Genomic DNA, 60,948 nt, shown 5'->3' with positions numbered 1-60,948 from the left:
TCAGATATACTCGTCTGTTTGTCTCCACAATGTTACTGTTATTTGTTATACGTTTTTCGTGAAAAGGTGATGAATCTTTTGATATGAGCTATTACTGTAAATTATATGAGATTAGGTTGTTCATAACCTTTTGATAGCAGACATTAATGTTACTGTTCTTAAAAACTTAATTTTTCACAAGTTATCTCACTGTTGTAAATCTGACTGATATTGTCATGTATACATATAGCACGTCCTATGAGTTCCTTGTACTGAAAGAAAATTATACTTAATTTTATTTATTTCACAAAATAAAACAATAAACAGTTAGTTTATCAGTAACTCATGGAAATACAAGCTTTGAGCCTAAATAGTATCACCAAGACTTAGTTCATACCAAGGATGATAAAAATAACAATAACTATAAAGTTTTAACAATTGTTCTAGAATAGTGAAGAACACATCACAGTTATAAACAATGACGACACAGAGGAAAGATATTGCTAGAACTTTTCTTTCCAGCTGAATGTAAAAACTTTGAAAGCCCATCAGAATCCACTGACCTTAAAAGCTAGAGCATTTAAAGTGTCTGACGACAGAAATGAAGTGTACGCTTATAATAAATAAAATAATAAATTATAGTTTGTTATAATTATCAATCTTGGTCTGTGAAAGGACCTTTGGATGGAGATTTTTTCTATAAATTATGCCAATCCAATGGCAGAATGGCATTATTTATCAGTGAAAAGTAACATCACAACCTTTGTACGTGTGTGCATTTGTGTGTTGAAATAGTTTGATCCAGTTCTTACACTGGAAATGTAGCAATATGAGGTTACATCATCAGAAAACCTTGACATAGATGAAAAACTTTCCTAATTGATTTGCTTTTGCTCTTTATTTCTCATTTGTCAATGCAAATGTCAACATGACTGGTAAGCAAACAATTCTCAGTGTTCTCAGTCCCACAGGCAAGACTGATTCTGGTCTTCAGCCACTTAAGAGCATAACTCTTCATGGTGACCACGGCGGTGTTAACATTACTGGAGGACAAATTGTCGAAAGTGGATGAAACTCAATGAGCAAATAATTACATAACATTTGACAGCAAACACTGTAATGTGGTGTGCTGTTGGTTCCATGAATCATCTGCTAATCTCAACTAAAGGTGGATTGTGGGAGTTTACCAATTTATTTAGTGGTGCATGCTAAGACAAACATATCAGTTATCATTGATCTTATACTTAAAGTTAAGGGTTTCTTCTGAACCCTATGACTTCTGAGAACAAATTGATCATAACTTTCCACTGAGAAGACAGCAAGTATCTGAAACAGCTGACCGAATAAGATATCTGGGTCAATGATATAACCCTGAATCAGTTACTTTTTTTCACATGCAATTTAGCAAAAATGCAGTTCATATTGTGAATGTGGTTTGAATACACCTCTTCTATGATGAGTGTGTTTTTAGTTTGCAAATTAAGATTGAGTAACAAAAATTGTGATACAACTGTCCTGGTATCATAATGAAGAAAAAAAGCATTAGAATGTGTAATAATAATGCCATTCATATTAAACAAATCGTGAAAGGAAAACCCTGCCTCAATATTTATTAATACTTGAAAAACAGAAAGTCAAAGTGTCCAGCAAGCCAATGTCATCTGGTGCAACCAACAAATTCATGTATCATAATCAACAAGAAGAAACATGCAGAACGAAAAAAAAAAAAAAAAAAAAAAAAAAAAAAAAGAAAATGATATAATTTCCTCTACATCTGCAGGCTTTCATGAATATTAAAAATAAAATGACGTGTGGTGCAGTTCCCAAAAATCTTTAAAAAATAAATACAAATATTGACAGATATTTTTAAAACTTTAGAAAACAATGCGAAAATATGAATATACTGAAAACAAATATATGAAAAGAATAATGCAATTAAGCTTAAAATTATTATTAATATTATAAATATTATAAGAAAACTATTAAGTGAAGACTCACATGTACTCAAGGTGTATGTTATGATTCTGTTCTGTCATCTTTTATTTTGAAGTTCTGTTCCAGTTCCTTTAGTTCCGGTTTCCCCGTTTAGTTTTGGTTTCCTTGGTTACTGATTATGCTATAATTTGATTGATTATGCTTTGTTCTACCCCTGTATCTATAGCCCTGTGTTTCAGTTGTTCTTTGTCAGTTCTTGTTTATATATTCTGTGGTTTACATTTATCATGTGTGTATTCCTGTGATCTCCTGAGTATTTTGGATTGTTCATTTTCATGTGTGCTGACGACACATAACAGTGCAAGGAATTGGCCTAAATGTTACTTTTTACTTGATGGCTACCCTAAAACACCAATGTAACATTAACTATTTCAAATACCAACAAAACAGAACATTAAACATTAACAAATCTTGCTAAAATAAATGCATAAAATAACATTATTTCAACATTTACATTCCCTATCCAGTCCCATGCAAAGCATGATGAAAATACTGTTCCCAGTATCTATAATGCTACTTTAACACAAATAAAAACATTCATGTAGACTCAACTCGAATGGATTAAGTTAACTGGATGACAAAATGATTTGTTGGATTATTTTTTTAATAAATTGAACAAGCAGCAAAATCCATTTTTTGAGTGTCCTTTTTGATCGAGCTACTGGATTGAAAATTTCAAAAGGAAAACATTGACTAAAGCAATAACGTCTGAACAAGAAGCCTGATACAATTGTGTTCAATTAAATTAATTGTTTCAATAAAGTGAACAGCGTCCAAAAAAAAATCTTTAGTATTTTTTATTGCCCCATCTATCAACCTGTATATATATATATATATATATATATATATATATATATATATATATATATATATATATATATATATATATATATATATATATATATATATATATATATATATATATATAAACTGATTAATGCTTTGCGAGTTCACTTTAATCATGCCTTGCCCTCCTGGAGGCCTAAAATACAGAATATCTGAACGGGGTCATCAAGATTGTTAAAAACAAGTGAAAACGTAATTAGCATGCACCTTGCATGCAAAGCAACCAAAACAACAAATAACAGATGTGTTTGTGGCTACTTTACTTTTTATAGCGTAGAGTTTGAAATCACCATATTTCTCAAGCAAAATATATTGTGTGGTAGTGACAAAAGGTTTACAGTGCTAAGACCTCTTATTCACAACACACACAAATGAAATCAAGGCTTTGGTTCATGTTTTCAAAATAAAATCTTGGTAAGGTTCAACAGCCATTATAAAAACAGTTATACAGATAGAATATCTGTATTAACACTAATCCTCAAATCTGTAGATATTGTCAACAAGATATAATTTGGATGGAGTTATTCAAACATTTAATCCAAATATTATTAAAACTTTCCTATTTTAAATTAAAATTATTGTTTACAAAATGACATTGGATAGCCCAACCTTACCACCATTCCCGAATAACATTTAATTAGCGGTGCTTGCTAAGGCAAGCATCGCTATGGCTGTTATTCATACTTAGGGCTAGGCATTTGAACAAACCTTGTCCTACACTGTTTGTGGTACAGACATGAATGATACTCGAAATCATGCGGCTTGTTGAGAAGAGGTGTGCTGTTGTGATCTACTCCACTTTTCCCCTGGTGAATGATAAAATTAAAAATAGTTGAAGGAAGAGCCTGAGCCATATCTGAAGACAAGTAAGGTGGGCTCTTTTGACTTTTGTCAGTAAGCAACCTCAGAGAACACCTACATGCAAGGTTAAGCCATGTCTAGCTAGGTTAAACTAGCTAAGCAACACTCACATCTACTTAAAAATATATATTTTTAGGATTATCTAAATCCTGACATCATTGTGTGCCTTGGTGGACTAAGGTACAATGGTTATAATTTTCACTTTGTGGCACATAACAAAAAGCTGATGATAAGTAAATAATCATTACTTTATTATAATCATTACTTTAACAGCATGACTGGAGTGCTGATACTTGGCACACAGAATTTTTGTTTTTTTACTCTTCCTTTAACACTTTATGATGAATATGACAGTCATATTTTAGCTTCTGACAATGTCTTCCGGTATTCTGTACTAAAAAGCCATTCAAAATGAATGAATTAGATATCTTTTGTATTATTAATATAAGAGTAAATTGAGATTTTTACTGAAGTCTCCTCTCCTGCTCCCCCCCCCGGCCTCAAGAGGCGCCCTAGCGAATGACGCTAGAGGCTGCAGTCTTACCATCTTTGTTAGCACGCTCACCTCCCATGCGGGAGACCCCGGGTCGGATAGGACCGGTTATATTTGGTGCCGTGACCCGGATGGGAGTGAAGTTTAGGGGGGTGAGTGTAATGTAGGCCAGTAAGAGCTGTGCGTGTAAACCTCACTCCTCTGGCCACTAGGCTTGAGGCCAGGCCGCCTCCCATGCCAGAGACCCCAGTTTGAATGTAACCTGTCCTACTCGACTCACTCCGAGCAGGGTCTCTTTGGCATGGGAAGCAGGCGTGCTAAAAAGAATGCAACTTTAATGTCAGTCGCTAGCGCACCTCTTGAGGCCAGAGGAGTGAGGTTTACACGCACAACTCTTACTGCCCTATAAGTTACACTCACCCCCCTAAACCTCACTCCCATCCGGGTCACGGCATCACATGTAACCGGTGGCTTGCAACGCCAAGATAGGCGCCAAAGTTAAGGGGAGTTCAGAGGAGTATTTTGAAAGATTGAGTATGAGCATTAGTAATATGGCTTGTGCCTTCTTTTGAAAACAGCATGTTTTTTCAAACAGTTATCTGGTTTGATCTCTGCAAGACTGGTACACTGCAAAATGTTTACCTAGCCAGAGAAAGCAAACATAGTTGACTGTCATGTGTTCTGTGTTGTTCTAAGCAGGAGAAATGTGTTGATACAGTTGCTCTGTCTAACGGCCTCCAGCCTTCAAAGGCCTTGCCTGTTCCTTGAACAGTTTGTTCCAAGTGGCCAAAAGTCAATCAAGAAGCAGAGCAGAGCTGTCAGTGGGAAAAAGGGGGTGAAGGAGGAAGAAAAACTTAATTACTACATATTCAACCCTTGCCTGCTTCTTTTCCCCCTTTAAGTTTCCGTCTTGGCACTGAAAGCCACAGCTCTTGCCAAATACAGCTAATGTGTGTGAAGCATGAATGGTCACACACTGTGCAGAGTCTTGCAGTGCACTTAATATAGCAGTTCTGCCTAAAAGCAACTCATTTCCTCTGAAAAAACTCTAGTGTGCTTTGCCTTTCTGTTCCGTCTAAATGCATTCTGAACGCTGGGTGACTCGGTGATGTCATTGCTACTCCACCCACTGTCCCTTTGCTTGCATTTCTGGCAGGAGAAACCAGTTTTACTGCAATCTTATATAATTATGTGGTCACATCACTCGAGAAAGCACAAAAAGGGCTGACCGGAGACATGAACTCGAATGTTGGCATAGCATTCGACAGCCTCTGAATACATCTTGCATTTAATAGTGAAGATTTAGTCTGACCTTTCAGTCTGAAGAATAAAATCTGCAGCACGTTTGAAAAAATACAAATATTTCTCTGCGAAAAAAATGAGTCTCTGCGTACATGAAAGTGTAACATGATGTACTACTCCATTCCTTGTATTATAATCTATATAATACATTTTAACTTTAAGATTGTACCTCATGGTGGCCTCAAGTACTTAATAGATTGACACGTGGTTCTCTTGAGAGGGGTTTGAAACCATGTTTTGCACCATACTGCCATCTAGAGGTTGTGTTTTGAAAATAGTTACATAAGCCCATTTTGAGGAGACTGATAAATAAATAAATAAATAATATAATTTAAAATGTTCTTTGATAACTCACAGACTACCACAAATCTGACTGCTATTAGAAAAATCAAGGCCTATATGCACCAACAGCAATACTAGCATTAAGATATTGAAAGAAATGGAAAGAAAACAGACAGTTTAATCACCCCTGATCCAACTGTTACAATGAATCATGTTATTCCACTTTATCTCAAATAAAAGAGCACTGTGGAACAATAACCTTAAGTCTTTTTCAGTATATAAAGTGCATTTACATGCAAGTTATTTAAGATAAAGAAAATAGCACGTCTCTAAACTGCACCGTGACCTCAAGCCATACTCTAAAAGGCCACTGCTCATGGCAAATAGAATCAGGTGACAATTGCAGACATTAAAGGTATACAGTCTATTCAATTGAGCATTTCTGCTGAGCACATTATGAAGATATATGAGCAGGACAGCAGCAATGAGAAAGGTCATGGCACTTTACACAACATCTTTCTGACGTCATGGCCTCCATCTGTAGCCTGTTCTAAATCAATAACACACGATTCACCTTGTAGCAATAAAATACAGTAAATATGTTAAAGGTACACTATGTAACCCTTTTTTTTGTTCAAAATGTACAAAATTTTATAAGGACATCATGAATCTTCTGAACCGTGTTTTTGTTTTATCCTGAATCACTCAGGATATTCAGACTATTTTAGAGTAGCCTATTCACTATTTAAAATACTAAAACTATTTTACTAGTAGCCCTAGTACCCGCGTGACTCGTCATGTACATAAACAGAGAGAAATAGCTACAATGTCTGACATCAAAGTACCACGAGAGCAATTCAAAAGTATACAGAGCCGTCTGCTCTCTAATCGCTCTTGCGGTTCTTTAATGTCATACACTGATTGGTCTATGCAGTACCACTTCAAGTCGAACACATCTCATAATTTCGAGATGACAACATGTCATTCTACTTGGAGCTTTTCCAGCTCCACCTCTGTGGATGAGTGGAGGAGTTTGACCTAATCGGGTTTAGGGATAAGGTTATGGCAGGGGTGACCAATTCAGCTAATGGAGAGCCGTTGTCCTGCAGTGTTTAGCTCCAACCCCAATTATATACACCTGGACCAGCTAATCAAGGTTTTACCAGAGAATGTCAAATAGGAAGAGAATTGGCACTCTCTGGTTACTTCCGGTTTCTGGACTGGCTGCAGTAACACGTCTCTGTCCATGCGGGGGCGCTCGCAGGCGAGTGCAGAATGAATGGAGGTCTAAGGCGCTATACCCATCAAAATCCACTTTTGTCAGGATATAATTTTTTGTCTAGTAATTTGAATGTTGTATTCGAAAGGAGATGAAAAGAAATTACACATTGCTGGGTGTTAGATTTTTTAGAGTCACTTATTTTCTTTTTTAAAAAGTCTTTTAAAATGTCAATGACGTCATACATCGTACGACCAGAGATACTGCTTTACGGCAATCCTTCAGTCACTTTATTGCTTTCGCCCTCTGCACTTTGTTTTCTCTCGAGGCATCGACAACACAGCTGACACAGGTAAACACACGTGCTAGACGAGTTTTTGTTTTGTTTGTTTCTGGTCCCGCTTCGGATGCCATCAAGCGGTATCTCTGGTCGTAATCAGTCCTTCACTGACCAATCAGCGTTCATTAGCAGAATGCTAGCGTGTTATGGGCAACAACAACTCAACCTGTATGAAATCGAAAGGACATAAGTACTCGTTCATTCAACTTTCGACCTATAACCCATGTTGAAATTGCAAAACCTACAATAAATTCTGAGATTTCTCAACGGCAATCGGGTGAAAGAGACAAATTTAGCCGTCTAGCCCCATAGACTCCCATTCAGTCTGCGCTCGCCCACGATCACCTCCAGTGGAATTCTAATGGAACTGCAACCAAGGTCAATACAATGGGGCTAATAGACCTTATGTAGCCCCGCCCCTTTTCAGCGCTGTGCTCGTTGTCTTTTGACTTCCGGTTTTATTTTCACAGCGATCTTGCGTATTTATGAATGAACGGCTCGTTTTAAAATCTTCCCGATCTATTGACATTTGTTAAGACATCTGGTTTAAACATTACAATCCTCAAGATAACTTTCATTAACTTTCATTAACTTTATATTAAGTAAATCCACTTCAAAAGCTAATTACTCTTGGACAGCAATGCCACAGAAATATATAGAGCGACTGCAAAAACGGAAGTTCAAAGACAATATTCTAAAGATGGCGGCGCCCTTGTTTCTCTGGCGCATAAGGTGCCATAAGGCTCTCCGTAGACGGACTCTGGTTTTACTAGCCCTCTGGTCCTCTTCGCGTGTCGGTCAAAAATGTCTGAATTTTTTATTTTTTTTTTCAATGAAATGAATGTAGGCCTACTATATTTTAGTTCGATAATGTTTTTTATTTAATATTTTGTATTTTAAGGGGATTTTATGGTACTAAATTATATTTTCGCTGTATTTATAATCCATTTATTCATTTTTTGAGCATTGACCTGAATTAAATTTCCAACTTAAACTGTCGTAAATCTTGAATGCTTTAGAGCACAGACTTGAGTTTGATCTCATTTCAAAGATGACACTTGGCAGATTATTGCTGACGTGAAAAAAGTTTTAAAAAGTGAACGTCAAAAAAAGTTACAGAATTTTACGTTTATTGTAATGAAAAATTTGCAAAATGAATTAAATATATTTCAAAAATATGTTTTACTCTAAAACTGTATTTTTTGTTCCCTCAGCAAGTGCCAAAACCTTTACCAAGTTTCGTAACATTCCTATGAAAAAAAAAAAAAAAAAAAAAAGTAAAGTGACAGAGGAGCACCAGAGGCTAGGCATACTAGAAACTTCGAGGTGGGTTTGTTGTGGTGAGTTGGAGCTAAATTCTACAGGACAGTAGCCAGGACCAAGTTTGGACACACATGTGTAATGGGTATAGGGTTAGGGTTTGGCTGGACCATATACTGTAAAAAATAGGGCTGGACCTTCAAGTTGCACTCAATAGGTCCAGAAAGGGAGAGCTGGACATTAAGCTCCACCCACGCACTATCTGCAGCAGTCAGGTTGGAGCTCTCAGAAAATTCCCAGTTTACAAGTTGTAATTACTAGTTTTATGAGGACGAGAACTTTAACGAGACTTAAAAGTTGCAGTCTAGTAATAACAGGACATTACATGAATGCACCCTCATATTGGCGTTGATAGTGTTGTCATAGAAACACATAATTACGAGTCCGAAGACATGAACAGCTCCGAGTAGAATGTCATGTGTTTCGGTCATTCCTGGTATGATGGTATGATGGCCTTTTGGCCATCATGAAATGTAGAAATTAAACTCAGTTTTTAAAATAAAATTTTGTTTTGTCATGATAGAGGAATGTAAAACATTTGAAAAATGATTTCGGTCAACCTTGAGTAAATAAATGTAACCATATTAAACAAAATAAATGAAATGAAAGATCAAAAATGCCCACCCTATTAGGGACATTCTAGGGTTATTCTAATATATGGGCACGGTGTAAATTATCTTAGTGAAACTCATGTACCTTTGTCCCTTTAAAAGCATATCAGAATACATTTTCAGAAAATATTAATAGCCTATTGTGTATGAATACTTTCTCACAAACACATCATTTTACATTTTTCATTTTCAGGTACAAATGCCTAAAAGGCATTTTGTTTACTTTTTAAACTACTCATAATTTCCATTTTCACTGAATTATTAGCATGTTGCTGATTTTATGAAATTAGTGTAAAAAAAAAAAAAAAAAAAAAACGATGCTTAACATGGACAAAGTGATAACAGAATGGACAAAATAATGGACAAGTGTTAAAGAATGGATGGATTGTCTCACATACAACCAGTTATATTATTACTTTAGTTTGAAATTAATTTAGATGGGAAATAATAATGTAAATTCCATTCCCAAAGACATTTAAATACACCACTTTTTCAACTTTAAACATGAATTACTTTTGCAATCACTATCACACTCAGTGATTGCGTGGTCTTTAAAATTGTAATTTTAAAACTATGATTTTTCTACTAACTTTTTAAAAAAAAATGCCTTAACAGGGTGGATGTACTAGGTTGACCACATCAAATTTGACTAATAAAATTTGTAAAAAATAGACAATTAAAATAAGTTTCAAAAGTTGTTTTTCCTTCAAAGAAGTAATGGCAGCTTTATAATGTGATGTTTTTTTACAACTTTCATTTAAAGGGAAAGTGGTCAAAATAACAGGGTGGACATTAAATTGAGGGACAAGCTAAAAACGTTGATTATACATTAGATAGAATATTTACTGATATGCTTAACAATGCAAAAAAAAATGGGGATGGGGACATAGGCAAAATGGTGATATGCCTACATGTTGGTTCAAAATGCTGTAAAATGTCTCTCTCTCTCTCTCTCTCTCTCTCTCTCTCTCTCTCTCTCTCTCTCTCTCTCTCTCTCTCTCTCTCTCTTTTTTTAAATGAACTTTTAATGAACTCATGGTGTTAAGACCGGTTTAAAATATTGTCCAGCATTTTAAGGCAGTAAGATCATGATGACATGAGCTTTACTGAGTGTGGACACAAGAGGCACCGAATCCCAGGAATGACCTGTTTTTACCATTTTTACACTTGGATCATGATTTTTTCTCGGCGATACATGACTTTTATTTTGAAAGGCTTCATAGATTGTAGCCATATGAGGAAATGTTCACGTCACTTCAACCACCACATCAGTTCATAATGTAGCTGCTAGCTAGTGAAAATAGATTTATCATTCAGTATGTATTTCAGTATCGAAAATCAACGGTTTTTATTTCAGAGTTCACTGTTGTGGATTACCACTTCATGAGCGATTTCAGCACCAAAGGGCCCTGAATTGTGCTCTTATTTTCGGTTTCAGCTGTCTAATTTAATCAGGCTAACGCAGTTAACTTAACACATAAGTTAACCGCTTTTGTTTCTCAAAGATGAGCTCTTAGATAAACAGTGAAAGATCTAAGATCATAAACACACAGCAGCAGAAGTATGGATGAAAAATACAGCAGTAATGTCATCTCCAGTGGGAAGCTGGGGCGAGTTGAGGTTCCAGATGCCAGGTAAAACAAGAGTGTCTAAATATTACACTAAAATAATACTCTTACAGTACTATGGCAGTAACTTACCACGTTACACTGATGTTATTAGGTGGTGACGCTGGTTTTACCACGGTAGCATGTTTAAAGATAAACACACCTTTTTGTAAGTGCTGATGTGTTGTAGTGGACCGTCTTGAATGACTTACAGAAAAGTACCTTATTATTCTTGTTGGAAATGAAATATCAATAAATACCATTGTATGTTGTAGTACCATACTTGTACCATACATATAAGTACCATAATATTTCTATGTGATGCATCCTGACACTCTAGTACCATAGTATCACTACAGTACTTTTTGAAAGGTATCTGCATTTTTTGTTCACCACATTCAGAGAATACTTTGGTATTACCATGATAGTGTCCAAAACCTATATCATTGCAATGTTTTCCATGGTATTTTATGGTAATATCATTGTAAGAATATCTCAGCTTTATTTATCTACTTTTCTACTTTACTGAATGTTGTTTTTGTTTTTTGTTTTCAGACTGACCCGGTACATAGTATTACTCTACTTTACCAAGCTGCTGAAGGCTTTTGGGATATTTGAGTCATATGATCTCCTCAAAGTTGTGCATATTGTACAGTTTCTCTTTATTTTAAAAATGGGGTAAGTAGTGACATCACACATATAAAGAATACAAGCATCATGATTGATCATATAAATACCTTCTCTTTTCTGTATAGGTGTGCAATGATATTGGTTTTCTTTCAAAAGCCATTCTCATCTGGAAAAATGATCCCCAAGAGACAGGTACAAAGTTATTTTAATTCTAGTTTACCTGTTCAATTCATCAGTTTTAAAACTCTTACCACTTGAAGGGTTAGTTTATCAGTAAAACTTGCCAAACCCTTTTGTTTATCTTCGAAACGCATAAGCATTTTTAATATTCTCTCATCCTTTTAGTCCATCCTTTGAAAGTCCATGGAACCAGAACAATCCACGCATTAAAACATTCATACAAATATTGTTAAAGTGACCCAAATAAGTGGTTCAATCCAAATCTTCTGAAGAGACATGATTGTTGTGATGAACAGATTCAGTTTAGGCTTTTATTCACTTAAAAATGAATCAATGCACATATATAGTAAAAAAGTCAACTGTTAGCCACTTGCCAAATTTAATATTGGTTAATGTTGATGCATTAAAAGTTACAGCAATAATAGCATTAAATGCTCATTCTGTATATGTTATGGAAGTAAAATGGATTGCAAATGCCATTTCATGTGGACCTATTTTGAACATGGCAGCCTGATTTCATCTGTTTAACTTCTGATTTCAGTGGATAAAAATACTCAAACATGCTGTCATGAGCTGTGTCATTTCCCTGTTGGGTTTCTTTGGGTTGACACTCTGTGGGCCACTCAGGTATGTCTTTGGGCTGGATCGAAAATAAACGTGTTTCATTATTTTTGTTCTGTTGTTTATCAAGCATTTGGCCTAAACTTAAGTGATTTCTTTCAGGACCCTTTTGCTGTTTGAGCACAGTGATGTGGTGGTGATTTCTCTCCTCAGCGTTCTCTTTACCAGCTCTGGAGGGGGACCTTCTAAGGTCAGAAATGTAGAGAAATCATAACCGTATCTCAGAATGAACTATATTTACCAGCTGACACATTTCCATGTGCTCTTTTTTTTATATAGACAAGGGGTGCTGCTTTATTCATAATTGCTGTGATCTGCCTTTTGCTCTTTGATAATGATGATCTCATGGCAAAGATGGCAGAGCACCGTATCCTTCCAACTGTAAGCAGAAATGTGTACACTGTTATTAAATCCAGGTGAAATCTGTCATTTCTACCTCTTTAATGACACCGGCTTGCAGGCAAAATGGTAAAAAAAAAAAAAAAAAAAATGTTTCCACCTAAACGGAAAGTTATTTCAAACTCAGAGCTGGATAAACATTTTATTCTTTGGAATGACATTTACAGATTAATCATTCACAATATCATCATGAATGTGTATTTGGAAATGTTTACTTTTTGGTTTTATCTATAACTGTATGCTCCTTAACACTGTCTTGTTAGCTGAGGGGCACCATGACAGTGCTCTCACCCATGCGTTGTACACAGGGATTGCCTTTTTAGGTGTGGCGGACCACAAGGTGTGTTTTTGATCATTTTTTTAAAAAGGTTTTTAAGAGTGTTTTGATTAATGACTCCAATGAAGGAACAGTGATATCATGGTGATTAACTCTCATTTTCTGAGCAGGGTGGAGTGGTTCTGCTGGTTCTAGCTCTGTGCCTGAAGGTGGCTTTCAACACAGCATCTAGAAAATTATCAGTGGAGATTGGGGGCGCAAAACGCCTATATGCTTTATCTAACCTTGTGTCGGCTGTAGTTCTGCTGCCCTGGGTCATAGTGTTGTCTGCAACCACTGAGGTAACAACCAGCAGAAGCTTTGTGTTATGCTTAACCAGGGGTCCAGGCCCAGTAGAGGGGATCAGCAAACTTTCAAACTTTACTTCAAATAATTTTAAATAAGCTAAAATATTTCTTATTTTAGTTCATCCATTCAAGAACTGTTTGTTTCCTTTAAACAACCCGGGTTCCATTGGAAAACCCTGGATATATGAGGTAGCCTAACTTTAAAAGTGTGATTTCTAGACTTTGATGGGCATTTTTGTCCATGAGACATTATTTTGGTCCCTTTTCCCAGATGAGAAAGACTACAGATTCTAAATGTGTTTTATCAGTTAAGTTTATTTTGTCATTGGGAATCAGTGAGCATTGAGAGTACAGTCAGTGTAAAATGATCTTCCATCTTCAGATGCATTAGCCTTGTCATAAACACTTAAAACAATACAGAAAGTTCTTACAGACACTAATGAAAGCTCCTTTTTTAAATGGAAATCCTCAGAGTAAGGTGGAATCCTGGTCTGGCCTCATCTTGCCATTTGCCATGATCATCTTCTCTGTGATGATTCTGGACTTTTACGTCGAGTCCATCTGCACCGCAAAGCTGGAAACCTCACGCTGTGCTCGATATGGCTCCATCTTCCTGTTCCTCAGTGGCCTGGTACTGGCAAACTTCTGGACCCACCCGCTAACCGACCAGCTCAGAGTGATAAGTAAGCCAGGAAACAACCAGCAGAGTAGCACTGAGCATGTGCTGTCTGGTGGAGTGCTGGTCAGCGCCTGCTTCTTCATCATGGGTAAGTTAATATCTCTCATAGAAGATTTAAAGCAAATAATGTATTTGAAAGATTTATATATTCCCCTATCACAGAACCAATCTGATATGTAAATGTCAAGTGTACGATAGGGTGTAGATCTCATTAAAAAAAAAGTGGAAGAAGTAAAAATTATCATCATAGTGTTGTAAATACATCAACAAAAAGGTGTAGATGTAAAACTCATTGAAAGTACCACATTTTACTTTGTCCTTATTGAATGTACCATTTGATGTTTTCAGCTGATAGCATACTGTCAGCCCCTTCTTCAAAAGGTCAGAAGGGAACACTGGTGGGTTATTCCCCTGAAGGAACTCCTCTTTATAACTTCATGGGTGATGCGCTTCAGCACACGTCCCAGTCTCTGCCTCGCTTCATCAAAGACTCACTCAAACAGATCCTGGAGGAATATGACTCACGGCAGATCTTCTACTTCCTCTGTCTCAATCTGGTACATTAGCCTCTGTAGGATGGCCACTTCAACTTGTGTGTTTACTATATTTTGGTCATGAAGTGTAGAAGATGCTCAGTTTAAGTGCTTTATTGTTAATTGCTTAAAATGTTTGTTATTTCTTGTCAGATTTACAGAAAAGGATTGTATGATTCAAATGTTCATGAGTTTTAGAGCTTTGTGGCAACGAAATAAAATCGAATCCCCTCCCTTCATAAAAATTGTAACCCCCATGACTTACTTTAACCCCCTGTCTGATATAATGTGCCTATACTTTAAACAATGACCTATCTACTTCAACAGTATATTGATAAGAGTTGTGTTGATCTTTGTTCAGGCCTTCACATTTGTGGAGCTTTTCTATGGTGTGTGGACCAACAGTCTAGGGCTGATCTCTGATGGCTTCCACATGCTGTTTGACTGCTCGGCTTTGGTCCTGGGGTTGTTTGCCGCCCTCATGACCAGATGGAAAGCAACAAGGATATATTCCTATGGGTAAGGTAGTGCTGCTTGCTAATTTTAGGATAACTTATTTGTGAATTGAATTCACGTTATTCATTTGTAAGCGAGCAGACTGATTTGTCTTGTGGACGATAAAATACTTTTTTTCTCTAATTTTTCTTAATTGCATTTACACTCACAGTTAAGACACTTTGTGATTGCATGTTCATTAAATGTCCCGCAGTGAATGTAGCAAAATTTCATGTGGAATTGAAAATGCATTCCGAGCCGATTCCGATGCACGTCCCCGCCCCACCCTGTCAATCATTGCGTGTGTTGAAGCGCTGAAACAAGGAAAAAACTAAACAACTGAGGATGACAGTACCAGACTTTCAAGTTGTTCCAAACACAACCATGTCACATAGAAACATGCGCTTCATTGCTAGGAGACACATGAAAACTAAAAACAAGATTTGTTGTGGCAAAAATATCAAACATATCTGATATCCTCCGACTGGATGGAATCATAGTCTGAAGCTAAATAAATCTGTGTCTAAGTCTGTGCTCATAATACACTACACGATTTTTGGTGAAATCTTTTACCTCTTACTGCCCAAAATCTGCAGACTCACTATGACTCTCAGAAACTACTTTAGGATCGTGTAGTGTATTCCAGCTTTTAAGCCTGGGACACACCAAGGCTTTTAGACACACACTCGCAAACTTCCCTAAGCACTTCCCCTCGGGGTAATCCCCGTCGCCATTTTGAAGTGTGTTCCACTTTGTGAAGTGGACGAGGGAAGTTTATATGGACAGACCCTAGTCCCTTCAAATTTTGACAGTGATAATAGGAAATTACATTAACAGAGATTGTTTTGGCTTTATAGCAGCTCTAGAATAAAGTTATTGTCCAGCTAAAGTTAGTTTTAGATTGATTGATTTACTTCTGTTGTAAAGAAGATCATTAGTTATTAACTTAGGGACCGCTTACACGACACCGTTCTAACAGAAAACACTCAGCGCGCTCCGGCCCACTCATTCGCACAAAACGGTGCCTGGTGGCTTGAGAACACAAACCCAGAAAATAGATTCCAAGGTGCAAGCCTTGAATTGTTTGAAAAAAAAGGTTATCTCTGCACAAACCCGCGAAAACGCTGACGGTGTGCACGTGCGCATCACGTGTTCAGTCCATAGGTATGCGCGTTTGAATATATATGTGCGCAGGCGTGTAGTCCTTCTTTACAAACCAACCCTCAACAAACTACTTGTCTGGCCTTAAAAATGTATAATAAAGAATTATTTATCGCTTCCGCATAGACACGTGAACCAGAATTATCCCGACAATGTTTTATCTGTACAGAGGTAAAGGGATGGAGGCCTTCACAGGGGAGAGACTAGATGACAGTCAAAGTTTATACTATTAATTTTTATTTTATTTTAATTTTTTTTTTTGTAATTTTATTTATTAAACAGCTCATATACCTATAGGATTTTATATATTTTTTCCAACTACAACTTATATGCATATAGAATGGTGCATAAAACAAATTCATAAGTAAAAAAGGGGTTTAAATAATAAATCGGCTCCATACTGAATTTCGGAATAGAAATGAAAATCTTTTTGATGAAATCTGAGAGCTTTCTGACCCTCCATAGACAGCTACGCAAATAGCACTTTGACGCTTCAAAAAGTTCATAAAGAGATTGTTAAACTATTCCGTATGAATTGAGCAGTTTAGTTAAAAAATTTCTGAAGAGACATTTATATGATGAACAGATTGAATTTAGGCTTTTATTCATATATAAACATTCATCAACTCACACATCAGTCATGGTAAACGGAAGCTCAAGCATGTTCACTTGACGTGAGAGAACCAATGAGGTTCATTCTCTTGTGTTACACAGCATGTTTGAGCTTCAGCAAGAGGTTTGTTCTTGTGCGTCAAGCAGGTTCAGTTGAGCTTCTGTTTAAAGGGATAGTTCACTTTGAAAATAAATTTTGGTATGTTTTAGCTTACCTCAAGGGCATCCAAGATGTAGGTGTCTTTTTTTCCGCAGTAGTTTCAATTTGGATATTTTTAGGTCAAACCGTTCTTGTCTGTCAGTCATATAATGCAGGTCGATGGTCACTGTATCAAAACACAAGCACAGAGTCCAAATTAAAACAATTCCCCGTCGTCCAAATTAAACAATTCCCCATCGTAAGTACACATTGATGGCCTAAGACACGAAACGAGCGGTTTGTGAGAGAAAATGAACAGTATTTATATCGTTTTTACCTCCTGTAACACAGCACACGTCCAAATGATCTGACGGCGCGGGCGGGTATAGATATATACATAGATGTCGCCTTGGCTACGGTTTCGTTCCAATGAACTGCAGTAGCAAAGGCGACATCTAGTGTATACATCTATACCCGCTTGCGGGCGGGTATAGAAATATACACTAGATGTCGCTTGGCTACGGTTTTGTTCCAATGAACTGCAGTAGCCAAGGCGACATCTATGTATATATCTATACCCGCCCGCGCCGTCAGATCATTTAGACGTGTGCTGTTTTCAAGAGATAACAATGATATATAAATACTGTTCGTTTTCTCACACAAACCGCTCGTTTCGTGTCTTAGGCCATCAATGTGTACTTATGATGGGGAATTGTTTAATTTGGACGATGGGGAATTGTTTTAATTTGGACTCTGTGCTTGTGTTTTGATACAGTGACCATCGACCTGCATTATATGACTGACAGACAAGAACGGTTTGACCTAAAAACATCAAAATTGAAACTACTGCGGAAACAAAGACACCTACATCTTGGATGCCCTTGAGGTAAGCTAAAACATATCAAAAATTAATTTCAAAGTGAACTATCCCTTTAAGTTATTTGATCAAAGTTTAAATGTGAATAAGAGACTAAATTCAGTGTTCATCATGTAAAGCAGTTAAGTTAAGGAAATTTGGAATAAACCACTCAATTCATATGGATCTGTTTTACAATCTCTTTATGAACTTTTTGAAGTGTCAAATTGGTAGTTGCGTAGCTGTCTATGGAGGGACCGAACGCTCTCAAATTTAATCAAAAAGATCTTCATTTGTGTTCTGAAGATGAACGAAAGTCTTACGGCTTTGGAACGACATGAGGGTAATTAATGACAGAATTTTAATTTTTGCTTAAAAGTCGAACTATCCCTTTAAATTAACCCCTTTCCCCTAGAAAGTTTGGTCCTATATCATAAATTGTGTTTCTAGTATCACTTATGGAGTTATGGCTATGTTTAACCTGTAAACCATGCGTGTTGTTGTTTTGATTCTGTTCTTTACAATGAATTGATCAAACTGGTTCACAAAACATGTCTGATTGATTCATTTACAAGTCATTCTGAATCAAAAGTTATTTTTAAAAATGACTGATGGAAAATACATGGGAACTCATTGGTCTGGGAAGTCTGGGAACCCTGATTACTGGACATAATTGTTTGTAATTTTTGGTGCTGTTAACAGTGTGACTTTTCTCATTTCAGGTACGGTCGTGTGGAGATCCTCTCTGGATTTATCAATGGCCTGTTTCTCATGGTCATAGCTTTTTTTGTGTTTGTGGAGTCAGTCACCAGAGTCATCGATCCACCAAACATCAACACAGATATGCTAACGGTATGTACAGCTAACCTTCAGGACATTGCTGTCAGGATTGACAAAGCTATTGCCAAGTTGGTATCTTGAATTAAAGTTATGCAAAGTTTCACACATGAATCCTGTTACCTCATGCTCATGCTTGTCCTTGATCCATTTGTTCCTTAAAGCCAGTGTCGGTTGGTGGACTGCTTGTTAATCTGGTGGGCATCTGTGCCTTCAGTCATGCGCACTCCCATGGGGCCTCCAAAGGTAGCTGCTCTGGGCATGAGCACGGCCACTCGCACCATGGGCACGGGCACGGCAATGCAGAACACAGCCATGGAGGACATGGACACAGTCATGGAGGACACGGTCACTCTCACGGCCACGGGCATTCCCATGGGTCTGCTGGAGGGGGAATGAATGCTAATATGCGAGGTGGGTCTGTACTCTGTTATGAGTATCATTGGTTTTTATTATAGACATGGTAAGGTTAGTTAATCCAGAAATGAAAAGTGTATTATCATTTATCAATCCTGATGTTTTTCAACCTTTTGAAGATGACATTTCCTTATCCTGTTTGCAGGAGTGTTTCTACATGTGCTTGCTGACACACTGGGCAGTGTCGGTGTGATTATATCCACCCTTCTCATTAAACAGTTTGGATGGCTGATCGCAGATCCCATTTGTTCACTCTTCATTGCCACACTGATTTTTCTCAGTGTTATTCCTTTGTTAAAAGACGCCTGTGAGGTTCTTCTCCTGAGAACGCCACCTGAAAATGACAAGGAGCTTAACTTTGCGCTTGAAAAGGTATGAATAGAAAAAATATATACATTGTTTGGAACAGTTAAGATGATTTCTAAAGAATCATGTGACACAGAAGGCTGGAGTAATGGCTGCTGAAAATTAAGCTTTACCATCACATGAATAAAGTACATTTTCAAATAAATTAAAATAGAAACTGTTCTTTTAAATTATTATGAAATATTTCACAATATTACTGTTGTTACTGTATTTTTGATGAAATAAAGGCAAACTTGGTGAGCATAAGAGACTTCTTTCCGAAGTATCTTTCAAAAATCGTAATTCCAAACTTTTGTCTGGTTAGTGTAGCTTAAAATTTTTGGATTACCAATTGAATGCTTTACATTGCATATAATTTAATGCTTCCTTGTTTGTCTAAGATTCAGAAAATAGAAGGTGTTTTATCCTACCGTGATCCACACTTCTGGAGACATTCTGCCAGTGTCATTGCTGGAACCATCCATCTCCAACTCATGTCTGATGTAGTAGAACAGCGAGTTATTCAGCAGGTATGAATGCTACATCTTGAACAATGGCTTGTTTACAAATTTACAGCAATTTGTTTGGGCTTTCCAAGGCTTGTATTACCATTTTGCCTAACGATTAGACATTTAAGCCGTGTTCCAAATAGAGGCTGCATCCTTCGGAGGACGTGGACTTCAAAGGCCACGCCTTCAAAGTCCGCGAAGGTCAGACCAAACATGGTTAAATGGGACGTCTAGCCTACGGTAGCAACTCTGACAGCTGCCGTTGATGAACAGCAGTAACATTTGTACTGGACTTTTTTGAAAGTTATATTCAACTGTCTGAAAACAAAACAAGGTCACAACCTTCCTAAATTTGTTCACCGTTGTCCATTTATGTACACAATAAAGAGTATAAACTAGGGGTGTCTAATACAGCTCCCTAGAGGGCCACTGTCCTGCAGAGTTTAGCTCCAGCTTCAATTGACCCTTCGCTAAGCCCCGCCCTCCTTAGTTACTGTTTTGCGCCTGGCACGTCTATTACAGTATGTATGCACCGGTTTCAGACATTCCTAAGGAGATAATTAGTCATTTTTGGCGAACAGGTGAAAATATGAGAGAGCAAGACTGCAGTATGCATTCGAGGGCTATATCCACGACATAATATGCAAACGATTAGAGAATAATTTCATCAAAATTTAAGCTAAAGCCTATAACGTTAGGTCCCAGCGCAAGCAGAAGCCGCCTTGTACGCTGATCATTCAAATGGGAAACACACAAATTGAGGAACAGCTTTGTGCATGCACAGTAGCGTAAGTGAAATTTGAAAATATTCTAATATTATAAATCAAACAGCTTATCCATAAGTATTGTGGAATTAACACAAGACATTAGCCTGACCACTTTGCAATGATAACATTCTCCCGCTTATATTTGTAGCGCGCCAGGCTACTGCTCACACGTCGTGGGTCACATAAGTGACTAACTTACAAAGTTTGCATACCAACCTTTTCCTTGAAGATCTCCGGCAAGCCCCCTGATGTTCCCTCCTTTTACTAACTACCTTTTACTTTTACTAGACACCGGGAGAGTCGCGATCGGATTGGGGTAAAGTTACTAGTTTGGCCGTCGATTAACAAAATGCTGAAATATATTTTTAAGTAACGTTAAGTTATGTCAGTGAGCCTCCGTCTTGCCTTTAATCACACTGCTTGATCCACGAGCTGGACAATAACTTTATTCTAGAACTGCTAAAAAAGCCAAAACACTTTACTTTTAATTTCCTGTTATCAATGTAAAGCTGCTTTGGAACAATCTACATTGTTAAAAGCGCTATATAAATGAAGATGACGGCCAGCATTTGTCCCCTTGGGTTTTAGGTTTCGGGAAGGGAACAAAATCCACCACCCCGTCCAAACTTTTACGATACCAGGTATCTAATTTGCACAATCCATACGCACAACGCTTTGGCATGTTTCCCTCGCTCGAAAGCTTGCCAGACCTCCCGCGCCTAGTTAAGGTTGCTAAGCCACGATTGGCCTGTGGCGGTTTTCGGGCGTGGCTTAGCGAAGGGTCAATTAAACACACCTGAACCAGCTAATAAGGGGACAGCCATTTGTATTTGTGTCTGAAACCACAGTGGACGTTATTGAGTGCACTTATTCAATCCCACATTGCACTGCAATAACGAGTGTACAACCGATGTACGCTCAACAGCTGTCCGATTTCGCTCACTCATTTTTATTGCTAGAAACATCCAGGCAAGTGTGTTGAGGCAAGTTGGAGCTAAACTCTGCAGGGCAGTGGCCCTCCAGGAGCAGGATGATCTTCATCACCTAGTATAAACTATATAAAATCGCATCTTAGTAAGATGTCAACATTTTAACCGTTTAAAAATGTATTTATTTATTTTTTTACATTTGTATCATTAGATATTCAAGTAAGTTCAAATTCAATATTTACATTTAAAAGTGCAATGAGGTAGGCAAGGCCACGAAGGATCCATCTATTTTATCCTTCATTGCCCGGGAAATGAAGCATTTGAAAGCGCTTTTGAATTGGGACAGCCCGTGTCGCGCTGCTGTGGCGCAATCGGCCTTTGAATGTGGCCTTCAAAGGATGTAGCTTCTGAATTGGGACGCAGCTTTAGTTAGATGTAATTTTTATTTATTTATTTATTACTTAAGCTTAATTTCTGGTGTCAGAACTTGTGTATATATATATATATATATATATATATATATATATATTTTTTTTTTTTTTTTTTGATTTATGTATTGGTTTTGTTGTTTTGGCCAAAACCAAATTAACTTACTGACCAATTTGTATTGTTTATACTGAATTTTTTTTCTCAGGTGTCTGCCGTGTTGAAGGATGCCGGTGTTAATAATCTGACTATACAGTTGGAAAAAGAGGCTTACTTCCAGCACATGTCTGGCCTAAGCACTGGATTCCATGAGGTTTTAGCCATGACACAACAGATGGAATCCATGAAATATTATAAAGACGGCACATGTATCATGTAAACTCTTGTTTTAACACATTTAAATATTAAGAAATAAAGGGATCTAAGGTATAATTATAATCTCCTCATTTTTTTATTAAAAAATGTATTAATAAAAATAAATTTTATGATGGCTTCCACAGACTCTGTATGGTTCCTAACAGTTAGAAACAATAACTTATTATATCACTTTATGAACACAAATGATTTTTGTTTGTTTGTTTGTTTTTGGGGGAGGGGGCATCCTCTTTAAAACATTTCATATTGCATTTTTGTCACATTCCAATCATTTCCATTGATGCAATCAGTTGTTTTTTCAACCATACATGCATATAAAATTGAATTATTTATTCACTGTAATATGGTGACATAAATAAGTGAACACACGAAAGCCATATTTTAATAATACCCCTTTTATTTCATTAATTAATAATGTAGTATTAACAGGCAAGGTCTTTGTAAGCAAGGCATTAGGCCTTATTTGTAGGTTGGCAGGGCACATGAAATCACACAGTTATTTAGTTTTTCTAATAACATGAAGTGTGGGATCCAACAATAAATATATGTATCAAACCACTGATACAAATGATAATAAATAAAAATAGGTTGTGTGCTTTACAATTATAACACATGGAAAATTAATTGCTCATCAAAAAAATATATATTGTGGTACAGGGGAAAAGTAATTTTTTTAAAGTCGAGGTTTATCTGTCTAATGTGTAGGCCTACTTATGTCAAGGAAAGGTTCATCATTGAAAGAAGGAAAATTAGATGATAATACAGATAGTATTAGCTTATGCATTTAGATGATATAAGTCTGTAAAAACATTAGTGTGGTATGTGCAATAGTTTAGGTGTGTGCAAATTATATTATTAAATTGAATTAGTAGCAGTAGTAGTAAATAGTTGTATAATTTATGTATTCACTAATAATTATACTCTGAATATAATATTTAAGAGTTAGTAATAAGTGTCATCTTGTTAGAAACATAAGAGGAAAATAAGTTGGGTTTTCTCAATGTGAGCAATGTTGTTGACAAAGTTTGTGAAAATGTGTTTTCACAAACGCAGTTTTTGTGGTTACGCAGTTGCAAACACACGCTCCGCAGCAAAAGGTGGCAGTGGAAAGCACGCAAACTCTAGTACACACTACAAAAGAACACAATAGACTGGTATCCACGCCCCGTCACGTGGTCATAGGTTGTCCTGGTAACGCATTGAAATCAGGTGCGACTGAGCCAATTGGAGCTCAATGATTTTCGAACCCAGCGAATCACGTTCGAAAGAGCGACAATTTAAACCACAGAGGAAATGCAATGCTACATCGAGCTCGCTTGAGTAGAATCAACCAGTTTGTTCATCGAGTCACAGCAATAATCCTCCTGAAATAATGGCTCTCCGTGTCACAAGGGTAAGTTGGTTTTAAATGCCTTTAATTTTTTGGAACTCAAAGTGTATGTGTCTTATATTAAAGAACAAATGATTTGTCATTTTTAAGTTGATATGGGAAAACCCTGAAATATTTCCTTATCCTGCACGTTACTAACAGTTATGTTAGTGTGGGGTTTTACCTGCGTCTTTAATTCAGTAACTTAGGCCTAACGTATGTTTTATCAAAAAGCTTTGTGCAAGTTCTGCATAATAAGTTAACACGTAAACTGCATGCGTTTTACAGACCGACTTTAGTTCACACTAGTGCTGTTAAGTGGCCTGTACGTGTGCTTTCGGTTCTCGTGTGGCGTTTTTAAACTCGTTTCCTAGAATTCAAACGATGTTTCTACAGATGTAGCACTTTTTAATGTCTCCCATAACTAATTACCCTACTCGTTATGCAAAACTTACCCGTGACCCTCTTGTCTTGAGTAGAACACCCGCCTTGCCAGCAGCGAGAACCAGAACGCTCTGCCCGGAAAAGCAGCTGTAGCGACGAAGCCCGGACTGAGACCTCGGGCCGCGCTGGGGGAGATTGGTAACAATCCGCAGACACGACAGGCTTTGAGGAAGAAGGTAAGTGCCGTCTCTTCGCCAGGCAATTCAGCCTTCATCTGCCTTTTATCTCAACCATGATTAACCTTTTGAAACAGGAGGTGAAGGCTGCACCCAACGCAGAGGTTGTCGCTGAGAAAGCGCCTGTGGTTCAACAGCCCAAAAAGGAGTCTCCTAAAGTGAAGCATGACGTTCAGGTGAGCAGTAAATGCGCGGCGTTTAAAGGGTCAGTTCACCAGAATATAACGTCAGTAGTATGGGAGCTGCTGTCCACATGCCATGACTACAAGTCAAGAAAAGGGTAGCTTGCCTTGGACCTGTCTCAAATGGCCTAGCTTCTACAAAGTCTCCTAGCATTGGGAGGAGTTAATGCAGTTTTTGGTTCAAACTTGTGTGGGTTTAATCCTGAAAGTGTTCCAGCAGCTGCCATATTTGCTGACTTCTGGAGCTTTAGTCATGTGACTTATCTTTACAATGCAGACTAGCTTTTTTATATTTTGTATATGACAATAACTGCTTCCCTGCTGACAGCCTTGTAGTTCTAATGTTAACCAGCAGAGGTTAATGCCCCCTAGTGCTGGCTCTGAAGTGTTTGGATGTTGCTGCTATTCTGAATTCTTGAAGTGTCTTTTTTGCCACCTTTAAGCAAAAAGATTCACTTCAGCTTTCCATTGCAGATTTTGTCTGAGCCTTCATCTCCTGTTCCCATGGAGACCTCTGGCTGTGCTTCGGATGATCTGTGTCAGGCGTTCTCTGATGTTCTGCTTAATATCAAGGATGTGGATTCTGATGACTATGATAATCCCATGCTTTGCAGTGAATATGTCAAGGACATCTATTTGTATCTCCGTCAGCTTGAGGTTTGCAGAAAATATGCTTTGTTGGTTTGTTATAATGCTGACATGTACAGAAAGGTGAGCTCTTCTGCTTCTCTTGTAGACCGAGCAAGCTGTTAGGCCGAAATATCTGGAAGGAAAGGAAGTCACAGGAAACATGCGTGCCATTCTTATTGACTGGCTTGTGCAAGTTCAAATTAAGTTCAGGCTGCTTCAGGAGACCATGTACATGACTGTTGCAATCATTGACCGCTTCCTTCAGGTGGGTCCCTTTCCAGTTTTGGTTCATTGCATGGTGTTGAGGTTGTTTTAATAGTTTTCACTTGTCCATTGATCAGGATAATCCAGTTCCAAAGAAGCAGCTCCAGCTTGTTGGTGTAACAGCCATGTTCATAGCCTCAAAGTATGAAGAGATGTACCCACCAGAGATTGCAGACTTTGCCTTTGTGACCGACCGTGCTTATACCACTGGTCAGATCCGGGAGATGGAGATGAAGATCCTGAGAGTCCTCAACTTTGGTTTTGGAAGGCCTCTTCCCCTACAGTTCCTCAGGAGAGCCTCCAAAATTGGCGACGTAAGCTGGTTTACCCATATTGTTTCAGAAGTGCTTCTGAGATGTTATGTTCACATTGTGTTAATACTAATAGGGTTTGTTTTGCAGGTTACTGCAGAGCATCACACGTTGGCCAAGTACTTCCTGGAGCTTACCATGGTCGACTATGACATGGTCCACATTCCTCCCTCCCAGGTGGCCAGTGCAGCTTATGCCCTCACCCTGAAGGTCTTCAGCTGTGGTGACTGGGTAAGTTCTTGGATGGTCATGATCTAGTTTCAGTTTTTTTTTTTTTTTAAATCTGACCATTCCATCTGGCACTTTTAGACCCCTACTCTTCAGCATTATATGGGCTACACAGAAGAGATGCTAGTTCCTGTGATGCAGCATATTGCCAAAAATGTTGTGAGGGTCAATGAGGGGCTTTCAAAGCACCTGGTGAGTGGCTTCAGTCTGATTTAAAAAGTTGGTCTACTCTATTTTGGCTTGAGCAGCTTTTTAGTTTCTTTGTTAATGTGACCCACTGAAGAGTTTGCTTTCTCCTCCAGGCTGTGAAGAACAAGTATTCCAGTCAGAAACAGATGAGAATTGCCTCAATTTCTCAGCTTAAGTCCTCCTTGATCAAGGACCTGGCCAAGCAGATCTCATAGTGTGGTGTTATGATCAAGAGACTTAAGCACTGTGTGCTGCCTTGTAAAAATTGTAACTTATGCATGCTTTTACTATTGCAACTTTTATCATTGTTTTTACAGGTAATGTTTTTTTTTTTTACCTGCACTGCCATGTCCTAGTAAAGGTGACCTCTAATGTTGATGAATGATTCAAAGTTTATGCAACCTTGTACATTTGAATTCAAATAAACGTTTTTAACATTTTACACTTAAGTGGTGTTTCATGGCTGAAAAAGGGTTTGATTTTAATGTCTGCTTGTTCTGGATTTGTGAAATGGCTGTTTTTCAGAATTCAAAGTAGGAAAGTCCAATCCTTTTGTTCTTACTTGGGCTTTTATGATGGCCTGAGTTAAGTATGGATTTCTCCAGGCTTGTTCTAAATTTCTCAGTGGTTTTAACAATATAAATTGCCACAATTTTCAATCCATTCAGGATCGATTGTTTACTTCCATGTCATCTGCATTTTTTTTTTGAAAAGGTTGTGTTGTCCAAAAGATGCCTTCAAGTGACTTCATCACTAAACATGTTCGACTGAAGTTTATAACATTGTCACACCTGTTTTTTGCGCTTCTGAGGTAATGAGTGCACGTTCACTCTATCATACAAACTTATGAGTGGAAATTTCTTTACTTAATTAGAAGTGCACTAGCTCAAAGTTCCAGCATGTCCTTGGCCAATGTGGATTTTGTGATTCATCACTGCATATCATTTAAATCAATCATCCATGACTGCTTTTCTCAAGACCACTAACTTTTTCAGTTGGTGCTGGTGTTCATTTGGTTTTCTATTTGTAAATTCCTTTTCAATTTTTCCAGTTTCTGACAGTTCTGTCAAACATTGCCTTCTATTTCCACCCATTGAATTTTCTATTTTTGCACTCTTGATCTACCAATATTTTTGTGATTGCAAGTATTTGACAGCTGATTAGGAACAACCAACCACTTTTGGTACATGTTAGATTTTACTGCTTAAAGCCCTTGATAGTCCATTCCATTGTTTCAATTGACTTTCAGATTCCAATTAAATTTTGGGGGGCCAATTCAACAGCTCTTGGTCTAAGTAGTTACAATTCTAACTGCAGACTATAATAGAATTCTTGTTTTACAAACATTTTTAAACCAATTTATATAAGCAATTAAATTATATGGTCCCACATTTAGATTATTTGATAAGCCTACAATGCAATTATTGTATACGTTTTACATAATGTTCATGTTTTAAAATATATACATTTGCATGTAATTAAAGCTGTAAATAATTTATGTAATTACATTTATAATTACACTGAGACTTCTCTTACACCTTAAACCCAAATATACCTAAATCCCACCTCAATAGTGTTTTGCAATACATTATGAACATAAGTACATTGTAGCCTTTTTTAATGCAAGTACATTAGTAAAGGACACCTAATTTAAAGTGTGACCAACTATTTAACTCTTTACTATTTGAGTTTTGTTACACTTGATTGCCATGGTGTTTGCCTATAGTTAAACGTTACTGATGCTGCAACTGTTATACCAAAATATGCAGTTTCTTGTTCGAGCACATTTGCATTATATTAATTTAGACTTACAAATGAGGAATGCAACCAAATTTATTCTAAGTGAAGTAACCTACAATTAATACAAAATGTCGAAGGTCATTTAAGTAGGCTTCAGTTTTTTACGTTAGCAATAAAAGGTTTCAATAAAATTTGTACAGAAAAGTCTGTTTCTTGAAAATGCCATGGTACTTGTCAATCAAAAATTGTGTTACAACAAAAATACATAAATATTTTTTAAAGTAAAATTATCCCATAATTCGGGGTTTTCTAACAAAGGATGCTCTAGTGAAATATAGTGGTGGCCTGTAGGTGGCGTTCTTTCACTAATAATCATGTGAGATACGCTATTATGCATCCCAAAAGTAAACAAAGGAGCTTTTTTGAATTTGACTCAGCGAACATGTTTTATTGTTGTTGACTTTTAATGTAGCCAACGTTTACTGTCGTTATACTGTTTATTTTATTTAAGGGGCATTTATTTAATTCAACCCACACAATGGGACAACGTCTGTCGGGTCGATCCCACTCTGAGGTGGAGTGCTGAATGGGCAATATGAGACGCACCACACTAGCCAACCTTGGCTAGCCTGAATGGACACTCCAAGGACACATAGGCCTATCATTCTCTTTCCATGATCAAGTCATTCACTGGAACTCCTAGCTTATGCTATGGATTAATTTCATGCAGTACCTCAAAATAACATCACATATATTATTCGTTTGTGACAGGCTTAAATGACTCTTCTGTCTGGGGTAGCTGCATTTCCAAAAGCTTAACCACAATTTACAGTTTTCCTTAATATGCATAGGCCTACAACACACATGTCAGACATTGCTACAAATATATGGTGTTTGTATTTTTGTGTAGGCTACTAGTAGCCTATTCCTAATTGTACTTTACAGTTTAGAAAATGTGGAGACTGTATCAAAAATTAAGCCAAAGCTATCAAGAAAACCTGTAAAAAGCCTATTTGAGTTGTCCATTGTGAAGTGCACTGAATAAATCTTGAGACCTCATTTAAAAGACATTCAGATCTTAACCCGAATAAATTAACATAGCCTATTGGGGAGACTGGGGCTAGTTGTCACTTTTTACAAAAAACCTTCAACACATTAGCACTATTATGGATTTGCACAATATGAACAACCATTATGAAACCATTATGAAACAGCAAAAATGTAAAAGATGACTAAATAAATAATGAATCAGTTGATTTAAAGCATTACATTTAAAATAGAAAAACTTGCTGTGAACTAACATTTTAACATAACCTACATTCAAAAATACCCTTGTTATGTTCAATCTTTCAGTAAAGATCTGCTATTTCAGTTATAGTTGACTCTTGTATTAATGGACATTTGGCTCAAAACTACATAATCACTGAGATGACCCTTGTGACAACTTCCCCATATGATCACATGTCATAATCTCCCCTTTTCGAGCACTGGGATGTGCACACAGCTGCTGCTTCTTATTGACTATGAAGGCTTCGTTCTTTACGAGGGAAGGACTTACCTCCTTTGCTCCACCCTTAGCAGTTATACTCCTCAGGGACCGGTGATAATGAGTCTCAGTTTCTCTGGCAGGCTGCTCTGGTAAATGCAGGTCCGGGCTGAAAACTCATACTTGCACGCTGAGGTCATGACTGGCCAGGGAGATCAGTTTACAAGACAGATTCCACGTGAAAAGAAGAGCCATAGGGCTGCAGTTCAAAAATTCAGCTCCAGCATTAAAATGGATTTCATTGTACACCATTGATTGTCTGCATTACGCTATCACAAAGTATCCCAAAGCATATAAAGGAAATTCAGTCAAGCACTCTTTTACAAATTGATTTGGTCCTGAAATCTGTTCCTTATAAATGCTAATATAAAGCAATACCTCTTTTTATATAACAATAATTGGTTATTTGTCAAGTACGACATGACACGTTTCTTTTTTTTTGTTAGTCCTGGATCATTTTTGCCAAGAAACATATAGCTCTAATACTATCCTTCAACCTTGCCATGATAAAACAAGTATAGCTAACTATAAAATTGATATTCTTAGTTCAGACATGGCCTGGCAGTTAGTGTGCCAGTGCCAACATGTACAATGGTATTTATGATCCAATGACCCACGTTTGAGTCTGGCTCAGGTCGAATCCTGACCCTTTGACCTGGTGATTTAAAATATATATATATATATGTTAACTATTCACACTTAGAACGCCTAAGTAAACGTCGCAATGTTTAATATAAAAAATAAATTTGAGATGTGATTATTATATTTTGCTTCTCCTCAACTGTTATGTTACGTATAGTTACGAATCTGATGGTCACATTTTACCCACGAACAACAGGATAGAAAGCACACCTGAGGCGAATTAAGCTGAGCCTCAGCTTCTTTTCACTGCGTTTATTTTAGCCACAATTCATATACCACTGGCATGGTGCACAATGAGTTTAAATGGAATGACTGTCCACTTCCTGTGAACTGATCAAAGTGAACATATAAGTCTCTGACACTTTGGAATCTCACTTAAAATGACCTATAGGATTTCCTATGAAACCCACTTTGCAATTGACTTATTAGACTATTATAACTAATAGTTTTTTATTATTATTATTATTTTTGCAAAGAGTGTGCATTGCTAATGTAAACCATCATCTCACAATGAGTTACATGTATAATTGTCATTTTTAGTTATTTAGCAAATGTTTTTTATATCCAAAGTGACTAACAAATTAGGAACATTGTAAACAATTTTTCATGAGTTGTTAGGGGCCATTTACATGACACATGTAATGTTCCCAGTTCCGCCTGACCTAGGTAATGCAGCCTAACAATCATTTAACTGATTTGAAAAATGTAAATGTATAATGTTCTATGTGTTTGCCAGGTTAAAGAGATGTGTTTTAGATTTAAACTGACAGAGTGTGTCTGCTTCCCGGACAATGTTAGGAAGACTGTTCCAAAGTTTAGGTGCTATATGGGAAAAGGATCTACCGCCTGCAGTTGATTTTGATATTCTAGGTATTATCAACTGGCCAGAATTTTTAGATCACAATAGATGTGAAGGACTATAAGACTATGAGCTCGCTCAAGTACTGGGGAGGGAAACCATGTAATGCTTTGTAAGTAATCAGCAAGATTTATAAAATAATATAAGATAACATTTATACAATGTTTGAGGAATAGTTCACTTCAAAATTTCAATTCTGTCATCATTTACTTATCCTCAAGTTGTTTCAAACCTGTATAAATTTCTTTCTTCTGCTGAATGCAAAGGAAGATATTTTGAAGAATGTCGGTAACCAGACAGTTGATGGACGAGTAAATGATGACAGAATTGAAATTTTGAAGTGAAATAATCCTTTAATAGGGAGCCAATGCAGTGTTGACAGAACTGGGCTAATTTGGTCATACTTCCTGGTTCTAGTAAGAACTCTGCCAGCTGTGTTTTTGACCAGCTGTAGTTTGTTTATTAAGAGTGCAGGGCAACCACCCAGTTAGAGCATTACAATAATCTAGTCTTGAGGTCATGAACAAATGAACTAACTGTTCTGCAATTGGCATTGAGAGCATATGTCGTAATTTCGATATATATTTAAGATGGAAGAATGTGGTTTCACAGATGCTAGAAACGGGGATTACAAAATGAAAGATTGGTATCAAAGAGCACACCCAGGCTCCAAACTGACGACAAAGACTTGACAGAGCAGCCATTAATTGTTAGACAGCATTTTAGGGTGATACGTGCAGAGGTTTTTTGTCCAATAGTTAGAAACTTTTCAGAATTAAGTAGTATAAATTACTAGTCATCCAATTTTTTATATAAGCTATGAATTCCGTTCATTTTGTGAATTGGTAAGTTTCGTTAGGGTGCGAAGAAATATAGAGCTGCTTATCATCAGCATAACAGTGAAAACTAACGCAATGCTTCCTAATGATATCTCCCAAGGATAGCATGTACAGGGTGAAAAGCATAGCACCATACAGAACTTTGTAATCGTTATGACATCTCTTCATTTACTGCTACGAACTGATAACTGTCAGATAAGTATGATTTAAACCATGCTAATGCAATTCCACTACCAACATAATTTTTGAGTCTATTCAAAAGAATGTTGTGGTCGATGGTATCAAATGCCACACTAAGATCCATCCAAAAATGGGTTTCAAAGTGCAAGCTTCTGAAAACGACACCTTTATTGTTTCCATAAACCATACAAATGCAAATTTGTGAAAACGGTGAAATACGTATTACGTGTTCAGGCTATAGGTGCGTAAAGTGTTTCTTTACAAAGTGACATCACCAACTACTGGCCTGGCATGTATAATAAAGCGTTTTTAATGGTTTTCGTAGATCCATGTGAACAGGAATCATTTTGACAATGTTGTCATCTGTACACTAAAAATGCAAAGAAAAACCTTTTTGTTTTATTGTTTGTCGTGTAAACGTGCACTTAGTGTTAGAGTTTTAAATAGCCGAAGATAATAAAATGTAAAAAGTTTATTTTTATTGCTTAAATAAAACAATTTCAAGATGTGTGAAAATTAGGTTTTACTCAGTTTGCTTCTTAAATCTACCTGGGTTATTATTTCTTGCAATTGTTATATCTCACAATCTGACTTTATATCTTAAAATGACAGCTTTGTTTTTCCAAACTACAACTTTATTTCACATAATTGTGACTTTTTTAAAGGATGCTTAAAGGTTTTTTACTGGGGGAAAAATGCTGATTAAGAATTGCATTTTTGTAGTGAAGAGATTGATCTCCAGTCTGCAGATTGATTACTCTATCTGTGTCTCTCCTCTCTCAATCTATAAACAGACCTCGGGAACCCATTTGAATGAGGTGCTGACACAACCATGTGGAATGGACGGAGAGACACTAATAAGAGCACAGATGGCAACTGGGTTGCAGTCTCTCAGAGTCTGGAACCCCTTGCATAAATAAACACAGAGGCATTCATTTTCACAATTTATAGATTTTCAAGTAAAAGCCCAATGTGCTTCCTGAACTTTACAGACCTCTGCTGTTCTATGGCACATGAAGGGAAGAAAGTGTTCTTTTGTGCCTAAGTCTTAGTGTTTGGTTTCATTCAGGTGCGAACAGACATTTGGTGATTAGCATCATGCCCCTTGCAAATGGTGTTTGGTTTTGAAAAAAAAAACAATATGTTTTTATTGACATATCAAAGCTTTTCCATGCAAACAAGCATGGTGATGAACAGTTGTCAATTTCAGATTTAATTTGATTTTGGTTTAATTAATTTGTTGAAAAGAGTTTTTTCCTTCCTGTGGTAATGTCTTATCTTGCCTATAGGTGAACTAGTGTCACGGCACTGCCAAGACTGGAACCCAAACTAATTAGGTTCATGATGCCTTTGGTTGTGTCAAGTTATTTAAGTAGCAGAACTTTCATCAAATTAAAGGCTGAATATGCCTTTTTCTGTCTGTCTGGCACACTTCTACTTCTACAGTCCATCCCAGACCCCTCTGCTTACTGAGTTTGAGGAGTTTCAAAGAGAATAGAACCACCACTAAATTCTAAATGAATCGCCCTATTTGCAGTCTCAGTCTCAATCTCAGTCTCACAGGATTAGTTTTACGATATATGTATGTAAATTAATTGTTACTTCACGTTATCTGTAATGTTTATGGCCTTTTCGGAGAGGATAAGTCATAAATTGAAATCGTTAATGAGGGTGTGTCTACTGCACACTTAAAGGAGAACTCCGGTCAATTTTAACATTGAGCTGATTTTTTTGTAAATTTGGAGTGCTGTCAGTACAGAGAACAACGACCAAAATCGGTGTTGCCTACACCGTGTTATCCTCTTTTTAAAATTTGCACCCTGTTGACTTCAATGGGGCAAGTTTTAAACCTGCTTTTAGCCTCTTAACATCCTTGATGTGTCATTACAAGTGCCCAGCCATGTGAGTGATTTCTTCAGAGTGAACACGGGTGAATCTGACTGCAGTAGATGTGAAAGATATGAATAAAAGTGATGTTAATTCAGCCAGCGCACATACCTGTATTTACTTCCCGTTTTCGGTTGAAGTCAGTCCACTGTAGTCAATTGTCGAGTTCACGTGCATGGACGCGCGTAGTCATAGGTAACTAAACCTATGCACGTGAACTCGACAATCGACTACTGTGGACTTCGACCGAAAACGGGAAGTAAATACAGGTATGTGCGCTGGTGCACTTTTATTCATATTTTTCACATCTACTGCAGTCAGATTCACCCGTGTTCACTCTGAAGAAATCACTCACATGGCTGGGCACTTGTAATGACACATCAAGGATGTTATGAGGTTAAAAGCAGGTTTAAAACTTGCCCCATTGAAGTCAACAGGGTGCAAATTTTAAAAAGAGGATAACACGGTGTAGGCAACACCGATTTTTGTCGTTGTTCTCTGTACTGACAGCACTCCAAATGTACAAAAAATGAGCTCAATGTTAAAATTGACCGAAGTTCTCCTTTAAAGGAATATTTCCATGTAAAAAAACAATCTCTATCATAAAAAAAGACTTCTTTTTTTTTTTTGCTGGACGTCATGAACAAACAGGTCTCATTGCATCCGCTTGTCAGAGAAAGTGTTAACGGCAAACTGACGGCATCATGCACAAGGGGATACCACTCCAGGTTACATGCCATGGTTAACTAAGGTGTCTTTATAAAGGTATATAAAATTGTACCAAAATGTAACTAGTGAGACAGCAGTTTCAAATCATTCACTTGGGGGAATGACAGTAAAGTTTATTGATCTAAATGGGTGGCACGTATTGACTCCATTGACTCTGCAATGACCCCACAATGAGTCATGCAATCATGGTTGTATTGTTGAATTGTGGCTTGAATCATTTTGCTGCAATCCCTATATAAACACAGATGTTTGGCACCTCTTCCTCAATATGAGTTGATGTGGCAAATCATATTTCTAGTTCAAACTTTAAATTTTCCCATCTTTTAAGCTGCCTCAGTGGTGAAAAAAGATATGTTAATGATTAGGTAAGAGTCATATTACATTTCTTGCACATTATACATTAAAAAATCTCACATTGGACCTTTAATGACTAGAATAGATGATGAACCAATGGATATGGTTATCATAGCAAAGTGAGCAAAATAAAAATTAAATCCTGGAAGCATGAACAGTACTATTTTTATTACACAGTTCTTTGAAATACTTGATGCTGATTGATCAGTTGTGTCATTGACTATTTTTCCAGTCTATAAGTATGAAAGTAAAATAATTTAACCTCAAATCAATATTTCATGTCCACAGTCATGTATTCCCTTACGAAAAAAAAGTTTATTCAATGTGCTATTAGTATACTCCTTATAAACTAAAAATAAGCAAGTGTACTTTCAATCTACTTTTCATGTATATTTTATACATATACTTTTTACTTTTTATACTTTACTTATACTGACAGAAAAGTCTAGGTATTTTTGGCCTATACTTGTACTCGTACTTTTGATCAAGATATACCTTAAAATTATAATTAAATATTAGAACTATATAACTAAGTATACTTGGCTTGTAGTTGTGTTAACTCTTTTGATTAAGTATTAAATACTTATTTCACATAGTTTCACACACGGTCTTATAAACTTACTTAAGCAATACATTTGTATTACTTGCATCATTTGAAAAAATTGATTTATAAAGAAAACAGATATGTTTCTAATTCTGAGTACCTGAATTTTTGTGTTAGGCTTGTCCACTGATAGTGTACGGAATTGACTTCAAATCTATTTTACTCTGAGAGAAGGGTCTGCCTGCGTCCCGCAGGACTACAAACCACGGGGGTTACCGTAGCAACTGTAACACCTTATTTATTCAATGCTGACATTTTCTCTGCCTCTAATTATTTATTATTATCCCATTGGTTGACCAGTGGTTTTTCAATTACTTGTGTGGGGAGTTATGGCAGCTTCCTGCTCTCTCTCTCTGCTCGGGTACAATGGATCTTATGGATGCTCATATTCAATGTTCCATTTGCTTAGGCATTGATCACCTAACAGAGGCTTTAATAGATCCATGTCCTGAGTGTAGTTTAATGTCCTTAGAGGTGAGACAGCATCGACTGGCAAAATTGCATCCTGAATTTAAAAATTCTGCTCCACCAGCTGGGACAGCATTGCAAGCGTTCGGTCAGTAGAGCTGAAAAACCTTCAAAGAAGCAGCAAACCCCTTCAGAATCAGGTATGTTGGCCCATGAAGTAGCTGAGCTTGAAAACACAGTTCAGGGCATTCGAGCCTTATTTTCAATCCCCCGTACTCATCATTTGAGCGAGGGTACAAGGGTATGTGTGTTGGCATCTCCCTTGCCCAGGGGTGAGCTGGCACCCAATTTTTTTTTCAGACAGGAAATAGACACCTTGTCTCTTGTGGCCTCTGACTCATTAGATAAGGATAAGCATGACTATAATGCACCCTTGGATGAGACATTGTGTTCACATTCCCATTTTCAATGTCCCCATAGCGATGACGGTTCTGGCCTTCAGGGTGCTGCTTCTTCAGTGGTAGTCTCACTGGAAGATATACTCGAGATGACACTTGCTAAGCAGAATTTGGTGCCACCTCCTCCTGTGTCGGGCCATTTAAACCTCTTGCGTCGACAAGTTCACTATGGCGTACCACAAGGCTCAGTACTAGGACCGCTGCTGTTCACTCTGTACATGCTACCATTAGGAGATATCATTAGGAAACATGGCATTAGATTTCACTGTTATGCCGATGATACTCAGCTCTATATTTCTTCAAAACCTAACGAAACTTATCAATTCACAAAATTAACGGAATGCATAGCGGATATAAAAAATTGGATGAACTCGTAATTTCCTACTTCTAAATTCTGAAAAAACAGAGTTTCTAATTATTGGACAAAAAACTTCCTCACGTAATAACCTAGAATACTGTCTAACACTCGATGGCTGCTCTGTTAAGTCTTCGTCGTCGGTTAGGAACCTGGGTGTGCTCTTTGATACCAATCTTTCATTTGAAAGTCACGTGTCTAGTATCTGTAAAACTGCATTTTTCCATCTTAAAAATATATCTAAATTACGCCATATGCTCTCATTGACAAATGCGGAACAATTAGTTCATGCGTTCATGAACTCAAGGCTAGATTATTGTAATGCTCTACTGGGTGGTTGCCCTGCACGCTTAATAAACAAACTACAGCTAGTTCAAAACGCAGCAGCTCGAGTTCTTACCAGAACCAGGAAGTATGACCATATTAGCCCGGTTCTGTCAAAACTGCATTGGCTCCCTATTAAACATCGCATAAATTTTAAAATATTGCTGATCACTTACAAAGCACTAAATGGTTTAGCTCCGCAGTACTTGAGCGAGCTCTTAACGCATTATAGTCCGTCACGTCTATTGCGATCTCAAAATTCCGGCCAGTTACTAATACCTAGAATATCAAAATCGACTGCTGGCGGTAGATCCTTTTCCTATTTAGCACCAAAACTCTGGAACAGTCTTCCTACCATTGTCCGGGAAGCAGACACACTCTGTCAGTTCAAAGCTAGACTAAAAACACATCTCTTTGACCTAGCTTTCACATAATACATTATAGACTTCTATAATTTAATGTTAGGCTGCATAGATTAGGTCAGCCGGAACCGGGAACACTTCCCATAAATCCTGATGTACTCGTTACATCATGAGAAGAAAGGCATCTACGCTAATTTTAGTGTCTGTGTTTATCCCGAGGTTTTCCTGCAGCCTGCCGGATCCAGGCCGTATCCAGATTTGACGAAGGACCTTCGCCTGGACCGATGACAACGCAGTGCTGAAGTGCCAACTAGTCTCTCCCTATGGAGGATCCCTCTACCACAATACAGATAGGGCGTTGTCGGGAAAATTCGTTTCGCGTTCCTATCCCAAAGCAACAAAATAAAATAAAATTCTTTATCAAAATTTATAAGGAAAGACAAGTACTTTGTTTAGGCTTGGCTTGTAGGGAATTCCAAACCTGCGTATATTCTAACGCACATAACTATAGAACCCATTCTAAATGTGCATGTAAACACCGTCAGCGTTTCTTGCAGGTTCGCGTTTAAAGTCTGCGTAGAGGGAATGGTGTCGTCTTAGCGGCCCCTAATTTAGTGACGGATGATCGTTGCGACGGAGGCGAGTCGGTCGGGGCTAACTTTAGATGGAAAATAACTTGACTCGGCTATAAAGCCAAAACAATCTCTGATACCTTAAATTATACGCTTATCTCTGTAAAGCTGCTTTGAAACAACCTACATTGTTAAAAGCGCTATATAAATGAAGATGACTTGACTTGACAAGGTTTATTTTCATGAGTCATGAGAAAATGTCTCAAAACACCCATCTCAAAATAGTCACCATAATAAAAGATTTGGATTTCCTCTTGCCTGTATTTAATTGCTGTACACGCCCATTGTCTTATTTTATGCCTAGTAACCTGATGCAGAAGCTTCTGTCACTCATCGCCAGCGTGATTTCATTAAAGCAGCTCAAATAACACAGAAAACTCAAAATATCAAGTCAAACATTTGAGCGATGGGTGCTAATTCAATTGTTATGCCCCAGCCTTGACTTCATTTCCCAAAATGTCTTGTTTTCCATTCACGCACACAGCAGCAGCACTTATTGATTGGATTCAGTCAATAAAGGCTAGTTTCCTCTACTCTGATCCTAATGCACTTAGGGAGAAGGTCCCTGCCTGCATGACTGCTGCCAGGTTATACCAGAGCTGAAAGCAGAGCACATAAATTATTCAGGAGCTTCTGCCTAGGCCTCCATTAATGATGTCACCCTACCCTGTGGAGCCAGACATTGTCCCATGGGATGTTATGCTTGTGGGGGTGCTGATCTATAGGGCCCCAAGACTGCAATCTACTGTATAGGTCTCCTACATGAATAAGCAGAAAGAAAAATGTATATATATATATAAACATAAATACAGTGTCCCTTGTCAGGCCATTAGACATTTTTAGATATCTTCCTAAATGTAATAATTGTTTTAGAGCTTTTTGGTTCATTTGAAAGATTATTCTATAAAATCAACTCAATAATTGTTATGATTTATCCTGACTCTATTTTCTGAATTTTTTAAATCCTTTATAATTGTATCGACTCTCTCATTACTTATTTTGTACGTTCTTTGGTAATAACAGGTTATTTTACATAGGCTTTTGTTTTTCTATCTACCTGATTTTTTGATATACATGATCATTAAATTGGATTCATGACTGATAATTTGTATCACTCTCTTTTGAAATGATAAAACATTTCTAGTGTAATCTTGTAAATAGTTTACTATTATATATAAAACAATGCAAAGCACTTGAATAGACACTGCAAGATAAATAGTATCAACATCAGTATGAATTGTATCTGTGAGTCTGTCATGCTTAGAGTTCTGGGAAGTCAGCTGAAAGTATTCTTCCTGGACATGGAAAATCAACACAGAAAAGAAAAAATATTTTGCCAGGAGCTTTTGCCACTAAATCAGAGAGTTCCTGGATCACCAGGCAGACATTTGGAGTTTAGAACCTCCAAATTATTGGCTTGAGCAGTGATTCATGTTCTCGCTGTTTATAATCACCGGGAAACCCTTGAAAAGTTTTTGCATCGTTTCATTTTATGTGCATCCCACATGGAGTTTATCCCAGTGGTTTATTTAAAATGTACCAATTTTTGTTGAATGTTTAAGTCTCATTGTCTTTCAGACAATCTAAATGAGCCAAATTGTAACTCGCAGAGTGAAACCCAGAAATGTCTCTTGAAACTTCAAATTAATTAGCCAAGATGTGCACAATAGCAGTGCTAATTTTGTTCATACAAACCTGTGATTTTACGGCATTGTGAAAAGCTAGCAATAAACACTTTTAGTAAGGTATGTTAGTAAAATAGGAGTTAGTTAAAAATTATGGTAACACTTTATGAAGACTATGCTTATAATGAATTATAGCTCCATTTATACTTATTTATAAGTAAGTATTACTATTCTATAAATATATTTATAAAGACTCAATAAGACCTATACTGCATTATAAGAAACATTATTTGTATAATTACTTATAAGTCATGTATTTGCTTTTTCATTGTGCATGCTCCATTAAACACTGATTTATAAAAAAAATATTTTTTTATTTATTCATATAAATTTATTTATTCAAAAAAAAATATTGTTGCAGTCTTTTGCTATATGTAACATTTTTTTAATATTTTTTTCAACTGCTTGTATTAATGATGTTTTATTATTGTTCATTAGTTACATTTACAAGTAAACAACTTAAAATGTATAATGAGCACATCTTCATGATTTCTTAACTTTTGCTTTAGAAAAATTGCCATATTGCACAAAATAATTCCTATAGGTTTCACTTTACTTAAAGCTACCAATGATGCATTTATAGAGGTTAGGAACTGTTTATCACTCACAATAAGTATTTATAAAACACAAAATGGCTATTAATAACCATATATTCATAACTTTTAAGTAATTATAAAAATATAAAAGTAACTATAATTATTCTTAAAATGCAGTATAGGTCTTAATGAGTCTTTATAAATGTATTTTAAAGAATACTTTTAAATAAGTATAAATGGAGCTATAATTCATAAGCATGGTCTTCATAGAAAGTGTTACCACCTGTTGCTCAATACTGTGGGCACCATATGCTCAGTGTAGCTGTATAGATGGTAATGGGATTGTTTAATGGGCTTTGTATGGTGTTACAATGACATTACAAATCAAGATAATGTTACAAAAAGTGTGTCTTTTAAACAGTGAAAATGATTATTTTAGTACATGTAATCTCAATAGTTTTGTTGGATTATACTGAATATTGTATAATTTATCTTGTATGTGTCATTATAAATGAATATACTGATACTGTCATTATGCTTGTCAGAGCGTTATCAGGAGACTTCTGTGAAACACAGCTATATCAGAATTATTAGTTTGGCCTCAGGCCAACACAAGAATCATTTTGTACTTAGTACTTACTTAACATTAGCCAGATTTTAACAATTGTTTATTATTTTTTTCCTAGAAAGCTCAACATTTTCCTTCAAGGAGACAGATGAATAACAGAAGAATAAAATGTTTCCAGATGTCAGATTTTCTTTTTTAAACTGTAAAAAAGGGTATAATTACTAAAAATGTGAAGTCTTTTCCAAAGTAATTTTCAGTCATTTTGCATGCACTGGTGTTAAGGTTATCTCCATACACAGACTTTTGCTGTGCTGGCATTCTTGCAAATCATTAATCTACTTTTACTCACACTTTATTTATTCTTTTCTTTCTTTTTTTAACAAAATGAATCTTCAGAGATTTCGTTCAGAGATCTGAAAATTTTGAATGCATACTGATGATTAATAATGACATTTTGAGTAATTAATTTCTTGAGTAATAGCAACTGTTGGAAGTGCGACAAAGTGTAATTTAACCTTATGCAAATGAGTAGCAATGGGACGCAGTGACTATCCAATGGAGGGTGCAGACAGTGATCAGCTGCCTGATAAGAAACACCTAATGCTTGCTGACCTCCAGCTATTTAATATGGACAATAAGGATAGATACTTGCTGACCCTCAGTGATTTAAACACCTCCATGGAACCTTATTAGTGACTGATTTGAAATAAGCAATATAACTCTGTTTACTGTCACTAACACACACCACTAAAACACTGCTCCTCAGGTGAAGTACAGCTGGGTTGCCTGGCTGGAATGAGATTTTGATGATCCATAATTTGGAAAAATGAGAGATCTGTCATTTATTACTCACCCTCATGTCGTTCTAAACCCGTAAGACCTTCGTTCATCTTCAGAACACGAATTAAGATATTTTTGATGAGATCCGAGAGGTTTCTGAATCATCCATAGGCAGCAACTTTATTGCAACTTTCAAGGCGCAGAAAGGTAGTAAAGACATTGTTTAAATAGTCCATGTGAATACAATGGAGTTGTAAAATAAAAAATAAAGTTTTAATGTTATGAAGTGACGAGAATAATTTTTTTGTGCAAAAACAAAACAAAAATAACAACTTCATTCAACAATTTCTTCTCGTCTGTATCAGACTACGCTGTTAACATAGTAGACACAGTGAAGCGCTTCTTGGTTCTACATCACACGTTTATCGAGTTCTTAATGCCACAGCGCACATATTCAACAAATCCTTAAAATTAACACCTGCGGAAACTGCGTCTGGAATTCTCCACCGTGTCCCGAACTGTCTCGGTTGGATGATTGGTTTCTCGGGGCGGGCCGGGCTGGTTCTCAGCCCACTGCCCCAGTACCTAGTACCTTTCTTCCCTGAAATGCATGAGGAGCTAACTAGGTCATGGACGGCACCTTTCTCTGCCAGAAACCGCCTTAGTAGTTCCTCCTCCCTCACTACCCTTGATGGAGGTGCGGCTAAGGGTTACGAGGATATCCCTACAGTGGAGCTGTCTGTCGCGATGCAACTGTGTCCGGCGACCGCTACCTCATGGAAGGGGGATGCTTATCTCCCCTCTAAGGCATGTAAGCTTACAAAGCCTGTGGGCAAGCTACATCTTCACTGCATGCTATGGCATTGCTTCAGGTCCACCAGGCCCAAGCACTCATGGATATGCACGAGGGTAGCTCAGACCGTGAGTTCATGGGTGAGCTCCGCACTGCAACCGACCTTGCCCTCCAGGGTACGAAGGTTGCAGCTTGCGCGATCGGTCTGGCGATGTCTACGTTGGTGGTCCAAGAGCAGCATCTCTGGCTCAACCTGGCGGATATGAGGGAAGCGGACAAGGTTCGGTTCCTGGACTCCCCCATTTCTCAAGTTGGGTTGTTCGGCGAAGCGGTAGAGAACTTTGCCCAACAGTTCTCTGCTGTCCAGAAGCAGATGGAGGCCATCCGGCACATCCTGCCCCGGCAGCCCGCTGCTGCATCCACCCGTCTGCCAGGGGCAGATCCTCCGCCTGCTAGTCGCCCAAGGTGTCCGTCTGCTTTCGCCTCTGCTCCCGCTGAGTCATCGCAGCAGCCTCCACCCAGATCTCAGCGTGGACCCGGTCGCAGACGCACTGGCAAGGCACTGTCAGGAGGAGTCTTTGTTTGTGTATGTCTGTTCCGGTATCTACATTTTCAAAGAAAGAGCAATTTCCTCTGTTCCCGAGTCAAACATAGAGGTTTAGACTGTTGGTGTGCGACCCTGTACAGCCTTGCAACCTTTTCTTGCTTCGCCAGCCAACAGTTGGGTGCAAGGACCCAGTTTTCGCCTTCTCACGCACTCTCTGAGGTCATCTAGAGACAGGTAAGAGTTGTAGTACATACTCAGACCCTGTCTCATACGCTTCCCTCGCATGTCACAACTCACCCTCCTGTTAGTTGTTGGCGTTCTTCTCACGAGAGGACACCCGAGAGTGTTCGATCACTTCTGTGCTTCCTTCCTGCAGAAGATGGGTCGGAGTATGGCTGTTCCGCTCCACCCTGATGTTGTCCTTAAAGCACATCAGGATGCGGTTGAGATATAGGAAGTACGACTTGATTGTCAGGTTCCTGAGTGGTGCAAGGAGATGAAATCTTCCTTGTGCCCCCTCTATACCTTCTTGGGACCAATCTTCAGTGCTACTGCACTCTGAGACCTCCCCTGAGCACTACAGGTAGTTGAGTTAAAAATCTGTTTTTAAAGAAACAGTTCTTCTGCTTGCTTGCTCTATGAAGAAGGTAGGCGACCTGCACAAAGCGCTGCTTCCGGAGGAGGCCCAGAAGCGCTGCTTCCGGAGGAGGCAGACCCAGCCCTGAGCCTGCAAGCGCCGCCTCCAGAGGAGGCAGATCCAGCCCTGACTTTTCTCTGTTCCTCCCGCCTTGCGGTTATTAAGGACAGAATGCAAAGTCACAGGACCTCTCTAGCTCTTGTCTGTTTCAGAAACCAACAGAAGGGAAGGCGGTTTCCATGCAGAGGTTGGCCCACTAAAGATTAGTGTTGCCATCATTTTGGTGAAATTCCCAAGGTGCACCGTGCCCACCTGGGTAGTGAGCTCCTCCAAAAACAGAGTGTAGCTCCTTCCTGGGCGTTAACACGAGTGCCTCGCTGAGCCACGGGCTAGGTGACACCAGCACATTCACTAACAAATTAGCCTATGTGTCAAGCCGGTTGCTTCCGTGGGCTCCCTAAACACGAAGCCAGCTTCAATTTAGCCCAGTATTTAGTGTTGGCTTGCTGCGCCATTACCCTCGTTTGGACTGGATAAGTGGACCTTTTTGCTCCAGCTGAGTTCCCTCTTTGAACCCTGTTGAGTTCCTCCTCACCCCATCGGTGTTGGACGTGGCAGAGCGTCCGATGCTAGACCTATCACTTGTATGCTTGTGTAACTTGTGTTAGGTGGGGTCTACATGTTGTGATCCCTACGGCGATCCCATATGTGTATTCTTCCACGGTTTCCTGAAGAAGGGAACGGAGATGTAGTCCCCCAGCCACTATTGCTGTACCACTGCTGACCGGGGCCCGCTCGGCTCCTCAGCGAAAAACAACTGCATCCAATTCTGTATTTATTCTCGCGCTGCGGGGCGGGGCCTGTGATGCGATTCACGCATGCCAGTGTCCATTGGCTCGTTTTTACAATACTCGAAGATGACAGACTCCCTAGCATGATCCCAATCAGTCGACATGTCGATTACGTCTCCGTTCCCTCCTTCAGGGAACGAGGGTTACATACGTAACCAAGATGTTCTGGGGTGCGTTTCCTAAAAGCATCATTAGCCAACTGTGGTCGCAAGTTCCGTCATTATCAGCATAGTTCAACGAGTCATGTTTCCCGAAACCATAATTCCAATGAACATTTGCAAACAGCATCTCAAACTTGTGTAATTGGAGCAACAGATCTCAAACTGTGGTTAGAAGCATAGTTTCTTGTTTGCATGACATGTGGGCTTAATAAATCCTTATTTTGAGCAAAATAACCAATAACTAAATGAGCAAACAAATACTAAACAATGAAAACAAGACAGAGAATAACCCTGTTTTTAGGCGCTTAATTAGATGCCCTTTAAATTGTAAGTGCTCTCACAATGTTTGTTTTACTAGTTCTCATAATTGTGGATGAATAACCCAAGATCTATTTGTCTTGCCCAAAAAGTGTGTGATGTAGAATGCTGTGTTTTTCTTTTGTCAATCAGCATTGAACCTTCTTTTCAAGGTTGCCTGTCATCTCTTTTACTGTCTGCATTTGACAGAATTAGCATTTCAGCGCAACATACAGATAAGGCTTGATTTCATCTGATCATGGTAGACATTTTAATTAGAAAGATGCAAAAGGTTAATTCCCCTCTCAGTAGACCCGATCAGCATGAAGGTTATGCACAATCCATATAGAGACTGTGTATGTTCCCTGAATTAGTAAAAACAAAAAACTCTCAAACCCATTTAAGGGTAACATTTCAATAGACGTTCAACAAATGAAAACAGATATAATACAGATGAACAAACGCTAAAACTTAGTTGCTGGATATACAATCCCTTTCTTCAAAAGCACTTATTGTAAATGATATGATTACAGATTGTAACCTAGATGTGCTGTGTTCGACAGAAACCTAAAAACAGGCAATTACATTACTTCACATCCACCCCCCAAGATTACTGTTACTGTTATATTTTGACTCTCTCAGTTTATGTAAACCTATTAAGGATTCAGAATATTTTTCCCCCACATTAATTTCACACGTTTAGTACAATTATGTGGTTTTGTTTCATTAATACAGTGTATACATTTTCTTGATTTACCCTGAAAGAATGGAAGTGAAATGTGACAACATTATACAAAACATAATAATAATTAATAATTTCTGAACATTGATTCTCAGTTTTTATTCACCTCTTTTTATGGTCTCTCAACGAAATTCATAAAAGATGTTAATGTGAATTATATCACTAACATCACAGAATAGCATTTTTCTAATAGGGGCACATTGTAACGCAGTGTAACAGTGTGCCCCACCTGTGCAACTTGGATTTAAATCCTGTTAATGTCTTCTGCTAGTTAGAGAAGCATTAAAGAAGATATCAACTAAAAAAACAGACTAGAGATTAAAATAATGTCAGATTTGTCCAATTTTAAATAAACACAAAAAAAACAGAGATGAAAAATTAACAGAAGACATTTAATTTTGCAATGGTTAAATAAATGTTTAGTGATATCTTCCAAAGATTTCTTAATTTTGGCGCAATATTTTCTCTATATAGTGTTGATATGGCAACTAGCAAATACACTAAGTTTTGTCATGCTAGTATTGTGTGGAAGTATTTAAAACAAGTGTGTTACATCTAGCCCAGCGTTAGGTTGTGCCCTGCTCACCCCTAGTACTACTCATTTGTCCTGCATTACTTCCTGCATAGTAACCTATTAATGACAGACCATTATTCTAAAGTTTTACCAAGTATAATCGAGTATTCTAACTATACTTGGCTTGTAGTGGTTTACTCTTTTGATTGAGTAGCCTATTAAATACTTTTTTAATGTAGTTTTACATAATGCCTTATGAACTTACATTGTTTGAAAATATTGATTCATAAAGAAAACAGATGTTCCTAATTCTGAGTACCTGGATTTTTGTGTAGACTAGTGTACATAGGAATTTACTTGAAATCTTCTTTACTCTTTCCCCATCATTGAATTTTCCGGCTATACGTGTTTTCACTGTTATGCGGTAGGGGGCGCTATCACGTGGATCAAAACACAGGTAAAGAAGAAGAAACAAGTGGTAGAAGATTTCTTATATAAATGTCAAACAACGTGATCATCAAACATTAAACAGCATGTAAACAGCCTAAAGTTATCGAATGAAATGTTGACCCATGAAGAGAAAAGGACCATTGGTGTCGCCCAGTCCCATCTGCTCTCCATCTGCACCCCAGGTTCCACTACCATCGGCTTCATCTCCATCATTCGTCCCCCGGGTGTCGTCAGCCAAGTCTCCACCATGGCTTCTCCCTCCATCGACCCACCATGGGCTTTCATCCTGGCTATGCTGTGGATTCTCGCCTGGCTACTCCTCCGATCCTTGACCTCCCTGGCTCCTCCACCATCATCACCACCTTGGTTTCTCCTGCAGACATCTGTTCCTGTCTCCCATCCTTCACCAGCCCCTCGTCCACCTCCTCAACAACCTCCTCAGTCATGTAAAGGTCACACCTTCCCGGAGGGGGGCATTCTGTACACTCAGTTTAGTTTGTTTTAGTTTCATTTTTAATGACTTTAAGTTTGTTCATCTTTGTTTCCTGTGTTGTGTTCCTATGTTCCCATTTATCATTATTTACCATGGGTATTCATAATTTGATTAATTAGCACACCTGTCTGTATTTGGTTCATCACTGTGTAAATTCCTCTTTAATTCCCATTCATTGTCCAGTATATGGCACACTGTTTTGTTTGTGTTCTTTGATACTACATTGCCTCAATTTACTTTATAGTACTTTCATGTTTATATTTGGATCTACTTCGTCTACGTTTTTCATCCCTTGGATTAGACGTTACAACAGAAAATGTTATTGTTTCCTAAAAATGTTATAGTTATTAATGCCAGGTTTTGGCCCGCTTGTGCTGCTTAGATAAAGCTGAATAAAGAATTGTTAGTTTTGATAGCAGGCTTTTACTTACTCAAATGCATATGCTGATTAATCTATACACAACATAAACGCAATATTACAACTTGCATCTGCAAAAAATGACTCAAATGTACAGTGAATTTAACTAAATTACACGCTGAACATAATATTATAATTCACACTCTTTCCGTAACAATGCACTAAAATGTGTAAACACAATGACTCTGTCCATTTTCCAAACTTTTTGTCCCATGACAAGCTAAAGAATAAATATTTTAAAATATTGTATTACACTGTTATAATTTCAGGTGCCCAGGAGCACAAAACAAGGAGAGTTTTCATAATGTTTATGAGAAATGTTCATACATGTCTAAATGTTTGTCTTGGTTTAATTTTTCGCCAACTAAAATTTTAAGAGTAAAACTGACTATCGTTAATGATTACGGCAGGACAAAAATATTGACTAAATTATAAAGGATATTTTCGTCAAAAGACAAAAACTATGAACTATGGTAATTCAGCATACAAATGTCTAATAATACTCCCTCCATATTAAACTAATGTTGTAGAAAATATTTTAATTTAGAAAAAAAAAAAGTTAAATGCTAAAACATCACATTTATCTAGTAAAAAAAATGTATGGTATGTCACTGATCATGACACCCTCAGATCACATATTTAAGTGTGACAGGAAATAAAATAAAATATGTTGAATTAGAACAGATGAGAACAGATAAGATCTTGTAGAATAATCTTTTCTGTGTTTAATTGCAAGATACATTTCAGATAAACAGCATACACTTTTACATTCTCACTAAGCAACAGTGGATTATAGAGAAGGTGAATCTGTTGTCATCAGCAGCTTGCATTCTCCCCGTCATCCCAGAAGACCTACACCTCCCAGCACGGCCGGTACACTCTTCCCACCATGCACCTCATGGTGTCCCTTCTGATGATGGCGATGCTCGGGCTCAAGTCTGAACTGACATCTCTGCGCTCTGTGCTGAGAAGGCTCTCAGGTAGACTGAGATGATGCACTCCATTGTTCAGAGACGTCAGGGTTCTCAGCAGATTGGAGTCAGCTACCACGATGATCCTGGAGTTGCCTGGTGAAGATCTCAGAGAGTTCTCCTCCAAACTCTCGCTCAAGCCTTGCAGATCTGACTCCGTTTCATCAGCTTTGGTCATGGGAATGGCAGCAGTTCTGAAGTAGCACTCTGACAAAAGTGCAACAGAGATGAGGATGGTCCCAACAGAGAGCTTCATTCTTGATGTCGAGCGTTTGCTTTAGTGGTTCAGCTGCTGTCTCTTGTCTTCTCTTGCAAGCTAGTCTGATGTTGGTGGCGACTTGGTCCATTTTTATAGGCCTACATGGCCTTCAATGTGCCACGTTACCTCAGATTCATCATTGTCTTGGTTTCTCATGAGTATGTGGCTATTAACGAAAACACAAAAACTCATAGAGAACCTGATGAGACCCCTGACAGAGCTCAAGTGTTTTGTTTGGTGGAAAGTTGATTAAGATCTCCTGAAACGTGGCTTGTGTTCAGTGTGCAGACTGCAGGGTTCCTCTGAGTGGGCATCGTAAGAAGGGATGTAATTCCAGAATCCTTACATTTTGAAACAATATGAGAGGATTACAGAGCTGTTGAAGAGTCCAAGTGAACAATAACTGTTTAAACACAGACAATGACTGCCATTTTTTATTAGAATCACAAGGCAAAGTTGTCAAAAGAGGCTCTAGCTAGCCGTAGTAGGCCAAAATGAAGATCAACACCCAGCAGGAGTTTATTTGGTTTGGAAAAGCGTTACTCATTCATGACAGTGTTGCAGGTGCTTCATTTTGTATCAAGCATCATGTCGACACAATCTGAATGGGGCTGCTACTGATAAATGCTACTTGATATAGAGAACATTAATACATTCATCATACTCTAAATAAACTCAGTGGAGTGAACCACATTTATTTAGTTATCAATTGAAAGCATGAAACCATGGCAAAGCAGGTAATATGCGATGCTTTGGTTGTTATTATTTACTATATATGTCATGATGTTTAGATCATTGAGTCCTAAAAGCTGAAAAAAATCTTACTGAACCTGGGCAATCAATATAATATAAAAGGCCATGTATTTAAAGGGATAGTTCACTTTGAAATTAATTTTTGATATGTTTTAGCTTACCTCAAGGGCATCCAAGATGTAGGTGTCTTTGTTTCTGCAGTAGTTTCAATTTTGATATTTTTAGGTCAAACCGTTCTTGTCTGTCAGTCATATAATGCAGGTCGATGGTCACTGGCTCAAAACACAAGCACAGAGTCCAAATTAAAACAATTCCCCATCGTCCAAATGAAACAATTCCCCATCATAAGTACACATTGATGGCCTAAGACACGAAACGAGCGGTTTGTGTGAGAAAACGAACAGTATTTATATCGTTGTTATCTCTTGAAAACAACACACGTCCAAATGATCTGACGGCGCGGGCGGGTATAGATATATTCATAGATGTCGCCTTGGCTACTGCAGTTCATTGGAACGAAACCGTAGCCAAGCGACATCTAGTGTATACATCTATACCCGCGCGCGGGCGGGTATAGATGTATACACTAGATGTCGCCTTCGCTACTGCAGTTCATTGGAATGAAACCGTAGCCAAGGCGACATCTATGAATTTATCTATACCCGCCCACGCCGTCAGATCATTTGGACGTGTATTGTTTTCAAGAGATAACAACGATATAAATACTGTTCGTTTTCTCACACAAACCGCTCGTTTCGTGTCTTAGGCCATCAATGTGTACTTATGATGGGGAATTGTTTCATTTGGACGATGGGGAATTTTTTTAATTTGGACTCTGTGCTTGTGTTTTGAAACAGTGACCATCGACCTGCATTATATGACTGACAGACAAGAACGGTTTGACCTAAAAATATCAAAATTGAAACTACTGCGAAAACAAAGACACCTACATCTTGGATGCCCTTGAGGTAAGCTAAAACATATCAAAAATTAATTTCAAAGTAAACTATCCCTTTAACAAATGCACAAAAAGACTGATTACATATGATGCCTTTCTTTTGACTGAGTATAAAAATAAAATATTTTCAGAGTTTATTACAGAATATTCTAGTATGTAAAATAACTCTTGTTGAGAACAAAGGACTGCAAATTTTATTGGCTTTATATTACCCAAGATGTTCACTCATATTGTGAATGAGAGAAACTGCAAACTGCAATATGGGCTGAAATAGTAAGTGGGTTTGTCCACGGGTTCCATGTTGGCCCCATGACAGTTGCCCATGTGGGTTTTATACAATATTTCACTGGGCTTTAGGTGGGGCGCAACTAGGCAACATATGCAAAACCCACATGGGTTGCATCTTTAAAGTCTGTGGGTACATTCCAAGTCTCTTGTCCAGTATCAGATACCAATAGACGTGTGCTATGCAGGCCATTGCTGATGACACCTGGGTTTCACCCAAGCGTGCCGCACAAGCCCTGAAAAGTGAAGCCAAATCGTCTCGTTTTTTTGGGGATCTTCGGAGGACTGAGGAGATTGGAGCTTTAAATTTAATATCTAAATTTCTATAATTAATTATTTCACACCGAGAGTGAGGGCAGGGCCTTGATTTCGCGGCTTTACTTCCTGCTCACTACTGCGCAGGTCTGGTCCCGAAATCGCTACTGCAAAGACTCAAGCCCCCATATCGGGACACTGGCGGCTTCACTTCTCACCAATGGAAGAGAGCGAAGGGGCGTCGTTCATATTTTTTTACAGTCTATGGTTTCACCTGGTTTGCCTGGGGCTCTTCAACTTCTGACTCCTGAACTCTTCCACAGTCCTGAAGAGTGTGTGTCCTGCAGAGTTGCCTGCTAACTCTAACCAAACACGAAACAAGCCAATCACAGTGTTCAAAATTTCTTGAAATTTAGAGAGAGGTGTGTTTAAACAGGGTTGGAATTAAAGTTTGCTGGACACCAGCCTGCCAGGACTGGAGCTGAAGAGCCCTGGCCTATACTGTAACCTAAAATTAAAATAAACAAAAATCGCCACACACTGCTTCTTCTGCTCCTGTTGCTCTTTTTAATAAATCTTTGGGAGCAGAAGTAGCAGTGTGTGGTGATTTTTGTTTATTTTGAGTTTGATGATTCGTTTGATCGAGCACCTGCCAAAAAGTGTCTGGATGTGCACGCTATCTCTTTATTGAATTCACTATACTGTAACCTACCCACATACTGTAGATCCCAGACCCACTGCCCACTCTGACGCTACTTAATTTTCTTACCCAACCCACCCATGTTTAGCTCGTGTTTTTCCCATGTCTTGGTTTGGCCAAGTGGACCCAATATGTATTTCCTCATTCTGAACCCATGTAGAGACCTATGTGGGTACTACCTTGGGGCCATTTAGTCTGCCTATAGGGGACTGATTGTGTTTGCCCATGTCCTACCCATATGGTTTATCCATTTTGAATCCATGCACTCATTTACCATTTGTTACCCAACTAGAACCCATATAGGGTAGTAGGACCTATTTGACCCAAGTAGGCCCAGATAAGATGGCCATTTTGGGACCATGCCCACTTGGTACCCATGTAGCCCAAGCATAAACCATGTGGGCCGATGTATACATGTTGGCTGGGTAGTAATGGAAGTTGCGCTTTCTATATAAAATAACTAATCATCAATTGGTAAAGTCATGGTGTCACAGCAGCTTCTGTCAGAAACTCTGGTTCCCATACAAACAGTTAATGTCCTGAAACTGGTGCTTTGGACTGCACACACGAATTGGCTGTACTTAATTGAAACATTGACCTGTACCGAATTTAGTTAACAACCAAACATATATATATATTTAATACACCAAAATTCCAAAATTTGTATTCTGATAAGTCAAGTCAAGTCACCTTCACTTATATAGCACTTTTAACAATATAGATCACTTTACAGTGATAATAGGAAATTAAAGTAACAGAGATTGTTTTGGCTTTACAGCATTTCTAGAATAAAGTTATTGTCCGGCTAAAGTTAGTTTTGATTGATTCACTTCCGTTGCAAAGATCAGTAGGTATTAACTTAGGACACCGTTCTAACAGAAAACCCTTAATGTGCTCCGGCCTGCTCATCCGCACAACAACAGTGCCTGGCGACTGGAGAACGCAAACCTTGAAATAAGTTTGAAATGTGAAGAATTTTGAAAAAAAAAGTTTTGAAAAAAAGTTATTTCTGCGCAAACTTCAAAAACACAGACTTGTGAAAACGGTGACGGTGTGCACATGCGTATTACTTGATTAGTCTATAGGTATGTGCGTTTGAATATATGTGCGCAGGCGTGTAGTTTTTAGTTTTTTTCTGTGTGTAGGCAGATGTTGATTATTGTGGGTTTTTGGGATATGTTTGTTTGGAGAAAATGCTGAGTAAAAATCCTCATATAAATATTTGTCCATTAACACTTGATTTGGTTTGACAATAAACAGAATCTTCCCTTCCCTATAACTCCTTTTTGAGTTCCATGAAAAAAAAGTCAGATGAGTTTTAAGAGACATGGGAAGATGACAGCTTCAGTTTAAAGAAAATTGATTGGACTGACCACATCAATACATGTGAATGTGTGATTTCGTTTTAGAAGTGAATTAATAAAAAACTTCATTTGACTTCCCCGATTTAATTTCCCCTATTCCCCTGTGTAATCTGTCAGGATGTAATCTGCCATATCCAGTTTACCCAGTCTTTTTTTTCTTCTATCTTCTGTTTTTTAGTCTACCTCCAAAACCCAAAGGATTTAAAACCACCATAGTCTCAGAATTGCTCTCTGTTAGATAACTGTTTTATATGTCAGTTGAATTCCACTTTGGTTTTAAAAAAGATAGTAGAACTTCTTCCAGTCTTTGACTGGCTTAGTCATTCTCTATAATCAAAGGCCATGTCACATTGTACTGTGCAACTGGAAATGTCAAAAATAATAGGAAGCAAGACCGCTAATAGGACAACTAACAGACCAATTGAATCTAAAGTAAGAGGTTATTCAGCTGTGCAAAGTCTCTGGCTCATCGCACAGATGAAAGACTACAAAAAATGTAATATACAATTTTAAGGCAACCCTTTTGTATCAAGGACTACAGAAACAATCAATTAACAGTACAGAACATATGTAGAGCAATATTTGTCTCCATAAATACCCCATAAAGACCTCTTGCACATTTCAGGAAACTAAACATCTTTCCTGGAACATGTAACATCTAGTGGCCAATAAATTATTCTTCTAAACGTACAGCACCCTCCCCAATAATGAAATGTATGAAATATATATATAAACATATCTCCTATAAACATTAAAGGTCAATTTGATGTGAATCATCACTACATAATTTCCTTACTCTGTAGTGTGTCCACAGTATATCGTTTGACCAAACAATCATTTCCACTGAGGTGGGCAGAAAGAGCCACGGTGAAACAATAATGAGGTTTGGAACGGTGGGAATACTGCAATCACAGTTGGGATAAGAAAGGCTGATTTCAAACAAAAGACCTAAATGGGAAAGCATTCTGTACTGGTTTAGTAATATGCAAACAAGCTCATCTGGTTTGTGTTATGCATCCTGGAACTAGGTGGGTGGATTTTACAACTGGATTGTCTGTGGGCTCTAATTGTTCTTTCCTCTTGTTTTTTGGGGATTTTGAACAAACCTGGACTCCTTGTCACCAAATTTCCTCTCCCTCTCTCTTCCGTGCATGGCAATATGATGAAATTAACGTCCTCACTCAAAATGAATGGAGACAAAAAATATAAAGGAATCTTGAAATTTGATTGACTGAATTGCTCTTTGTGGGATAATTTGCAAAGATAACGCTATGGCCTTACTGGTCAAGATGAGGGAAACACATTATTCTCTTGAAAAAAATTATAAAAAAGACACTGTGTTTGATACATATGTAAGTAGTACCTCAACGAGCAGTGAGCTATTTCTTTTCTAAGTGATAGAATTTCTGATTTTGGCCTGTGAAAATTGAAGGAGGGCCAGAATATCAGGGGATTGGCTCTTTTGATCAAGGTATAGTCCATTCAAAAAAAAAAAAAAATAATAATAATAATATATATATATATATATATATATATATATATATATATATATATATATATATATATATATAATTCTGTCAAAGAAAATGTTCACCCGCATGTCGTTCCAAACCTGTATGACTTTCTTTCTTTTGTTGAACACAGAAAAAAAAAATGTTTTGAAGAATGTTGGTAAAACAGTTTCCGTAGACTTCCATTGAATGGACAAATAAAACATCGTTAATGGGAACCAAAACAGTTTGGTTATCAACGATCTTAAAAATATATTCTTTTGTGTTAAGCAGAAGAAAGAAATGCATACAGGTTTGGAAATGACATAAGGGTGAGAAAATTATGAGATCATTTTTATTTTTTGGGAGGAATATCCCTTTAACAACTTCTTTTGTTGGACTGTTGTCCCTGGCAACCAAATAAATATGCTGTGCTAGTTTGATGTCTCTCATGAAATAAATTACATAAATTACATACATACATATCACATTTAATTAAATTACATACAATAAATTATATAAAACAATTTTTACACAAATAATGACTATACCAGTTGTGGCATAATTTCTGCTACAACCATCAATTTTGACCCTAATAAAGTTTGTTCAAAATCTACTTGGTTATCAAGAAGTCAACAGTGTCAGTGAAGAGCATGCTTGCAATAAAAAGTAAATTATGATCAGAATATTTCTTTACTGTGCATCTTTTATAACTTTTCTTACAAAAAATTCTTCAGGATACTTAAACTTTTAATTAAATGTGTCTCTACTTATTGTTATACTTATTCTTTACTGACTCTACCACTTTTTTAAATCCTGAAATACAGGTCAGTAATTTAGAGGCATTATTTCAAGTGCTATGTGTGTATAGTTTGTGCACAGATCTGGCGTTTGGGCAGTTTTGTACAACCATTATTTTAAATTACTTCAGATCCAGACTGGATTACCCGAAACTCAATGGCAATTCTGATTAAAGTTAAAGTGGCAGATGTTGATTGCTGTGGGTCATGGGGATTGTTTGTTTGGAGAAAAACCTGAGTAAAAATCCTCAGTCCTCAGAGTAAAAAAAAAAAAAAGGAAGCAGGAAGCAGATAAATATAATGGATCTTCCCTTGACTGTTAGTGGAAAAAACAATGAGCCCAAAAACATTCACTGAGACTGTGGAACCAAATCATGATGACAGATAACTGACAGAAACTAAACAATGGCACCATAGCTTTCATTTACTTGGAGAAAATGGAAAAATGTTTCTGAAGATGAGGTTTGCACAGCTAAGTGCAAGCTCATCAGCTAAGTTCCATTCAACTATCTTCATTGTGTTCAACTCACCATTTACATCTGCTGGTTTCCGTGCTTCTGTTCATAATAAACTTCAGTTACATTATACTCACCTGTCTGCTTCATCACTCTCCGTGACAATTCCCTTTTCAATAGTAGGCTACATTGCAAATATACTAACAAAAAATTGCAATATCTTTAAATATATTCAAATTAGCATCATACTTCTACCTATTTTCACAATACAACTTTTAACTCACTTTAAAATAATTGTACTTTAGTATTTTCTAAAAATATATATTGATATATTTTAGTGAAAATTCTTTATTAACACTTAAGTCACTACTGTTAACTATGATGACATATGATATTTACATTACATAAGATGTTAAAATATGTTTTTAGAGCTGTGCACCATTTGTTTATGGGCAGGTTATGGAGTCAGTCACAGCATCTTTCGGGCTATGAGTGAAACGCAGGGCGGCGGACGGCGGTCTGAAGTTAAGCAGTTTCCCCGCCAAACACAAGCCCAGCTCCCAAGACATCCAGCACCACTACCATGGAAACGAGAGAACAGAGACCGGTTGATTACACTTGAATTGCTTTTATAGGTTTAACTTTTGATTTTAAAATGTTTTTTTAAACGAGTTTAAATGTAGGCAGTATTGTACATGTTTTAAGAAATGTATTATGAAATGTTCTCTATCTGAAATAAAGGAAGATATCATGTAGCCTAAACGAGTCATTGTCGTGTATTTTACAAAGGTTTAGATGATTACGTTAATAGTGTTTTTTATTATTATTATTATTTTTTTTTTTTTTTTTTTTTTTTTACTACAGTAAGTTTGTTCTGAGTCAGAATTATATGGTAGTTATTTATTAATTACTTATGGGTTCCCTATATTTTCACTTTAGAATACTGTACAGGTTCTAAGTAATTCCTGCAGAATTATTTGATTATTATTTATTAACTACTAAGTTCCCTATATTTTCAGTTTCCCTCAGTCGTTGCCTCAAATACATGAATTTACTCAATGGCATTCTATGTTGAGGAATACAGACACACACAGTACTGTATATAATATAAAAAAGCTAAGGTTAGTTATGGCAAGGCACTTTAGTGGGGTTCCTTTCTGAAGTTGATTTCTTACAGAACACACTCACAAAACCACACAGGCAAAAACCTCTGACATTTATATGTATTTGTTAAAATTTTATTTTCATAAAACTACTTCTATTAATAACATTAGTAAATAAGGAAGGTCACAACTCAATGTAGTTTTGTATGACTGTTCATTAGTTACTTCTTAGTTATTTTTCTTGAACCTTAATTAGTAGATAATTAATAGTGGTTCTTCAGGAGGTATGACATAATTCATTAGTTATTGATTAACTAATTGTTACTTAACACAATCATAAAATTCTATTGCTATCACAGTTCGAAAAAGACCCAAAAGCGAAAGCTGGTTAACAGGCTTATTGGAAATTAGAATGAATGGCAACACAAGCTGTCTGCCAATCACCGGCCGCCTTGGCTGACGCAGAAAAGGATAACGAAACCCAAGGACCAGGCTGTAACCAGGCAGGATGAAAGGCACAGGTAGTTTTGGTCAGGAAGTGCACGCTGGCAACGACAAGCGCAGACTCCACTAGGCAGTTACCGCAGCACAGACTATCAGGCTTGACTCAGGATAGCAGGTGAAATCTCTCGTCTGACACACACACACACACACACACACACTGACATTCTTGTACATCTATCTTGATGAGGACATTCATTGACAAAATGCAATCTCTAGCCGCTTACCCTAACCTTACCCATCACAACTAAGTGCCTAACCCGAACCCTTACCCTAAACCTACCCTTAACCTAATTATAACCTTATCCCTAAAACCAAGTCTTGACCCTTAAATAGTCCTTTAAAGGGGTCTCAGAAAGTGAGGACCAGCCAAAATGTCCTCACTTTACTCTCTTTGTCCTCACTCCAATGGTCTAAAACTCAAACTGGTCCTCACAAAGATAGTTGTACAAGTGTACACACACACACACACACACACACACACACACACACACACACACACACACACACACACACACACACACACACACACACACACACAGGACAAGAATAAGCAGCAGTAATTCTCAAAGATGATGCGTCTGTAACGGGCATGAACGAACAAACAATAAACCGACAAAGAAGGGAAAAGAACACGAGATCTATAGCCAGAAAATCAGGGCAAAGGGGAAACAGGTGTGAGAAGAGCAGGAGCGCAAACGCTGATTGAGAATGAGCTCAGCTGTGCGAGAGCGCAAGTGAAGGAAAGAGGAAAGAGGAAAGAGAAACAAGCAGAGGAATCAAACAGACTCCTGACAATTGGGTCATTCCTGGTATGCGGTGACATTTTGGCTTCATAAGTGTTGGAAAAAAAAGTACATGATTTTCATGTTTTTAGCATTCTACCAAAATAGTGACATGTTTACCTATAAGGAATACATATTGGTCAAGCTCAGGGACTCAAAAAATAATAATTATGGCTAGATTGTTCAGACACTGTCCATGAAAATATTCCACCCTGTTAGGGACATATACATAGTTATCACAACATGTTAATAATGTAAATGTTAAACAATAATAAACTTTTCTTGGGTAGTATATGTCCCTTATGCCATCTTAGAATTTTTTTTTCTTCTTGAAACAAGCAAAACAATTTTTGATGAATAGTATATGTCTTGATTATTAAAAACAGGTACTTTTTGTGCCCATTTTTGCAAATAATATGGTAAATAATAATAAAAAAATTGGCTCAAAAACATATATATGCTGTTCGTGCTCCTCACCTCACAAAATAAGACAAAAAAGTATACCAAACATTTAACGTTGCTGTCAAATTATTATTTAAAATGACTGGTCTAACAGGGTGGAAAGAGGCATAACAGGGTGGAATAGAATATAACAGGGTGGAACACCAGTGTTAAAAGGTTCAGTGGATGAGCTTTTTGTCATTGTCCTGCATGGTTTGCCATCAGTAATGTGTGTAATTGCACCTATATAATACTGTTTCAAAACAATAAAATAAAATAAAAATCTAAATTTCCTTTGGGGGAGGGACACAAAAAATAGTTATGTGGTTCCTAATCACAATCAATTATGGTGGCTAAACAATTCTCTCTTCAGATGGCTAGAGAAATATTTACAAATTAGAGAAGACAGACATAATAAATTAAATTTTTATTTATTTATATTTGATTAAAAATAAAGATACTATAATTAATTTGAAATAACCAGATTAACAAACATATACAAAATCCCATTAGAATTTCCACCCTGTTAGTTTCACATTCCACCCTGTTAGGTGTATAGATCTAACAGGGTGGAATCTAACAGGGTGGAAAATTCTGAGCTAAGTTAGTCATAGCTCTTTGAGTGATCAACATTTAGCTAGCTAACCTTCTACAGATGAACAGAAATTTTATAACTATGTCAGATTTGTTTTTACATTTTTTTGATAGGAAAAACATTCTCACTAACGTAGCCTAACAGGGTGGAACTTTAAGGTTGAGACAAGCAGGATAACATTTCAAAAACAACAAAAAAAGTTAGGAGTGAGAGTTGGAGCTTATCTCAGTTTGTACAGTTGAATTCAAGCGGGAAAAATAAATGATGTCACTTCTTGAAAATGGTTTTAATGAAATTGCAGTCGGATTTGGAAGGCAGAAAAGTGCATTCTAACAGGGTGGAAGATGACTTCAGGGACGCAGTAATTGAAGAATTTTTTAAGAAAAAGACCTATATTTTCACATGATTTATATGTATGATTAGAGGCAGTTTAGCCTAGTTAATAACATAATTTAAAAATATTTTGAGTTTTTTGTCATTTCATTGTTTACATTTCTTGCAGAAGTTGATTACTGTGCACTGAGGACATGATAAAATTGAATGCATACATCAATTAAAATTGTGTAAAATACAAAATAGTATTTTTAATGTCTATTATCTCTGTTTAAATGGTAAGGAATATTTAAATCTACAATTTAAGCCATTTATTATAAATATGTGACTCATTTTAGAGAAAATATGAGTAAATAAATCATTGGGACAGGAAAGTCACCGCATACCAGGAATGACCCAATTACATACTGATTAGTTAACACATCTTCCTTAGTAGTTAACAGTAGTGAAGAAGTTAATGAAGAATTACCTATAAATTCCTTATTAGTTAGACAGTAAGTATTCAAAATCTTACAAAAATCTCAAAAGCTTAATGACTTCAGTCAATATTGGGTAGTTTTCACTTTAGAATACTGATCCAAATTATTCCTTTAGTTCCTAGTTCCTTTAGAAGGATGTGGTAACACTTGAGTCATTACCTTTTATTATAAATTATGCATTATTCATGTTAATTATGAACCTGTATGTAGTTCTCTGGGAGGTATGAAAAAAATAGTAGTTACTGATTAGCTAATAGTGAACTACCACATTCAACTGAGTGTTATTACTTACTAATTTGTTAATCAGAGTTTCTTGTTAGTTAGTTACTAGAATGTTATGTTTTACTCATTTGTTCCTGCGTAGTTATTCATTAATGAAGGAAGAGTATTCTAAAGTGTTACCGTAATTCCTTCCGATGGATCTGGTAACACTTTAATCATTAGTGTGTTCCCATGATCTTCACTTTAGGTTACTGATCCAAATAATTAGTAGTAGTTCCTTTAGAAAGATGTAGTAACACTTGAGTCATTACTATCCAAAACCTTACAAAAACCACAAAAGCTTATAATGACTTCAGTCAATATTAGGTAGTTATCAAGCTTTTCACTTTAGAATACTGATCCAAATGATTAGTATTTCCTTTAGAAGGATGTAGTAACACTTGATTAATTACTAATGAGTTACCATTACCTTATATTACATATTATGCATTATTAATATTAATTATGAACCTGTATAGTAGTTCTTAGTAGTCTTCAGTGAGGTATGAAAAACAGTAGTTACTGATTAGCTAATAGTGAACTACCACATTCGACTGAACGCTATGACTTACTAATTCGTTAATCAG

General features: G+C 37.3%; 3 protein-coding genes and 1 long non-coding RNA gene across 4 annotated transcripts; 2 read left to right on the top strand and 2 right to left on the bottom strand.

The window, feature by feature from the left end:
• The first annotated feature begins 10,474 nt into the window (after positions 1-10,474).
• Positions 10,475-22,507, top strand: slc30a5 (solute carrier family 30 member 5). Its single transcript, XM_081365989.1, has 16 exons — positions 10,475-10,882; positions 11,411-11,533; positions 11,611-11,677; positions 12,207-12,292; positions 12,389-12,476; positions 12,566-12,653; positions 12,949-13,025; positions 13,133-13,303; positions 13,782-14,076; positions 14,337-14,545; positions 14,883-15,040; positions 18,507-18,636; positions 18,786-19,035; positions 19,184-19,410; positions 19,785-19,913; positions 22,223-22,507. The coding sequence occupies exons 1-16, from the start codon at positions 10,812-10,814 to the stop codon at positions 22,391-22,393; spliced, it is 2,340 nt and encodes a 779-aa protein (XP_081222115.1). The 5' UTR covers positions 10,475-10,811; the 3' UTR covers positions 22,394-22,507.
• On the bottom strand, positions 19,239-24,324 carry LOC308691098. The gene is made up of 3 exons (XR_014030235.1): positions 24,214-24,324; positions 19,815-19,881; positions 19,239-19,372 (listed from the first exon to the last, which is right to left on the bottom strand). It is a non-coding gene; the product is annotated as an uncharacterized lncRNA (long non-coding RNA).
• On the top strand, positions 23,570-26,624 carry ccnb1 (cyclin B1). Its single transcript, XM_081365990.1, has 9 exons — positions 23,570-23,782; positions 24,238-24,378; positions 24,456-24,554; positions 25,035-25,217; positions 25,297-25,455; positions 25,532-25,768; positions 25,856-25,996; positions 26,075-26,185; positions 26,296-26,624. Exons 1-9 carry the CDS (start codon positions 23,762-23,764, stop codon positions 26,395-26,397), a joined length of 1,194 nt encoding a protein of 397 aa, XP_081222116.1. The 5' UTR covers positions 23,570-23,761; the 3' UTR covers positions 26,398-26,624.
• Positions 26,625-48,425: 21,801 nt separating this feature from the next.
• On the bottom strand, positions 48,426-48,800 carry pmchl (pro-melanin-concentrating hormone, like; the record flags this gene model as incomplete). Its single annotated transcript, XM_081365773.1, has 1 exon — positions 48,426-48,800. One exon carries the CDS (start codon positions 48,798-48,800, stop codon positions 48,426-48,428), a length of 375 nt encoding a protein of 124 aa, XP_081221899.1.
• Between the last annotated feature and the right edge of the window lie 12,148 nt (positions 48,801-60,948).

This window comes from Scardinius erythrophthalmus (assembly GCF_964197995.2).
Source record: "Scardinius erythrophthalmus genome assembly, chromosome: 5".
Classification (NCBI taxonomy): Eukaryota; Metazoa; Chordata; class Actinopteri; order Cypriniformes; family Leuciscidae; genus Scardinius; species Scardinius erythrophthalmus.
Note: the sequence above shows the minus strand (reverse complement) of the source record. Positions and strands in the feature narration are given on the sequence as shown.

Coding starts and splice junctions, on each gene's coding strand:
- ccnb1 (XM_081365990.1), top strand. CDS start 23,762: ATGGCTCTCCGTGTCACAAGG. Junction 24,379..24,455: donor GACAGGCTTTGAGGAAGAAG/GTAAGTGCCGTC, acceptor CTTTTGAAACAG/GAGGTGAAGGCTGCACCCAA. Junction 25,456..25,531: donor TCATTGACCGCTTCCTTCAG/GTGGGTCCCTTT, acceptor TCCATTGATCAG/GATAATCCAGTTCCAAAGAA.
- slc30a5 (XM_081365989.1), top strand. CDS start 10,812: ATGGATGAAAAATACAGCAGTAATGTCATCTCCAGTGGGAAGCTGGGG. Junction 10,883..11,410: donor GTTGAGGTTCCAGATGCCAG/GTAAAACAAGAG, acceptor TTTTGTTTTCAG/ACTGACCCGGTACATAGTAT. Junction 11,534..11,610: donor CTCTTTATTTTAAAAATGGG/GTAAGTAGTGAC, acceptor TTTTCTGTATAG/GTGTGCAATGATATTGGTTT.